General features: G+C 41.8%; 6 protein-coding genes across 14 annotated transcripts in view; 2 read left to right on the top strand and 4 right to left on the bottom strand.

Moving 5' to 3' along the window:
• The window catches only part of marveld2a (MARVEL domain containing 2a), a 7,629-nt gene extending 4,014 nt beyond the window's left edge, over nt 1–3,615 (bottom strand). The window contains exons 1-5 of one of the 5 annotated variants that reach the window (XM_071522903.1): nt 3,528–3,615; nt 2,607–2,711; nt 961–1,935; nt 624–844; nt 451–486 (exon numbers count right to left, since the gene is read on the bottom strand). In XM_071522903.1, coding sequence (XP_071379004.1) covers nt 451–486; nt 624–844; nt 961–1,918 — 1,215 coding nt within the window. In that variant the 5' untranslated portion in view covers nt 1,919–1,935; nt 2,607–2,711; nt 3,528–3,615. Of the gene's footprint in view, nt 1–450; nt 487–623; nt 845–960; nt 2,712–3,527 lie in introns of all 5 variants that reach the window. The other 4 variants (XM_071522901.1, XM_071522904.1, XM_071522900.1 and 1 more) reach the window with 4 other exon arrangements.
• A 6,560-nt stretch (nt 3,616–10,175) lies between these two features.
• On the top strand, nt 10,176–12,534 carry hic2 (hypermethylated in cancer 2). Its single transcript, XM_071522894.1, has 2 exons — nt 10,176–10,394; nt 11,107–12,534. Exons 1-2 carry the CDS (start codon nt 10,176–10,178, stop codon nt 12,532–12,534), a joined length of 1,647 nt encoding a protein of 548 aa, XP_071378995.1.
• A 3,092-nt stretch (nt 12,535–15,626) lies between these two features.
• pi4kaa (phosphatidylinositol 4-kinase, catalytic, alpha a) lies at nt 15,627–40,737 on the bottom strand. 4 transcript variants are annotated; one of them, XM_071522907.1, is made up of 54 exons: nt 40,603–40,737; nt 35,447–35,563; nt 35,216–35,309; nt 34,987–35,075; nt 34,824–34,896; nt 34,447–34,709; nt 34,143–34,209; nt 33,861–34,009; nt 33,649–33,714; nt 33,465–33,561; nt 33,181–33,372; nt 32,985–33,085; nt 32,236–32,365; nt 31,997–32,126; nt 31,820–31,915; nt 31,483–31,666; nt 31,242–31,342; nt 30,893–31,061; nt 30,771–30,821; nt 30,467–30,575; nt 30,133–30,269; nt 29,918–30,051; nt 29,738–29,820; nt 29,576–29,646; nt 29,335–29,459; nt 29,111–29,192; nt 28,892–28,975; nt 28,596–28,685; nt 28,380–28,499; nt 27,677–27,769; nt 27,397–27,553; nt 27,143–27,270; nt 26,890–27,048; nt 26,615–26,766; nt 26,380–26,487; nt 25,968–26,188; nt 24,280–24,435; nt 24,104–24,183; nt 23,784–23,983; nt 22,991–23,078; nt 22,682–22,849; nt 22,459–22,512; nt 21,230–21,350; nt 20,417–20,546; nt 20,224–20,294; nt 19,953–20,025; nt 19,637–19,817; nt 19,408–19,512; nt 19,186–19,311; nt 18,891–19,011; nt 18,246–18,405; nt 18,022–18,111; nt 17,685–17,768; nt 15,627–17,517 (listed from the first exon to the last, which is right to left on the bottom strand). In XM_071522907.1, the coding sequence occupies exons 1-54, from the start codon at nt 40,699–40,701 to the stop codon at nt 17,466–17,468; spliced, it is 6,381 nt and encodes a 2,126-aa protein (XP_071379008.1). In that variant the 5' UTR covers nt 40,702–40,737; the 3' UTR covers nt 15,627–17,465. The 4 variants fall into 4 exon arrangements, with proteins under 4 accessions (XP_071379008.1, XP_071379009.1, XP_071379011.1 ...); XM_071522908.1 differs by having other exon boundaries at nt 26,061–26,188; XM_071522910.1 differs by lacking the exon at nt 27,677–27,769 and having other exon boundaries at nt 26,061–26,188.
• Nucleotides 40,738–40,980: 243 nt separating this feature from the next.
• On the bottom strand, nt 40,981–51,574 carry slc25a1b (slc25a1 solute carrier family 25 member 1b). The gene is made up of 9 exons (XM_071522920.1): nt 51,255–51,574; nt 47,586–47,693; nt 46,047–46,146; nt 45,528–45,666; nt 45,100–45,184; nt 44,688–44,792; nt 44,458–44,573; nt 44,306–44,379; nt 40,981–42,767 (listed from the first exon to the last, which is right to left on the bottom strand). Exons 1-9 carry the CDS (start codon nt 51,364–51,366, stop codon nt 42,653–42,655), a joined length of 954 nt encoding a protein of 317 aa, XP_071379021.1. The 5' UTR covers nt 51,367–51,574; the 3' UTR covers nt 40,981–42,652.
• Nucleotides 51,575–55,479: 3,905 nt separating this feature from the next.
• On the top strand, nt 55,480–61,980 carry LOC139647072 (non-selective voltage-gated ion channel VDAC2). Of its 2 annotated transcripts, XM_071522898.1 has the most exons (10): nt 55,480–55,577; nt 56,897–56,967; nt 57,738–57,787; nt 58,200–58,202; nt 59,842–59,994; nt 60,121–60,173; nt 60,642–60,863; nt 61,316–61,466; nt 61,577–61,634; nt 61,842–61,980. In XM_071522898.1, the coding sequence occupies exons 2-10, from the start codon at nt 56,901–56,903 to the stop codon at nt 61,931–61,933; spliced, it is 849 nt and encodes a 282-aa protein (XP_071378999.1). In that variant the 5' UTR covers nt 55,480–55,577; nt 56,897–56,900; the 3' UTR covers nt 61,934–61,980. The 2 variants fall into 2 exon arrangements, with proteins under 2 accessions (XP_071378999.1, XP_071378998.1); XM_071522897.1 differs by lacking the exon at nt 58,200–58,202.
• Nucleotides 61,981–63,344: 1,364 nt separating this feature from the next.
• Nucleotides 63,345–68,552, bottom strand: tor4aa (torsin family 4, member Aa). The gene is made up of 3 exons (XM_071522896.1): nt 68,445–68,552; nt 65,718–66,176; nt 63,345–65,203 (listed from the first exon to the last, which is right to left on the bottom strand). The coding sequence occupies exons 2-3, from the start codon at nt 66,174–66,176 to the stop codon at nt 64,346–64,348; spliced, it is 1,317 nt and encodes a 438-aa protein (XP_071378997.1). The 5' UTR covers nt 68,445–68,552; the 3' UTR covers nt 63,345–64,345.
• Between the last annotated feature and the right edge of the window lie 1,044 nt (nt 68,553–69,596).

Raw genomic sequence — 69,596 nt, 5'->3', positions numbered from 1 at the left:
ACCCCAAAAATCAGTGATTCTCCTGTATCTGTTTCTACGTGGCTCCAGTAGAAACGATTGGAGAATTGCATTTTTTCTCCCTCTCCATTCACTGCTATTATATGGCAAAACAGGTCTCAAAATCACACTTTTTTTTAAGTGAATCACTTTCTTTTGATTGAACAAGTGTAACACTGATATTCTTCCTACCGGATTTTGGTGTTACACTTATTGGTTTAATTTAATAACATAAAGAAAGCAATTCATTTCAGCAGAATGACTAGTTTTTTTAGATACTATATGATGGCAGTGAATGGAGAGAGAAAAAAAACAATTCTCCAATCATCTCTACTGGAGCAACAGATAACAGAGAATCCCCTTTATATCATGTCCAGGAAGCTACACAACCCAAGGTACTACCAAAGTTCACCATCACTTTAAACACAGAGTCTTACATTACAGAATGCTTACCAACGACTGTGCACCTCGCATCTCTGAAGACTGCATCTGTGCAAATGGACAAACAAAAAATACACTCTAATATAGTATATAATCAGAATATACTGTTACGAGATCAAAATACAGACAAACGCAGACCCAAACATATAAACATGTGCAGTAAACATACACAGCTGAGATCTTACCTCCTGGCCATACCTCTCCCGATATCTGCGTGCAGCTTCATGTCTCCACAGCTTCAGACACACCATGGCTCCTATCAGATACACGACCATGGTGACAAACAGAAAAATGATGGCAGCAGTCTGGCCAGCCTCGGTGCGGCAGAACGCCCCATTAATGCCGTTGTTGAACACAGGGTAGGAACAGAGACCGCCGCGGGTTGTGTCTCGGACATAGACGATCCCTGGGAAAGAGCAGAAATGCTGTTACACAAGAGGCATTTGGTCGTTTGACTTACCATGACTTGAGGTTAACCCGTCCTCCATCGTAATGGAAGATGCAAACAGCTGCATGTCCTACCTGCTGCCATGTATAGCACTGCCAGAGCAAGGTTCATCGTGAACTCAGTCAGAGGCCACCAGGATGAGTCCAGCAGGATGGTGCGGTAGTACATTGTCATCCCCAGCACTAATAGGATCACAGTCACCAGCCAGGCCAGCCCCGCCACCACCAGCACAAATGGAGTCTTAGGACCTGTGTAGTAGGACGCGCCTGTGCCGTACATTCCCCCTCCATGCGCCCCGTACCCTCCTCCAGGAGAGGAGTATCCAAACATGTTGAACCACTCGTTGTCCTTGTGGACATAAGCGCAGACACAGGCAAATACTGCTGCTCCCAGTAGTAGCTCCACGCACCCCAGAATCCTCAGCAGCCCCGCCCAGGACTTCATGTAGGCGTAGCGCTGGTGGTACTCCTCCACTCGCTCACTGTAGGTCAAACCCGTGTGGTGGGTGCGCCCTGAAATGGACTCATGGGGCTCCCGCACTTCCAGTAGCTCTTTGCGGGAGTTGTAGCTGCTCCCCGACCCCCCATAGGGATCGCGGTAGGAGCCAGGAACAGAGGGGGATTGGGGAGGAGAGCAACGCACCCCCTCACTGGTGCTGTTGTTGTTGTTACACGAGGAGGCAGGCATGGACCAGGGCTTGCTGCTGCTCCGGCCGCTGTTTCTGAAGAAGTTCTTCCAGGAGTCCGGGATGAAGCGGTGGACCGGTTTGATGTCAATGGCGGGGTCGGGGTCCGGGTCCGGATCGTCCTCGCTGCCACTGGGGTCGAACTCGGGTCCCACGGGGGGATGGTCTGGCAGAGGAGGGGGAGGTAGGGGATCAGCACTCCGAGCGAGGTCACCTGCTTTCTGCTCTCTCAGGGGCTGCAGATCGTAGGAGTCTTCTCTGGGTAAGGACCCGCGGGGAACCTGGTCATAGTGGGGCGCCTGGCGGACACGCTCAGTGCGTCCGTAAAAGCCTCCTCCATATGACATGAGGATGGTGATGGTCCCTAACAACACACACACACACACACAAACACACACACATAACCACGCATATGCACACACATGCATACACAAGCAAAATATTACCATTTAGATGAAAGCCGATTTTTCTTGTTCCTCATAATAACAGGATTATACACTCTGAGTTGCTAGATTATGTCCTTATTAATGGTTTGATGCACTATGTTATCATTATACATCATTAAGAGAAGACAGTCATCAGCAGGCAGAGAACAAGGAAAGATAAAAGAGGAAGAAGGCACAAGATAACATAAAATCTTATTGGACCAGTTCAAATGAGATCAGCCTCATATTCATGCAACATTGTTTTACTTCAAAACCAAGGATACAGGACCACCTTAATGCTAACCCCAGTACCAGAGGTCACCAGAGAAAATACGTTCAGCCAGAGCCCTGGAAAGTCAAGATGTTATCCAAGCACCCTCCATGCAAGCCCAGTCAAGAACACATTTTTGTGCCACAACCAAGGAGCAGGACAAGCCCCCTTCTTGTTGTAATAATCAATTATGTATTGTAACCAGGAATGCTCAATTTATTGGTTGTTGCGGACAGCACAAAAATACATTCGTGATAATCAATCATCCCATAAGAGCCCACTTGTTTTAATGGATATGATCTTGAGAGGTAAATTGTTTTTAAAAAAAAATAAACATACTGTGCTTGAATACCTCTTTCACACGCAGTCACTCAACACGACTTACATTGGCTTGCAGGTCAGAATGCAAACCTTGTATGAACACACAGTGTGCCGAGGATTCACCTGCGAAGACAAACAAGGCTGTTGGCTCATTTATCCATTAGCTGGCTGCAGTGTGCAGTGTGTTTCTGACCACTCACCGTGACACACAAGCTCTGGAGAGAGTCAACAGCAAGTCTGATTTTCTCAAAGCAGTCAGTGGTCCAAGGGCTTGTGATTCTGTGCTTCACTACATGTTGAAACTATGAAGAGCTTGACACCTTTAAGTTAAGTAGCCTTAACTTAAGTGTACTTGACTTCCATGTCAATAGCATCAATTCTTTAGGTAGGCTGTAATAACATCAGGTTACGTGCAGACTGGCGCCTACTCATGTTATTAGGAAAAGCTGTTTGCAAGCTGGTCTTTTGTAAGGCAGGAGGCAAGTGTAGCTGGCCCTATGATATAAAAAATTGACGGAATATATAATATTCAGTGCAAAGTAACGATGTGAATGCAGTGGCATAACTCAGGAAGGCCCGAGTGGCCCAACTTCAAACAAACCTATGAGCCTACATGGTTTCAGCTGGACAGGAGGCACCACAACACTTTAGCTTGATACCTGGTAGACATGTTCGTGTTTTTCTGAATGTATTAACGGCTGCGACTTTCTAAAATATAGTTCTGGATGACTTATTTTACTCGTTAAGTGTTTACGATAACAACGGCGCCTAAAGAGATAAACTTTACTCGAACAGCGAGTAAAGTTGCGACTGTTACAGCTGACTTTTCGGCACAAAAAAGTTTAGCCCTCAAACTAAATAATTCCCAGCCAATTCCTGCTAAATGCATGGATTTCTATCTGGCTTATCTGATATAAATATGGCTTGTAGTTCGCCTACCTTATTTTCTTCCTTTGCCTGCCGCCGTCTTTCTCCCATTTCAGTAACGTTAAACCACAGGCACAGGTTTCCCACAGACGTGACCACGTGACCTGCCCATCCCCGTGACGTCACGCAGAAAGTGCACAGTCTACCTGTAGCTCTATTTGCCGAGCAGTAAACCTGAGTGAGGAAATTACATCTCACATCTAGGAAGTGATACTGTGACTAATGTACACACACACTACACTTAACCCCCATCAGCTGGCATGTGTTGTATTGGTGTAATGCCTACAGTCAACTGCTTCTGCTAGACTACTCATATTTGGTTTGACATTGTTTGACATGTATGGAGGTGTATTGTATTTGTTCTTTCGCGCTCACTGTTATTGCTCTTTTTGTTATGTTTGTAGTGTCTTGTAAGCCCATGCGGGCTGGGCACCTTTTGGTGCATGACACTTTGAAAAATAAATTACTTACTTACTTACTACTACTACTACTTATAATAATAATAATAATAATGATAGTAATAATCATCATTATTTGTTGCTCGTTCCAGAGGTCGTTCCAAAGTCTAGCAGCCCTGATGTAAAGGCCTTACCACCTCTTGTTGAACAGTGTTTAGGGCCCTCAGGCTGTGATCTGAATCATATGGGGTTAAAGGCTCTGTGATATATAGCTTAGTGCCAGGCCCAGGCCTCAAAAACAATCAGTAAACTGAAACTAACAGGTCACCTGTGTAAAGATGTTGCATTCAAGGTGATGTGACCAGTGTCTTTTTGTTCCGGTAAGAAAACTATAACTGATGTTTTTTGTAAAACCAGAGGAAAGAGAGATTTTCACCTGAGGCAGGAATACAGAGTCACAGAGGAGAAGAGATAAAAGCATGGATGACCTTTAGATCACTTAAGGACAGAAACTGCTTAATTTTAGAAATATTTCATAGTTAAAAATACAAGATTGAACTCTCTTAGCCTGCTTGTCAAAGCTCAAATTTCCATCAAAAATTACAACTAAATTTCTTGCTACTGGCCTTACGTTGGCAAGACAAAGTACCTAATTCAGAGTGGATCAATTAGTAGACAAATATTTAGTCAATATTTAGCTCAGGGACCAAATACTATTATTATGATTATGATTATGATTATGATTATTATGATTATTGTTATTATTATTATTATTATTATTATTATTATTATTACAAAGTATGAATATAATATATATGATTAAAAATGCATCTTAGACCTCTTATGTAAGCTCAGGAGTGACACAACTTGACACAACAAGTTGTTAATGATTTCTTTGAGGTTATCTTCCATCCATATATTCAAAGAATAAAAAAAGAGCCCAACTGATACTGAGGATAAAGGCTTTAAATTTAATCAAGTCAGCACAGTGTGCTGGGTAGCGGCTTATTGCCTTAGACATTTTAATGTGCTATAGTTCTGACTGATCTGTTCATCTAAAATGCTGCTGTGTATGAATTCAGATTGGATCATGTGGAAGAAAATTTAACATACATGTATGAACAGCTGAACTGAGGTCCCCTCAGGGAATGTAAGGTTTCATGATGAATGGTCACCTCACTGTAACCCTTGTGCCATAACTTACTAGGCCAGAGGTCTCTTGACACAAGTGGCTCCTGGATGTCCCAGACTATCTGTAGATTCTCTAAACTAAGACATAACACATGTTGCTGTAACTCTACTAATACATAAAGACCAGTTCAAATATATTCTCCTTTGAAGAAGTGTAGGTAGCTTCATGCTGTGTGCATCTCTTCCTCTTATAAGACTCCTTTCAATAAATATATATTCAAGTAAGACGAACCTCTGACTCCAGAACTTTTCCTCAACAGGTCATCTGTGTTATTGTGTAGTGACCTCACGCTCGTGCTTCTCGTAGTGCACAGAGGAATGTAGCACAGTGTGAGACACAAGGCCGTTCCCCAAAGGCTGCAGTGTTTTGGTTTTGTATGAAGTCACCTGCTGACTCAGCATCTGCCGGGGCAACACATCATCTGTCCCTTTACAGAAAGAAGAAACGGGACATGTGAGGACAGGTTCTACATATTGAACAATCCTCGATCATTATGCTCAGGCCATGATAGATGGCTCTGAATAGATTTACAGCTTTATCAACCTGTAGTTTGCTCACACCAAATTAATATGAATATTTATCAATTAAAATGTATGAATCACTGTGAACAAGGATGTATTGTAAAGCACTGTAAGTTCTCCATATATCTCTGCAACAAAGTCACCAACACAAATTCCTGTACATTTATTGTACCTGAACACAACACTTGGATATAAAATGCATTAATCTTGACCCATTTGTATACAGTGTGTAATGTTCTTGATATTCAAAAGAGTTTACTGCATGTAGCTGCTGTGTAATACGGTTTAGAATCACCTGCTAACAAAGCTTTACATTATTAATGGCGGAAGGCGAGTCAGTATTGAAAATGGAGAAGTCCAGGCAACTGACCTTAAATCAACTGACCTGCAGTGTCACTGCAGCACTGAAACAGACTGCTACAATGAAACAGGCTAACCTATTTCACAGGATGAAGACCTTATATAAAACTAATTTGTATTGCTCAACACTTTAAGCTCTCAACACCAAGTGTCAGATTTGATAATAATAGATACCGTACCTAATAAAGTGGCTAATGAGTGTAAATTAGCCACATTAGGTGTACACCATGACTTCATCATTACTTCACACATGAGATCACCATTACATCCTAATTACTTGACTGAGCTGTTGTGTCCCTTTAAGTAAAGTCATGGCATGATACAAATTCTGGAAATGATTACTTAATGTACATTGATAGGAGACAAGTATTTGTCAGTCATGAGTTCATCATAGTTCAATGAATTCCTTCAAGTAAAGTCACACAAAGTTCTTTATAGTAATGATGAAAAACATGAGGCTGCCATTCAGACTGTCTGGAGTGACTAGTGGGCACTAGATGGCACTGTAGATGTAACAGATGGAGAGTGAGCTGCGGGCCCCTAACAGTTTCCCTGCAGGGTGAAGGATAAGGGAACTGCTCCATCAAACAGGGATGGAGATCATGAGCCGAGCTACAAGGAGAGCCACTCACATGAGTCTTCACCAGTGTCAGCTCAGTCTGGGGTGCTGCCACCCAGTAAAACCTCCATCAGCTGCTGAGAGACTGCTGGAAGCGTGAGGTAGGCAATGTGACAACATGGACAACTTGATAACATGTAGCCTATGTATGCTTTATGTATGTCTGTATGTCTGTCTGTATGTATGTATGTGGGTGTATCAGGGTGTCACTGTTATATACATTATATATATAGCATTACAATAATTTCCCAATTATTTTTTAAATTGAATATATTTTTAATTAATCAAAATTAATCAAAATTGATCAATTGTTTGTGTTTAATTTTCAACTTATTCTGACAGTGGCCTATATTTAATAGAGTTTTTTTTTCAATAATTATGGGACCTATGACAACTATTGATAAGCCTTCCTTATGTATTTAAGATGGGAGTCTAACCTGATGTGCAAGTCATGTTTAACACCTTTTCATTATGGCTGCATGATTTCCATATAGACGAATGTATAAATTGTTAATAGCTTATACCACTGCATGAAAATATGACACTGATTCTGGCAGATAGTTATTATTTGATCACAATAACTGTAATAACTATTAGTTTTCCGGTTAAGGCAGCGAATGGTGACTGAAAGGAATCTCACTAGATACAACTTAGGAATTAGTTAGAAGTAGTCTCATTTCATTTTTTTAATTGATTTCTCACCATATTCTGTATGGAAGCCTATTAGGTAGTAAGTGGTGTTAAGACATGCAATGGTGTTTGTGGAAAAACAAGTTCAGAAAGTGTTGCAGTGTTTATCTAATTGCATGGTAAACCTTATTAAATGTTATGAGACACTAAAGCATTTTTTTTAGATTATTTGTTTCCAGCATTTTCATCTTCCTTAAGAGCTTGTGATTTCTCAACAGAGTTACAGGGAAAACTAACAGCTACTTTGGCCTCATCCAGTCATATTGACATTTGGAAATAGGTCAGGATGTTAGAGCTTATATGGGAAATTAAAAAATTACACATGAACTTTGACCTGGAAACGATAACATGGTTACAAACCCTCCCTTTTTGTTTTTTTAGGCCTTTTTAATTGGGTCAAGGGTTGGGTTTCCCTGGCGTCACAAGCTTAGTATTCACAATGGCGTGTAGTGGACTAATAGTGATAATATAATAGCCTGCTTCCATGGGCGACAGTGGCTGGACAGTGGGATCTGGAAGAGGATGCAATAGGTCAGTGGTTCTCAACCTTTTTCATATCAAGGACCTTAATCTAGTCCACCCACATTAGGGCCACAGACCCCCATTTGATGAGATTTTGTCTCCTGGACCCAAATCTGAGAATATTTTTATTGTTAGATATGATTTTGTCCAGAACTCCATGACTGTCTGTATTGTAGAGCGATAACAGAGAAACTATGATCAAAACAGTCATTCTTCTACATTCTCTAATTGTGTTAACGTCTTGTAAATGAAATAATGGTGAAGTTTAATAATTCATCAATTTGCTGGGGACCCCCTGGAACCCCCTCAAGGACCCCTGGTGGTCCCCGGACCCCACGTTTAGAACCACTGCAATAGGTAATAGTTCATATTTGTGGATGGCTGTATGTAGCCTACATTGTTAAATGTATTTCTTGTCTTGCACTAGCCTATATGTGTCGGTTTTCTCGGCTCAGTTTTACCGGTAGACGTAGCGTGCGCTTTTCCTTTGCACTAATTTCTGCCCCAGATTGGGCTTATTGACAAAATCGAAGCGCCGTTTGGGTATGCAACAATATCTTCATACCATGCGTTTGTTTTCAGACAATTAGTATATACATATTTATCATGCATCTCTTCCTCTACCACAGAAAACATAATCGCTGGCCGGACCTTTGGAGAGAGCGCATGTTCTGCAGAGGGAGCGGGTGGGTACGACCTATTTTTCAGCATCTCGCTATATTGTTTGAAGGCTATTTTCAGCGATGCCCCTGTAAGTTTGAGTAGGTTGCAATGCTACACATGGACTTTGCCTCGCAGTGGGTCTAGAGAGAGATGAGGTAAAAGTTAGGGTCAGTGCATTTCTTTACATGTTGTTGCAGGCTGTGGCGGCATCTTAGATCCAGGCATCAGTCCAAGTTTTTTAATGAATCGTCAGGTAAAACTGAAATGCACTATTATAAACAGATGGTGTTTCCACAGTAATTGCTGTGAAATGACAAGCACAGCATAGTTTCACACTCAGCATCAGCAGTGGGATCCCTGACTGAAGTGACATGTTATTTTCTATCTTTCCTCAACTAAAGCAGTTTGTTCCACCGGGCCAGACAGCAACAAGCTGGAAGACGAGCCAGGTCAGCAGCATTCATCCCAAAACATCTTTTGCATCAACACAAGCTCAAGTTTAGTTGTCTATTGCACATTTAGAGAGCTGTTTTACTCATTCAGTTTACAAGACTTGGAATGTTATAGATGTTTTAGATGATGGAGCAAGCAATGGCAGTCCTGGCATTGTCGGTGCTGTCAGTGAGATCACAGATCCTGCAAGTTGATCAGAATTCTGATCAAATCAGAATTGCAACTTTTTTATATCAATATGATATAATATTCATATTGCAAGGAATTTTCACTCTGATGAAGTATTTTCTCTCCAGTATTCAGAATTTGTATGCGATATAGTATTTATAGGAGGCTGAGTTGAGGCTGAATTTGTTCACATTATTACATATGCTTTATACAAAGCATCTGTCATAAAGGACATGAGATATTGACCTGGTTGGAGGCTAAACAAATGTGAATTTTCACCACCATTAGTTCTGAGCTCATCAAATAGACATAGACACAGCTACTGTCTAGTACTATTCCTTAACTTTGTATGTTTTTTTCCCCCCAACCTAGTAATGTTTCTACTACTCTGTTTCGATCTCTAACACTGCATCTAAATAAAGACATGACTAACAGAGCGCTGATCTCATAGAGTACAGATCACCTGCAACTGAACTTGTGATTTCTGCATGGGTGCAAAATGGCCTTTTGTCTGTATGTGGAAAAATCCTCTAATATTACCTATTGAATGTGTTCTGTTTTAGTTGATCAATGACAAACAGTCATTACTGTGAGTATAGATACTGCAGCAGAGCTTGGCTCAGGCTGAATGGGGCTGGTAGCTGATAATAGCAGGATAGCCATCAGGGTTGTTTTACTCCCTTCCCCCAGAATCTAACTGTGCCACAGCAGATAGAACTGGCCAGGGTGGGGACTCTGTCTATTTTTACCACCCCTCTCTCCCTGATATTGGCCCAATTGGCATCTTGGATTTCAGTTCATATCATCCTCTAGCAGGCTGCCTGAACTGTATTTGATAATTTGAAACAAACCTGGGTTAACTGAAACTTTTCCATGACTGTAAATAGCATAAACAGTTGTTGAAAAATATTCTTTATGGTGAATCTTAGGAGTTTGGACAATTTGGACTTTTTAAAAAAAATGTCCCTGTTGTTATATAAATATCTGCACTTGATTATGGGATATTTGTGATGAAACATTTCCTCTGTCCATCCTCTCCACTGTCTCCCAGGTGTGTAAGTCAAAGTCGCTGAGATGGAGCAGCCAAATTACGCCAAACAGCTTTTGATGCAGCTGAACCAGCAGCGATCCAAAGGATACCTGTGCGATGTGATCATCGTGGTGGAAAGCGCTCTCTTCCGGGCGCACAAGAACATCCTGGCGGCGAGCAGCAGCTACTTTAAATCCCTGGTTCTCCACGACAACCTCATCAACCTGGACACGGAGATGGTGAAGCCCTCAGTGTTCAGACAGGTGAGCAACCTGATGAAACAACGTACATATCCAGTATGTATGCAGAGGTGTGACCAAGTCAACTTTGCTCGAGTCCCAAGTCAGTCTCAAGTCTTGAGGCACAAGTCTCAAGTCAAGTCCCAAGTCTCAAGTCAAGTCCCAAGTCTAAATGTAGATCAGCAAGTCAAGTCCAAGTCAAGTCCATGTCATTAATGTCAAGTCTCAAGTCTAAATGTAGAACAGCAAGTCAAGTCAAATCAAGAGTCCAGTATCAATTTAATATCTTAAAGAAAACTAAATATCTAGGACTTTTCAATGCAATATGGTTTAATAGGATAAAAACTTGGTAAGAGCATCATGAGTTTGATTTCTATAATCAGTTTCAACTTCAATAAATTCAATCATTCCATACAAATTCAGAAAACAGAATTTAAATTCAGTCGTCTGCTGGAACAAATTTCATCACTTTCAATCTAAGTCATTTACACAAACACAAGATCTCAAGTCAGGACTTTAGAAACCTTTTCAAGTCATCAAAGTACAAGTCAAAGTCAAGTCCCAAGTCACTAGAACCCAAGTCAAGTCTCAAGTCTTCTCTTCATGCAAGTCAAATCTCAAGCTATTAAAATTGTGACTCAAGTGTGACTCGAGTCCCCACCTGATTTAAGAGTGTATAATGACCGTGACATGGAAGCTCTCTCTCCCCTCCCTTCCTCTCTCACATTTCCTCTAGGTGTTAGACTTCATCTACACCGGCCAGCTGCCTCACTCTGACCACATTAGTGACCCGGGCGTCTCTGCCCTCCTCACAGCTGCCTCCTACCTCCAGCTGTCGGACCTCGCGGCTCTCTGTCGCAGGAGACTCAAACTCTCCAGCTCAAGCAAGACTCCCTCCTCCACCACCTCTTCCCTGACCCCCAACGGGCATTTGTTCCGCCCCCATCGCCTCTCCTGCGCCCCGCTGAGAGTCAGCCACAACTACCGCTCCGTGTCCGTGGAGGTAGGTAGGAGTCAGAAAGAGGATCTGTCCGAGGAGGAGCTGTTTATCGCGCGGTGTGTGTCTCTCAACCCGCCTCCAGGAGTTAAGATCGATAATGGCGTTGAAATGGGGCTCGGCCTGAGGCTGGAGTTGCCCTCGAAGAGTCCGACAGGTAGTATGGCCACAGAGGAGGTGAGACCCAGCAGCTTACACTCCACCAGCAACAGTGCCTCACCTGATGATTTACCTTCTAACTCCACCTCGGTTTTCTGTAACCCAAGACCGGTGCAAGGGGAAGATCAGCAGCACTTGAAGACGGCCGCAGAGTCCCAGCAAAAGGCTCGAAAGAGGCCCAGACCTGGCAGTGAGGGCTCTTTGGAAAGGATGGCCAGTGTGCAAGGTAAGAGGCAAGTGGCAAGTGGAGAGCGGGTGCATGGAGAGGAGAGGGCGTCATCGGAGTTGGAGGACCAAGAGGAGGTCAGAGAAGGAGAGGCAGCCTTGGAGAACGACCTGGAGAACAGCGAGGAGAGCGTCCAGAGCGAGAGCGAGGAAGAGGAGCCGAGGGAAAACAAGCATGCCGGCTACATGTACTATCAACCACAGCCAGGGTTTGAACCGGCTCTGGGGGACAACCTGTACGTGTGCATCCCTTGTAGGAAAGGCTTCCCGAGCTCAGAGCAGCTTAACGCTCACGTCGATTCGCACACCGCAGAGGAGTTCAGCGTCAAAGCGAGGGACGCGGAAGAGGGAAGTTCCGTCAAGGATGAAGATCGAGACGCGGACCCAGAGAATCTGCCGTCGCAATCCGCGAAGGAGGAAGCCAAATCGGACCAACTTCTGCCTTGCCACATCTGCTCCGTCTGCAGTAAGAGCTACGTGGATGCGGCGTTGCTAAGGCAACACGAGAAGAGCCACTGGCTGACCAGGCCGTTCCCTTGCAGCATCTGCGGGAAGCTGTTCACCCAGAGGGGCACCATGACGCGCCACATGCGCAGCCACCTGGGCCTCAAGCCCTTCGCGTGCGAGGAGTGCGGCATGCGCTTCACACGCCAGTACCGCCTGACGGAGCACATGTGCGTCCACTCAGGAGAGAAGCCCTATGAGTGTCGGCTCTGCGGGGGGAAGTTCGCGCAGCAGCGCAACCTCATCAGCCATTTGAGAATGCACGCGTCGCCCTCTTGAAGACATTCCCGGGTGATGCCCTACTACCTCATGTCCAGAACCAGCCTGACCTCAGCTACATGTGCAGGCAAGTGCACACATATCTAAAGCTAAACTAAGAGTTTGCTCATTCTTGCAGCATATATGAATGTACAGACACATTCAAATGCAATATAGACCACACCTCATACATACATACACATAAAATTCTGCCTATCTTGTGGACTTGCATGGATACTTTATATGCAGTGAATTATGATCCAATGAATATATGCAGTATTGATAGACATTTCAAATCTACATATAATCTCTGGACCAAATGTGCAGAAACATGCATATCTTTTCTCAGGTAAAGCCAAAGTGTTTTTTTAGCAGAAGTTCCTTTCACTAAGAATAAATTAGCATGGGTGAGAGAGCATGGGTGATCACCTAACTTGTGTACATGGATGTAAATGAATGTCCAAACTGTCATCAGTGGAGAGTTATTGCACTGTTATTAACCAAAACTTTCTGTTGTACTGTTTGCCAATCTCAACAGCGATACCTCTTCAAATTCCACCAAACTTTTCCTCAGGGTTTTTGTACTGAGAAAGCTCTGTTTTTTCAAGCAACAGTAAGCTGTTTAATCTCTAAGTTAACTTCTAACTTCTAACTTTTAAATGATCAGTGCTAGGAGTTTGAATACATTTTGAATCATAAACTGAACAAATGAGGAGATGTATGGAAAAACAGACCTTGTTCTATATGTTTTTGCTAAGATAAAGCACAGATGCTTCTTGAAAGGACGTTCATAATGTGCATATTAAGCATTTAACTGGTCATTGACATAAACTTTTATGTGTCAATTTGCAGGCGAGGAGGCATTTTGAGACAAAAAATGGTTTGAAAACAGCTTGTGATGTGCTTTGCCTGCAGTCATCCAAATATTTCTCAAATATGAAACCAAACAGCTTGTTCAAGAAATAGAAATGAATACATTACGTTGAAACAGTTCAAAGTAGTAACCTGGTCAGGGATTTTATGAACTATACCGCTTTTTAGATACTTTATGTTTGTATTCTGTGATTTTTAAATGAAACCCAGACTGACCTCACCTTGGTATGGTAATGACTTTTACATGTATCATATGTCATTTGAATGTATTTATGGATCTGACCTTGTTTTTATTGCTTCATAAACTCTTATGAAGCGGAGAGCATGGCATTATCAGGGGTTGAGACAAAAGGTCTATCCGTGTTCCTATGTTTTTGTTTTTTTGTAAAATAGCTCATACAAGAATATTTGAATACAAATATTTTGAGAACCAAGCCAGCTATTCATTATATTATACCATATTTGTGTAATTTATTATTTTTTGTGTGATTTATTTTTGCCATCTGTATACACCGCTGACTGCTATTTATTGTTATAGCCCATCATGAACATAGTTTCTGAGCTTTTTATTTCAAATGAGCCATAAATTCATTTATATAAAAAATTATGACAGAATTCAATTGTTTATTTGCGTTTTTTTATTTTATATACAACTCAAGGAAATTCAGTTTGTAAACTTCACCATAAAGAGGAAATGTTTAGTAGAATTTCTATTGCTCTTAAAGTGCAGTTAGGCCTCTTTGACTGTTAGCCACAAAGTCCATCTAGATACCAAGCTGATTAAAACACTTTTGACTGTGTGTGTGAGGCGAGTCTGAAGAGATCTGACCAACTGATTAATGAGGGCAGTGAGGGGAGGGGACAGGCTCAAATTCAGGGGCCCCGGCCTCAGCAGGGCCTGAGGAGGCGACAGAAGAGACACGGGGGTTTGGTCCGCCAGCTGCGGGACGTCCTTTGTGCACAAGTCAAAGTTGCATTCCCACAGCCGCCTCACCCTTTGTGCTGCCTTGCATAATCATTCAAATTCTCCCACTTCACTGCCTTGCTTAGTTTAGGAGAACATAACTAAGTGGTTGCATATTATGATTTAACCACTTCTTAATAATCTATTGATTGTAGAGTACTGTTATTTTATGCATAAAAGTTCACCAGGCCTTATTGTTCTGCAGACATAACGCACATTCACACACGCACTATCATGTGTTTTTGCCACTAAGCAAAGGAAAGGTGTCACTTGTTCACTTCCATTAGCCAGATTTTTCCTAAAGTCTAACCTTGCAATGTTCCAGTCACACACTTTCTTTTGTTAACATCAGCCTGCCATCATGCAACATAATGTGATGGCCAGCGCTTTGCGGGCCCCACCTCTGCTGCGGCTCAGAGGTCAGAGGTCAACGCAACAGGCTGCACTTTCATGTAACCCTCCTATCTCCATTCGCCTCCATTCTTCCCTCTGTCTTGAGAGGGCGGCCAGGCTGAAGCGACAGCAGTAGAGGACAAGAAGGAGGACAAGAAGGCCCACATGTGGCAAAGGAAAACTGTCATTAATGTAGTTTGCTGCGTTTCATTGTGAATTAGCATTTTTCAGAACATGGCTGATGCTCATGATATAAGCAGATTTAAGTTTTCTAGAGTTGAGTAATTCTGTAATTTTTTTCCCATAGCACTCTTTATATGATACACACAAATGGATGTCCTGCTGCATTTATATTTGATATGGATAGATTGATGGAGAGCTACATAACTACCACTGACTGATCTCTTCCTTGTGATGTTCTCACAGAATTACTATTAAAAATGGCCAGGAAATCACTATGCATGTCATAGATTAGTCATTCTTTCATTGCAGGAGCACATGCCGTCACGCACTGACGTCATATCAAAGAGGGAAAAATTTGATAACTCACATAAAACTAAATGATTTGTTTTTAAATACCTCTGTGATGTTATAGTGTTTTCAATACCTTCCAAACATGCCTACTGATTCAACCAAAAACATTCAAACTATTGTTTTCTCATTTCATTAGTTACTTTGAAAAATATAAATGCATGCGTGTGTAATAATGAGTGTATAATAAAATAGAAAATGAGCCTGTTATGACTGTGCTGTGTTACTGAAAGACCTCGCCTGTCAAGAAGTTTGTATTTTTGTACCGTAATATAAGACCCACAGCTTAAAAAGAAGTAGAATACACAATGGAAATACAAGAAAGGAGAGTATGATGGAGTAGTACAGTGTGCGGAATCTACTTTTTATTTTTCATTGTCTTTTCCATGTCTGCCACCTGCGCCTTCGAGTAGATTTTCACAATACTGACACCAGACTGCCACTGATGAAATGGTAAACACATTTAATCTGTAACTAAGATGTAATGTTTCCACACAGGATCACAGAATGACACCTCCATCTGAACAACAAAGGGGCAAATATATTCCCACAAACTGACAAAAGTGCACACACACGCGCACACGTAGATATTATGTACAGACCAAATGACCTTTTTCTACCTTAATATTCACACATAACATAACAGTGGTAGACATGAGGGATGATTCAAATATTTAAAAAGCAGTAAATGAATAAAATCAACTACAATAAAATGGCTAAAATGACAACAGCAATAACAGCTCTGTAAAGTATTTGCCTTTTATACTCCATTAAAACACAGTTCTTCTCTGAATACTTAAAGACAGGTTCACCCCTAAATTATATTATGACTTACAAACATATATGGATTTATAGATGCAACACAAAACAGTCGTCACCCAAGAATCTGGAGGAAGATACAGCGACCTCATTTGTTGAACACAACATGAAAGATCATTACACATGAATATATTGCATAAGACTGATTTTTTTTTCTTTTCTCAAGTATTCTGTACCAATGGTAAGAGAAATGGCTTTTTGGGTAGAATCGTCATCAGCATCAAGGACAGCAACAGCATCAAATAAAACCCAAACCCTGGAGGTTCAAGTACAGAGTCGGACAGAACTGAAATACTCTTGAGCACGAAGAGGAATGTCTCAAAACAGGGACGCACGCACAATAAAGGGAATGCAAACGTGGAGTAACACCTGTATCCTAACACATCCTTTTGAAGGCTAAAAATAGATCTATATTTGAAACATGCAGGTTGTGATGTAGAGCAGTGAGTGACCTGCAGGTCCACACTGTGCTGTATCACCTCTTTCCTAGATTAGTTTGAAATTTGTAGTCGATCTTCTCACAATAAATATGTTTTTCATATATGATATGACTTGCTCTATCAGTTCCAAGTCACTGTGATCTTTATGTGATTCTAAATACATAACTGTAGTTTATTTTCTAGATACCTTTATACTACTGAAGAGAAATTAAAGTAAAGAGGTTAGATGTTTACAGATTTATCAATGAAATTTGGATTTTTCCCCGACAATGCTGCCTTGTGTTTGATGATCAAACTGCAGATTGTTTTAATCTCTGATTTCTACTGTTTAATCTCTATTTAAGCTCTTGATCGTAGGCAGGTGAGACCAATGAAATACTGTGATCTATAAAGTGCATAAAAGTGGATAACAGCATAGTGTAATGAAATGTCTTGTAATAATGACGACGCCCGCTTTAACGAACACTATAAATATGGCTCCCTTTATGGCCATCGTCCTTTAGTGTGACACTTCTGTTCAGGCTTTCGCTGTGTCACAAATAACAGCATCAACGACAAAATACATAAAGGAGAATTCAAATACTTCTGAAAGTCAGGTGTTGTGCCTTACTCTCAAGTCAAAGAACCATTAAACTATCACATGAAAAAGTGGAATTTTCCTTTGATATTTGGATGTACATTGTAAAATTCTGACACTTGATTTTGTCTAAATCTGGAGGATTAGGATGACAGCGCCACATCACAGTTTCTCTCAGAGGCTTTTTTATGGAGCACCCCGGGATAGAAAATTGTCTGGGACAGCAATCTCAGTTCAGAAGTAGTTGTAACTGTTGAAAGGTGCAAAGCTAAGATCAAAGCCTGCGTCTGTTTCCATTGTCTGAGTAGAGAGCTCTGCACTGTGTACAGAAGTTCGGCAGGAGAGGAGGATGTCATCAGTAAGGAATTTGGTTCTGGTAATACTGAAGCATGTCATACGTTTTGCTCCTGTTGAGAACAAGGCGACAAACAGGTATTAGTGAAGGGAATAGTGGCCAATGCAACTTTATACCATGTTTAAGTCATTATAACTGCAGCACTTAATGCAAGATTAGCAAATAAGGTGCAAAAGTTGAGTAATGACAAGAGAATAAAGGTAAGGGTCTCCATCTTACCTGCTGCTGAGGAAACAGCTTTGGATGATTTTGATGATGTAAGCGGCCGCTTCCTTCTCACTCATCTGAGGGTTAAACCGTCCTCTGAAAAACACACACACATTCACGTCTTAAACGGATATTTGCATAGAAATAAAATACAATTTTACAATACTGTTCCTCCACTCTATTTCTGATCACTGTCCTTCTCTTCTCACAGATCCATAGTATTAGTTACCAATATAAGCATTTCAGTTTGAGCATACAGAACAAGTATGGAGGGGAAATGTCAAAATCTGAGATAGATGCCTGATTTTGACCCATATATTACACATAGACACACTGCTGTAGTACTCACTTGAGGAGTTTGATAGTTTGTCCTCTGAAGCATGGTAGTCCAGTGTCCAGCATGAGAGTCACTAAAGAAACCACTGCATCCATGTAGGGTCTGCAAGGTACAGTATCAGAAAAGAAGGAGCGAATGAGAATTAGCAAACAACAAAGTTACATAGAGACAGAGGAAATGTTGATCTACTACATTAACTACCTCAGAAACCCCTCACCATGCACTGTGTTTCTTACCGTACAGCCAGATATCCCCTGACGCACATCTCCATGAACCATTTGAATGGCGTAGCCTCCATCTTGCCCCCCATGATCATCACCATCTCATCTGTCAGCTTGATGTCGGGCTCCCAGCCCAGGTTACCGCCGGGGGAACTCTCGAACATGAAGCCAAAGTCTGGTGTGAGAAAATACATACAAACATTAATGTTCACCATTATCGTGAGTATTTGTGATGGCTGTTGATGGTTCTAGTACAACACAGACATCAGCTTCTCTAAGACCTTTACAAGATCTCTCTTCAATATGTTATTCATCCTGTTCATGTACATCAATGCTCGGTGGAATCCATTATAACGCATTCTCATTCTGATGCGCATCTGATGGAAACTCAACCAGAATATGCATAAAGGTATCCAATAAATGAACATGAGCTTTTCATTCACTTCTGAATGTCAGAGGAGAAAAAAACTAATTGTGTAATTATATGAAGGGAGACAAGATGTGAGAAATAGAAGAATCAGAAAATTATGTGCGGCTCCCACAATGATCTGGCCATAGTGGATCCCATCCAAAAACGTCCGGACCACAGCTGTACAATAGGTAAAGTCTGTATTATCGCTTGAGGGTAAATGGATGGTTATATAAGAGTGTGTAGCGTACCTATGTGGATGAGATGGCCCTTGCTGTCCAGCATGATGTTGCCGTTGTGCCGGTCTTTGATCTGCAGCAAGAACAGCAGAAGGCTGTAGGCCGCCATGCTGCGGATGAAGTTATACCGTGCCTGTGGAAAGGTGGTGAGAAAGGTGGTGAGAATAGTATAGTACCATGTAGAAAGAGAAGGGAAAAGTGACAGTGTAAGACAGGATTGAGACTGAGCCACTTTGAAATTTGGGCAACATTATAAGGAATACTCAAAGGTTAACAGGTTAAGGATTTAGGGGGTTAATCTCCACACCTTCTGAAAGGCCAGGGTGGACTCGTCTCCATACTGGTTCCGGAAGTAATCGTACATCCCGAAGTCCGTCTGCCGGCCGAGTTGGTCACGGGACTTGCAGTCTGGGATGCACTCGATCACGCCGCACTGAGGAAGAGAGGATCGGTCAACAAACAATCTGATTATTAACTGGATGGAGGAGGTGTAGGCTCGGGGGGGTTTAACGGGGCAGAGAGGTCTTACCCCGGGGGCGGTGGCCACCACTCTGTAGGGGAAGACGAACAGATCCAGGCCCACCAGCTGGAAAATGTTCTTAAAGAGGCCGATGATCTGCAGAGCGAGCATATCCTACAGAGACAGAGAGACGGAGCGGACAAGGAGAGCAGGAATGTCACTAGAAGATCCAGCTGTGAGTGTTTCCTCCCCTTAAATGTCCCAGTAAATTTGGGTGGTGCGCCTATCAGTGCGGTACCTGTCTGCAGTCGTCTCCCACTTTAAAGATGGCGGCCTGCCAGCAGACCCGGCGTAATCCGTCTGCGCTCTCCTCTCCGTCTTCCAGAGAGTCCGAGGGGCAGCGCAGACCCTCCTTCTCCAGCTCGCTCACTCCGCAGCGCTTCACCTTGAACTTGGCCAGGTAGGGCGCCTTGGCAGCACTGTGAGGACAGAGGCCGCACACATCAGATATACTGTATGGATGGGTTTGGGTACCAACAAGTCATGTTGCAATTATCAGTGGCATGTCAGAAGCAAGCACCCTAACGGAAACACGAATAAAAATCTGTCATTACCTCTGCATGGGTGTTCCAGACTTGTAGTCGATGTCAAGGACGATAGCTTCAGGGTTACTTGGTAGGTAGCAGCCTATGGCAACGCAAAGAGGAGACAGACAACATGAGGTTGTGCTAAGTGGACATAAACATTCGTTTTTTTTTTTTGGAACAACAACAATGGAAATCAGTAAAGAAATCAGAAAATCCAGACATCATAAATCAGATTTTTTGTTGCATTTTTTTTATCAGCCTTACAGACACTTCAACCTTCTACGGAAAAGCATGTTACCTGGCTGGACTCTGATATCTGACAGGGCTTTAAGACAGGCTCTCTTTCTCTCATCCCCCTTTGGAACTGGCCTGAAAAACAAAAATAAACCAATGTGTAGGTTATTGTCAAAATGTGGATGATTTGCAGAACACTAGGAAACAAAACCTGCCGCTGAGTAGGAGGCTTTGTACAGCTCAGCTAATGTATTTACTTGATAATGGCAGACACATTGGTGATCTTGTTGAAGAAGTCAAACTCTCTCTGGTAGAAGTCCTTGGCCGGACCAGACAGAGAGCCTGTGATCTCCTCCACCATCTGCTCCAACAGCTCCCCGATGTCAGCTACGCACAAAGATTACAGGACACCAAGAAGTGATAACAAGTGTGATTACATGAACTTAACTGGACTTAATTAAGCCTAATAAGGATTTTCCAATTGAGCATAACAAGATAATTACACATGGATATGGCAAGACATTACATTTAATTAGCAATTCAGCATTCAGTAACTGTACTATTCAGCACTACAAGGAAAAAAACATGACAATAAATAAGGCAATACAGTGTTATCTGTATATTGATTAATAAACAAAGGGAATGATTATGCTTGATTTATGCATGAAATTGCAATTTTAGATTTCATAACAATAATAACAAGGATTAAATGATCTAAAATGAAGTGTGACGTCCTTTGCACAGCCACAATTCTTTCCAGGTGCTGGCAGAGTGCAGGAAAAGCACAATTCATAAAAGTTGTATGTCACACATGAAAAACTCATAGGCTCACTTGTCTGAGGTTGATCATATTTAATCATAATAGCAAGTATCTGTGAATCGCTTCGCCTCCCGCCTCCCCTAAATTTCTCCACTTCTCCAAAAGGGAGGAAGTGCGACGAACACTCAAAGGTTGAGGTGATCTCAACTCTGGTGAAACTCGCCTGGACAAAGCTAGCGAAGTTCCGCTTACCGCGCTCCTCTCATTACCGTGTATTCGTCCCATGTGAGAGAGAGAGAGAGAGACTCACGATCTTTGTGGTGTCCCTCCTCATCCAGGTAGATGTTGGTCTTCATGTTCCAGATGAACTGGTGGGCCAGCAGCTGGGACTTCTGGGCGGCCCACAGGATGTACTCTCTCACATAGCCCATCTGAGCAGCACAGAGCAGCACAGTTCATTAGAACAACTGCTTCATTCACCTGGTGGTCAAACTTGGACTGTAGGCCCGTCTCAAAAGTTTCAAAAGATTTTGTGCTGGTTTTCATTATCAATATCTATTGATCCTGTACTCGCATTGGCATGAGTAATGGCTTGTCGGAGTCAGGAGTGAGTATCCTATTGATTGGTTGTTATATAAGTCCCTCCCCCTTTCTGGATTGGCTGTATTGATCCTGAAGCCGCATTGAGATGTGTGATCGTCTGTATATGTTGATCCTCAAATTTCATTTAAGCCCCTCCCCTTTCCTGATCATCTATTTCTACTGATCCCAGAGTTGCACTGAGATGTTTAATCATTTATATCTATTGATTCCTAAGTTGCACTGACAAGAGTGATGCTCATCAGACTCAGGAGTGAGTATCCTATTGACTGGTCATTTAAGCCCCTCCACCTTTCCTGACTGACTGTTTCTCCTTCTCCTTCATTCATTCCAAATTGGTATTCAGATGTGTGACGGCTCCCTGAACTCAGGAGAATTTCCAGTCCAGTGATGATTTCCAGGACCGATCGGCTGGGTTTTGATTGTCTTTTTCTATTGATTCTGAAAACACACTGAGATGTGTGACAGTCGGTTGATGATGTCATTGAAGCACCTCCCTTTTCATGATTGGCTGTTTTTGATCATCAATATATATTTATCACACAGTCGCACTGAAATCAGTGATGGCTTGTCGGATTCAGGAGAGTTTCCTATTGATTGGTGACGTTATTAATGACCCTCCCACTTTCCTGATTGGCTGTTTTTCTTTGTTCTATATCTATTGATCCCAAACGTGTGTTAATGATAACTATGATGAACCCAGTATGCAGGACTGCAGGACACAGATAATGTATCCTACTGCTGAATAAAAATGAAAAAAAAAATTAACAGCTAACAATTATTTGATGAGAGCAGGATGCATTATTTTAAGTAACCAATAAGCTGCATTAGGCTTTTTCCGCATTATGTGGTTGTTTTCTTTCATTTTTATGGTGTGTTTCATGACATTACAGTGAAGGCAGAATGATGATTAACGGATAGAAATAAGTGAAAATTCACCTTATCATAACGGAGAGCCTGCACGATCTGAGGAATATAGAACAGGATTGCATCCTAAAGACGAAAAAAAAGCTTCTTGTTAAGACAGCAGTGAAATAAAACAACATATTACTGAAACTGCATCTTCTCTATAATAGTGTTATTACAGCACAAAGCCAAGAACCTACAATTCCCTCTAAAATGATGCCAGTATACAAAAATCTCCCATGAGCATGTGACTTACTGGAGGAAAGGAGCGCAGCACCTTAACCCCATACTGAGCAGTGAGAGGATGAGGAGGGTACATGCTGCTGAAGTAGGACAGACCGGTGGGGGGGTCCGCTGGAGCCCAACACAAGATGTGGCTCAACTCAGGGGAATCAGCATCAATAGTATGCCATGTCACCAGGAACTAGAGAGGGAGGAGAAAACAGGTCAGAATTCCAAAACTTATTCTCTGAGAGGGAGAGTAAGAGTGAGAGTGAGAGTGAGAGTGAGAGAGAGAGAGAGAGAGAGAGAGAGAGAGACCAGCTTTACCAGGCCGTCGTCTTACCTTGACAGCCTCAGGTACGTCACTGACAGCTCCAGGGTCCAGCCTCACCAGCCTGGTCACCTCTGCAACAATGGCCTCATTCTTAAACCTGGCAACAAAGGGACAAAAATACACAGGACTATTACATTTTGTTATGTGCTTAAAAATGGAGTCTGTGCTGTGAAAGTGTGTCTAGAAGCTGCAGTGTGAGAAATTGTGTTATTCTGTGGACAGACATGTAAATAATGCTACTTCGTGTACAGTGCAGGACAGGCTAAGGAATTAAGTTTTCCCCCTTGATCTGATTTTTTGGGGTATTTTGGCCTTTTTTGTGGGAAACTTTGAATGTTTATTTGCCAACATGCAATGCAAATGTATAATCTCAATTTGTTAACACTAATATTTGTATTATTTGAAATTATAATATACTATCACATAAACCGAGTGACATTCAGAGATGTTTTCTACTTCTTCAGGCTGCATGCTCAGTTGTTTTTTGATCAAAAACTAGAGTGAATCTCCTGGTCATGGCTTTTACGAGTCAACTATGGTGGCCCATGGGGGACAGTAGTCGTATTCAAGTGAAAATATGACAGGGTGAAATCTTATTTTCTACAGTGTATGGGTGAAATGCAAAAAGGGTATTCCTGATTATTGGGGATATTTTTTGCCCCCTTATTTTGAATTTCACAGGCTTCGTCATTTTATGACCTTTCATGGCCCCCTATTAATTTCTCACCCTGGTGTGGGAGAGAGCAAGAGATTGAGAGAGCAAGTGAGTGCGGTTCAGAGAGAGCGAGAGAGAGAGAGAAACCTGGTCGGTAGCTGCATAGCCAGGTAAGGTGCTATACTCCAGGCCAGGTTGACGTTGTCCTTCCACTGCTTCTCAGTCAGACTAATGTATTTGGACCTCCAGTTGGCGATGCTGGTCTCCACCGACTGCTCTGTGGCGATGGCCAGTTCCTGAGTGGAAAGCGGGTTGTACCACGTTGTCAGCCGCTCAATCTCACTGGCCTGGAAAGACAGGAGCAGACACACAGAGATTAGAGAGCATGAAGAGAGGTTTGATGATGAGAAATCTCGCAGTTACTCTAACAGAGCATAATTGGGGCCAAACAAGAAAACAGCACTCACCAGTAAGGCCAGCAACAAAGTCCTGCGTTTCATGTAGTATTTGTGAAGCTGGGTCCCTCTGTTACTCTTCTTCGACATGCCTGGGAGCAGAAGACAGAGGGATGGTCAAACGTCTGTGTGGGTTGAAGAGCTTCTCTTTGTATTGTTATTGCTCACGCACTGGATTCATGTGGTACCTGATTTCTTGGATGCAGTGGACATGCCGCTGGACAGTGGGTAGGTGTTGATCCATCCCTGGCCACTCTGCTGGGAGCGAGAGCTGGAGTCCATGTTGGTCCTGAGGTCAGCAGCGTTCATCACTGACAGACTGTTCAGTGATGGGTCCTGATTGTCTACATACATATAAATACACATTCAGTAGAGCCAAGGCACAAGTGCATCCAAACTTTCTCTCTCCATCTCGCACTGGATACACTATAGTATCCTTCTGATTTAAAACAGATCCTTCTCTTGACTCTCCCAACTTCCTACTTTCTCAGCTGAGCAACATCCTCAACACTTTTTGTTCTCATCACTCTAGGCGTTTCTATGTTTAACTCACATCTTTGAGTGAGTGTCTTACTGATAACTGACAGGACTTTAAGTGCATTTGCATTCTCAAAGTGGGAGGGAATTTAAGCCTACAGTACATCGCCATGATGGCTATCCATGTAGTTAACCCAGCTGACTTTCAATGGAAGTTTCTAAAATGTTTTTTGATGAAGTGGGCACCGTAGACGTGGACACGTTTTGCAGGTATTTCTGATCACAGAGAGATCTTATTAGAAGTATCAATTGTTTTGGGAAGTGGAATAGCAACAATAATATCATAATATCATAACCTATTAATACAGCAAGCAGGACAACATATATAATCCAGAAAATGGGACTGAAAACAGGAATGGTTTACTTTATTACTGAGCAATTCCTGTTTTCAATCCCGCTTGCTGAAAACCTAGAACTGGGGATAACAGGCCTAACTTTGGCTTTTGTTGATATTGTAGTAACAACTCTTTCACACACTTAAGGTAAACTGATTATACGCTCATTGGTAACAAGAGAGTTGTAAGAAAAAAAGTGAAGAAATCATTTTACCTATGACCTCATGAGTCCTGAGAAAATAACATTTTTAAAACAGCAAAAAACATAAACAATATGATGTCTTCTGGGAAACATTTGATGGTGAGGGAGTTTTTGAAGAGTGAGATGAGCTGTATTATGTAGTCTTCTGCTGTTGTGATGGACATGCATTGAAAAGGAGAGCACTCCAATGGGATTGCATGTATGTAGAAGTAGCCCTGAACCTCGGATACTGGGTCAGATGTTATTTCATTTTGTTAATGGGCAGAGGTTTGGAAGTAGATCAATCTGATCCAGGATCTCTGGTGAGGACTCGTCTACCTGGAATGGCTCGGTGTGTATGAGAATGAGACCAAGTCTTTTCTCTGGGTCGTCGGGAACAAAGAGGAGTGGGTGTCAGAGTTTTCTCAATTTTCCTCTTTTGATAAATTGACAAATCGGGGAGTGGGGCTGAAGGGTGAGCTGACATGATGAATAATATAATCATTCATGCATCTTAACGCGGCTGACAAATTTGCGCTTTTCCTCACAGCTGGAAGACTTTTAGGAGACAAACAGATTGATTGTAGTCGTGTGATACTGAGACCGAGAAGGGGTAAGAGTTAGAGGGAGAGAGTAGAGAGGTTGGAAAGTGTGGGAAAGTCAGACAAAGATAGCAAGAGGGACAGCGAAAAGATCGGTCCGTACCATAGATAGATACATGGATCTATCCGCAGCGTTGTGAGGATAAACAGCGTCAAATTTGACTCGCGTAAAAGCATGCCCCTGCTGCAGTGAAGGCCAAGCTCCACTGCTTTAGGCTTACTTAAGATAGATATCGGAGAAGTGCTGGACACGATAAGCGATCCGAATATCCCGGCAGAGAGGGTGCTCGGGGCTGGGGTAGTGCCAAGCTCACCGGGTGGGACCAGATGGCACGCTGCCAGGTACTTCTTGTCGGACAGGATGTTGGCGTAGAAGCGGATCATGATGCTGATGTCCTCGCGGAGCCGCTTGTCGCCCTGGGTGGGAAACTTCGGAGCCACGCTGGAGGGGAAAGGCAGAGAGAGAGAGAGAGAAAATGGAATGTTACAAATGGGTGCGGAGATGTATAGATTTGTCACAACATCGTATGAAAGATGTATGGCACACACATGAGAGGTACAAGAGTTAGTGGCGTAAATCATGATGGAGGGATTAAAGTAAGAGTGTGTATGTAATAGTGTGTGTGTGTGTACCTGAAGTAGTCAAAGGCTGTGGAATAGATCTTTTCTCTGAGCACATTTCTTATGGTGGAGTTGGTGACGACATCAGAGTGGAGCAGAGCCAGACCAAGAGTCAGCAGCCTGTAGGACAAATGAATATGCTTACTATAAACATATAAGAACACCTGCCTCTCAGATTATGGTATGTTTTGTATGTTCTCCTATTCATACAGTTCCTTGAGCTTTGCGTGTGTGTGTGTTTATGTACCTGAAGCGGGGTCCAATGGCAGCCACGTGGCGGTTGAGGCTGCTCTTGCCCCCGCCGACGTTGAGAGAGAGCGAGCGCTGTAGCAGACTGCAGAAGATCTCCACCTGATCTGCGCTAGAATACTTAGCTATCTCAAACCTCTGCACTAGAAACTAGAGGAAAAAGGAAAAGTGGCAAGAATAGAAGGCCGGACGTGGAAGGAGAAGGTTAATAACGAAGAGTAGTTAACACATACACGCACGCGCACACACACGCACACAAACACAGTGTCTGACCTCTATCCATATATAGTGAGGGGTAACATCTGGAGGGCAGGGGACAGGCTGACTTTCCTCTGATGCAGCCAGAGGATCAGCCTCCACCTGAGCGTCCGAGAACAAGCCCATCTTCAGCTCCACGGTCATCTGCCATGCTCCGGCCATCTCTCGCATAAACTAGGCAGGAAAGAAGAGGAGCTTGATAATGCACGTAGAGACACAGACACAAACAGACACACATATACAAACACAATAAAACACATGTATGTACCGGCACTTCCACTCCAACACGTGCTGCCAGCAGCCACTCCCAGCATGCGATGGCCGTTTCCATGCCGTGCTCTGTAAACATCTTGAGAGGAGACCAGCAGAGGTGGTGCAGGAGCTGAGGATCACATTCTGGGACCAGCCAAGAGACAGAACACACAAAAAGGATAGCAACAGTCAGATAACAAATCCAGATCATACGTATATACGTCCCCGCATGTGCCAACAGCAAAGACAAGCACAGAAAAAAACACAAACCTTTGGTGCTGATGAGCAAGGCAGCCAGTTTGAACATGGCCTCAGTGAACGCCTCAGGCTGAGCGCTGTCCAAGGCCTCTCCCATCTGTTTGATCATCAGCCGGCTCAGATCTGAGTGGCCCCGCATTGCCTGTGAGAAGTTGATCATACCTGATACCTATGGATAAAATAGAAGATATTATGAGCAGGAATAGTGCAGAAAAGACCTACATCTATTTTGTTTCTAATCATCATAATTATAATTGGTAGTGGTATAATTGGTAGGACAGGGTGATTTTACCTCTCCAGCATATCTGTTCCTGAGGTTAAGAGAAGCCATGAAGTTGGAGTAGTCTTTCTTCACACAGGCCGGCCTCTCAGTCAGCTGAGTGGACTACAGGTGGAAGGGGAGAAATAAAACAAATTTTGTAACTACCCTTCAAACAAGTAATGGGAAGCATTATGAAGACAGAAAGATAGATTCTCTGAAAGATAGCATAGGCCAAGATATTTTGTTGTTTTCCTATGCAGCAGGTCATCAGATGCTATATCTGATAAATCTTCATGGGCAAACGGCTCTAAAATTTTATTCTCAACAGACAACAATTTGTAGTTGCAAATGAATAGACAATGGATAAGGCAATGATGGCATGTGGGGTCCCACAGGGCTCCATTATTGGGCCCTTGTTGTTCCTGGTCTATACCAATGATCAAGCTGCTACACTGTGATCAATGCTTCCTGCTCCTCTTCTCCCCCCAAGTGCCATACATTCACTTTGCCTTTGGCCTACAATTTTGCAATTTTACAATTACGATCTTGTCATTTTGTTGTTTTTTGTTTTGTTTTTATGAGCCTCTTGGAGTTTTTGTCTCATGTGCACAAATTTGTATTTTTTTTTTCTTTCTTGTTTTGGTGTTTTAGCACTGTTTTTCGCTGGCAAAAGAAATGAAATTAAATCAAATAAAACAAACATTTGCCTATGAAGTGTCAGGTTGTGACTCACCCCCAGAGTGGTGCTCTGTCTGTTGTAACCAGCAAAGTGCAGTATGCTTTCAGTGGCCATGGCCAGGCCGGTGTGCTGCGACAGACCTGACACCCAGTTCTGATGTTTGTTCAGGTATTCCTGAAGAAAAGAGCACATACAGTGGTTAAAAACAACAAAAACTATACTTAAGGCAAGAAGAAGACATGAAGATTTCAAAATATAAAAGTATGATACCTGTAGGTGGGATTTGGTCACAGATGGTGCCCATTTCATAGCTTCCTTAAGGATCTCCCCACAGCGAGCAGCAAAATCCTTCACTATGCTCTATAATCAGATATGCACTGTATATGTCAGATGTTTAAAACTGGCACCTCTGCCAATTTCACCTTCACACTCTTTCTGATCATTTTAGAAGCATTACACATGCATTTCAGTACAGTTAGTAAAGATAGTATAAAATGGTGAATAAATAAAGTTCTGAATAAATACTGCTGCATAGAAATAGCTAAAGTTGGCATGAGCAACATTACCTCTCTGGCTTCATATGTATCTGGGACAGTGATTCTGTACGGTGTGTCTGGGATGTCATAATACGGTTGGTCTTTATGAATGTCCTGAAACACAGCATCAGCATTAGTGTTAATGTCATGTTACATTCATCCAATATTTCATGTATAAAGACAGATTGAAAGGAGGAGGCTGCACTAATTAACAGTCCAACAAACACTTGTGCAGTTCTCAGCACTTACTGCACTGAGGGAGAGGGAGAGCGTCTGCAAAATGTCCAACATGGTCCTCAGCACACGGCCACTCCACAGCAAGTGGGGGAAGCTGAAGAGAGAGAGAGAATACTGTTGGCACTTTTTCTTAACAAATCATTGTATAAACATACATTCTTTGCCCTTGAACAATTATATAAATGAAGTAGTATGATATTCTAAGTAAGCGTGCATGTGTGCCAATGCACTCTCACGTTTCAGCCAGGCCAGACAAATATTTGTCGGCCACTCTGCGGATCCTCTTGTGGATGTGGTTGAAGTTGACCAGCAGGAACTGGGCGTGGCGTTCTAGCTCCTCCTCATGGGCTTTGGTCTTTGGCTGAATTGCATTAAGATTACAGATTACATTAAGATACATTGTGTAATGAAACAGAAGGTCAGAAACAGAATACAATGCAAGTATTAGTTATTCTCAAGTGAAAACATTTCCCTTACTTTTTCAGCCATCATCTGCAGGAAGACCTCAAAAACCTTGTCACCAACCGCAATCACACACTGCATCATACCTGGCGAGAAATCATAAAACATTGACACATGAAACAAGTGCGCAACAGCAGATGATTTTTGATACTTAAGTGTCTATTCACTGCTGCCCACCAGATTTGTCCTTCTGTATCGCTCTGTCCTCGAAGTATCGGAACATGACCTGGAAACGATCAGAGTCCAGAGAACGCAGCATCCTAGGGGAAGACGCGTTGAGAAAATACAAGGGTTGGGAATTAACAATTTATCAGCAGACATTAAACCAATATGTGCAGACTTCATGTCATGTCATACCTCATGTATTCCAGTCTGTAAACTGACAGCAAATACGTGGACATGGCAAAGTCCAACTTGTTGATGAGAGCAGCCACCTCAGGAGGAGGATCCAGCAGGTTGATGATAGTGCTACGCAGATCATTCAGTTCAGCCTGAAATAACAATAACGAACCATCAAATAGTGTATGAGGGTGTGCGTGTGTGTGTATTTGTGCGTGTGTGTGTTCCCGTACTGGAGTGACAGTGTCATTCTTCAAGGCAGAGTTGTACTGCAGCTCTGAGCGTAGAGGTTCTCCACTGGGGAATGTGAGCAGTGGTGATTTAGTTGCGATCTCACAAACGCCCTCATACCACTCTTCTGGCCACAGACCTGAGGAGTAAACCACAAACATATCATGATAATAAAGTATGACATACTGGGTGATTTTTCAAATAACTGCAACATGCGTTAATATATTTAGCGTTCAATATTTTACATCAGAACACTGATATAATATCCCTGGGGATGAATTGGAAGTCATGCAGTAAACATAGACATGTACAAAATATTTAGCAAATGCTCCCCACCTGATCCTTCCACAGCAAATCCCATGACCACAGAGTAGAGCCAGAAGTCTCTGAACAGCTTCTGCAGACGTGGCTTTGCTTCCTTGATGGGTGGCAACCTCTTAGTCAACTACCACCAAAAGAGGAGGAGAAAGAAGGGATTTCTGAGGTTAAGGTGCATGTGACGCTGGTGGGCATCAGGATGGATCAACTTGCCGGACATCGTAATGTGTGATGCATGACGAGAGTGGGACCAAATTGACTCAGAATTAATGTAAAGAAACTATTAAAAGGCGAAAATCCTGTAAATATGTCAGTCACTTACCACTGCAATAACTGGAATTAGCACGCCTAGGTTTCCAGCACTGCTTGATGCCTAGAGAAAAAAACAAGAAACTTAGAGCTGAAGATCTGAGGTGTGTGTGTGTGTGTGTGTGTGTACCATACCTTCAGTGCCGGGCCCTTGTCTGAGGCCCTCTCACTGGCCCTCTTCCCCTCCAAGCCCAGCTGAACAAAAAGCTCAAGCAGGTTGACCAGCAGTTCGTCAACCATCTGCTCAGCCTGAAGGTTTGCTGCAATGTTGGCCAGTGCATTTATCACCGCCAAGGAACAGTGTCTACACAAGGAAAATAGAACACATTAACTGCATGTTCATAAGAAACTGTAAATAAGACGTGAGTACATGAGAAATTCAGTATTCTCTCACTGTCTGTATCACTTTTTCATGCACTTGCAACAACTCCAATTAACTGTAATCGAGTAGGTATTAAAAACGTCATTGTGAGGTGGTGGTCACCTGTATCCATGGTCCTTGTAGTCCTTGGTGGAATAGACCATGGAACTGGCCTTGACACTGATCTGCTGGAACAAGTTCCACACTTCCTGGTAGATATATTGCTAAAGGGAAAGTAAAGGAGAGGAGAGTTATGAAGTAAGATATGATCTGATCTTGATAAGAGATAGTGGCTGCGTTGGCGGTAACTAATGAAGATCCAAAATAAGAAACAGAGAAGGTAGAGGTGTCTCAGGATACTTACATTGCCTGTGATGACCATGCAGCCCAGCTGGTCTATGATGAGCACATCCAGCTGGGAGGGAGGCTGGCAGAACTTCTGCTGTAGGATCTGCAGGATGGGCTCCATCACTCTGGGAGTGTCCCTTAAGGCCACAGCAATATGACCCAGAGCCCTGATGGTGTGGTCCGGGATCAGGTGGGCGTCCCTGGGGGGCGAGAAGGAAAATGCGTGAGTGCTCCTGGTGTTTTTTGAACACGAAGTACCGTTCAGAGTGGGTGTCAAATAAAGACTAGTGATATCACAGTTCACAGAATTTTTCATTATGGTCAAAGTCAGTCCTATAGGATGCTTGACTTACTTATCATTTTCCTGGTAGATGTAGAGACGGTTAGACAGACTGGCGAGAAAAGCCTCTACAATGACACTGTCCATTGTCAACCCTGCTTTCAAACACCTGGGAGAGAAGGAGAGACAGGTGAGTGAAGGCTGCAGTGATGCTGACATGTGACAAGTGTGTGTGTGTGGGCGTTCTCACCTGCAGATGTTGTCTATGGAGATGTCCCGGAGCTGTTCGTACATGGAGGTCTGGCTCTTCTTGCTTGAATGGGTGCTCAGGGTTGACTGGGAGTGTTCATTGGTCACGTGGATCTTTATCTCACCAGCCCCTTTCAAAATGAACGTGGAGCTTCAGGATTTGGTGCCAAAGCATTTGAACTCAAAATGAATTGGTGTGTGTATTGGTGTGCTGAGTGTGTAGAGATGATCGCTTGTTACCTGTAGTGTACTGGCTGTGGTATTTGTAGAGCTTCACCAAAACAGGGGAGGGCACCACCAAGAAGTCCCTCAGCGACATGGTGACAGAGTGCGCTACCACGGGAAAACGCTCACATAGACGACCCAGGCCCTGAACACACACATGGATACACACATAAACAAACATGCACACACATATAGTGTGTGCTCATGTACATGTAGAATAGAACAGAAAGTAAATATAAAGTTTTGAGGAAAAGAATGGGTGGCACAACACTATAAAAAAGGACAAAATGTCAATACGTCAGTGTACATAGGGGCCAAACTGACACATGCTCAGAGACTGCTCCATCATCTTTGCTTTCTCCGTATAGATGATTAATCCTGATGACAGAGTTGTTGAAATTTTTATGTGGCTTGCCAGTTAACATTTTGTGTATTTTCTAAGCACATGTCATATGATGGCTATGTCAGTTCTTGGATGTATTTTGATGTAACTATGTTACTGGCAGACAAAATTTGGGTTTGCTGCCTCTAAAATAACATCAAGAATTGTGTGCTTGAAATTAACAGTGAAGTAAGAGGTAAATAAGAACGCATGGCCGCTGTTGAGGTGTGCTGTCATTTTTCAGTTTGGCCCTCATATATGCTTGAGCGCCTCACAGCGACGTTTCTATCCCTTTCTTCTTCTTCACAGAGTCCTCAAGGGAAAGGAAGAGACACAGGAAGAGGGTGATGGTGTAAAGACGAAGAAAGAAAGAAGTTGGTACCTGTAAGCAGCAGATGAGGAGCGGCATGTGAGCAATGATGACTTTACTGGACGTCTTAGACTGCAGCTTCTCTGACAGTTTGGTGCACAGGTTCTCAGCTCCTGGGAAAAAACCCCCCCAGAGAAACAAGTTGCAGTGATGAAAGCTAAAGAATAAAAAGGGATTACTTCCTCTTGCGCATGACCCAAAGTCTCACCCTGCTCTTCGGTAACAGCCCACACCATGAGGTCCACACAGGCAGCGTTGGCCTGACAGCGGAGTTTGAGTGGGCTCAGTTCACTCTGGAGGTACTCCACATCATGCAGGATCCTCTGCAGCTCTGACTGGCTGCTGCTGAACTGCTCCAGGACAAAGTCATGAACCTCCTTCACGTAGCCTGTCTGGAGGTCTGATGAACACAGAAGACACATCATCATTGTAATGATTCAGTGATATTTTAAGTTAAGTATAAAAGATTAATTAGAGGGGAGGTGTCCTTACCTTTCAGATTGTATAGGGTGTCTCTCAGCATTTTAAAAATGGCTACATACAGAGGATCACTGAAGGTTTTGTAGTACAGGTGAATACCAGGGTTCAGCTGCAAAGACAGAAATTGATGCAACAATGAACTAAAAGTGTCCTAAAAATGTCTAACAAACTTTTGTAGTCATGTAAGAAAACATACCTCTACAAATTCCGCCAAGGTGTCATCAAGTGACTTCAAAAATGATTCCGAGACCAACTGTTCAACCTATTCAAGAGAAAAAACGTTTATTGAGTATATAGCAAACACAAGCATAGTAATAGACCAAGTGCATAACGATAGCAGCCTACTGGTTTGATGTTAGCACTTTTCTTGCACTTTTCCAGTGCTATTCTACTGTTGCGGTTACTAACCATGTGAAGGAGCTGTCTGAGCATATCAAGGGGGACGTCAAACTCTCCAGTGCTGCTTCCAGTGAAGAGAGGGGAGACAGAGAAGCTGGAGCTGATGGTGGAGAAGTAGTAGTCTGGGTCCACTGCACTGCCATCGGGGAGGTATGAGCCTGAGGAGGGAGAAATTATGAAAAAATAAGCAAGGTAGTTTTCAAAAAATGTTCCCTGGCAAGTCACTGATGGATTTCTGTCTCCTGAAAGCCCAACGGGGTCAAGTGCATTCATTAAGACACTTTCGCTTACCTTCAAAGTACTGTGCAGAGTTGTCAGCAGGTGAGCTGGGGGTCAGACCTGCTCTCTCTGGACTGGCCTGCAAACACACAGGAACAAGTATGAATAAATATGTAAAAATATACAGCTATGCACCCTCCCTTTCCATGCAGCTACTCCCACAGGCCATTGCTGTAAATAGACTGTTCTTAGTCAACAGTCACAACTTACTTTGTTTTCATCATTAAATATCAATAACTGTTGTGAAGCATAGTAAGTAGTTGGACACTAGAGAGTATACCTTTGTTTAGATTAATAAATTAGGTTAATTAATTACCTGTTGTGATAAACTGGACACAGAGGAGCCTTTACGCCTGACAGTGTCTCCCTGACACACTGTGAGCAAAGAGCTTGGCAGGATGGAGCGGAAGTCATTGAAGGACCGTCGGCGTGCTGGATCGCCATCCTCACTCGTAGGCAGCAGAGGAGCAACTGGCCGAGGAAACAGCTTGGACAGTAACGGCTCCTCGGTGTTGCTATATCGGCCAAATGCCCGGGCAACACCAAGCAGGCTGGGCACTGTGTACCTACATAGGTATTCTGTAAAAAAGGGGACAGGGAAAGTGGATCAGATGAAAATGTAAATACCTGAAATGACGTTCGCTGCAGCTGAAGTAACATACAGAGGAGGCATGAGGTGTGCCATGTTGGTACCTTTATCATGAGCCTCTGGAGTTTTGCAGATGTCTTGCAGCACCTGCATGATGTCCATGATCGCCTCCAGGATCTGACAAAGATGTTACATCATCATATACCCTAACTCAACCAACCATATCAGCAACATATCTTTGTGTCATCTCCACACACACACACACACCTGTCCTCGTAAGGTCTCATCACGCTGGGCAACGTCTGACAGCAGCGTTACAAGACAAAAGCTGAAGTTCTCCGCTACAGGAAGGGCATCTGCAAGACAGAAATTTGAACCACCACTATGAAACAGTACCATACATACTTATGCATACTTATTACACTATATCCATACTATTAATTTATTTATTATGGTTTAAGAAACACTGATAGCGTAATAACAGACATATCTTTACCCCTTCCTTTGCGTTCTGAGCTTTCTTCAATCCATTGAACTCTAGGAAGCCCCTTAAGCAACCCAAGGAGGTAGGGAACAATTGCGTCTTTGTGCTGCAACAGAAGTGTTACATACCATGTTAGCAAAAGCCAAAGCAATGCCATAGGTGACCGCTGCTTAACTCGCTGTAGATTCACTTTGAGCAGAATAGTCGCATAAAGCTGCGCGGGTAAGTAGGCACAAGGTCTACCTGCAGGTCAGACTCGACGAGAAAGATGCCCAGTGCAATGACAGCATCTCTCCTCCTCTCATCAAGCTGGAAAACTCCTCTGACGTCCACAGGGCACATGCATTGTAACTTCTGGACCTGTAGATGGACAACAACAGTCAAGTTATATGTACCATCACCGCTACTGGTTCATTTTAAAACCGAGCCCTACTTCTATAATGAGGACACTGCAGAGATGGTATAGAAAGAACCAAATGTAATTTGCGCTCTTGATGGCTAAATGCTTTTGAACACACTTTCATTGTGCTCTAATAAAGATGTAAGCCTTATCTATCAAACTAATTGCATTAATTGCCTCTCTACTTCAAAAAGCTATTCGGAGACTACCATCCTCTTCAAAGTACAGAATCAATCTATGTCCCACGGGGAATAAACAGACCCATCATTTCTGTTCAGTTCCATCAGAGGTAATGATTTTGTCAGGCTAAATGTGCTATTAGGCATGGAGCCAAACACAACCTGCCTCTAGCATTAATTAGCCTAACACCAACAAGGATCAGGCTTAAGCCCTGAGAGGGATTAAAGCCCATTTAAACACAGAGAGTGAGAATTACAGACAAAAAGGAGATTTCAGCTTGAGTTTACAATCACAAGTCATACTACGTGTTCTCAATCTGATACAGTGGTGTTCCGTAAACCTCACCTATTCTGTGAAACTACAGCACTGGAGGTTCATATTATTATTGTTGTTATTATTATTATAACTACATTTATATAGCACATTTTTGCATTTGTCAATCCATTACATTAAACACTTCACAATAGTTCCTACAAATTATATCCATTGCTTGGCATGGCACTTAAACAGGTGTCCTACAGGACACCTGTTCAAGTGCCATAAAGAGCAGGAACTCTATCGAATAGGCTGCTCAGTCATTTGTAAGAGAAATCAAGTTTCAATGTACTGTAATGACCTCTGTTGATAAACTGTACATGAACCGTGTCACTTGTTTTTGATTGAATGGAATGAAATACTAAACAAAACAATTTTAAAATAGATGTCAAACTCCATTTTCCTTGAATAAATGCGAGGTCATGTTATCTAGAGAGCAAATTATATGAGTATGAACTATAATAGACACGGGAGACAAAGTTCTCCCTAAATTAACTTGAATTGGTAATCACTCATCCATACATAAGAACTTTGTAATTGGCTATTGAGTGCAAAATCACCTTATTAATGTTAGCTTGCCAGCTGCTAACTATAATTCACAATCACACATTCACAGTATCTTTATTGTCCCACATGAAGATATTTTTGTTGCAGCCAGGGTTAAAAACAACTACAATACACAGAACCACATCAAACCATCAAACAAAGCATAGAAGTGGTAGAATCTGTAAAAGCACAACAGTGTAAAAGGAGCCGATCTGTGAAAGGGGCAGACCAAGTGCAATGTGGGCAAGTGCTGTTTCATGTGCACATTCAGCAAATCAATAGTGGCTCAGACAAAGGAGACCCTGGACCTCAAAGATGTCCAATTTTGAAAATCTCCTTCTACAGGGGTTGGTCAGGACAGTCCCGGGTGGCACAGGCCTTCCTGAGGACTGGCTTGCTGTAAAAGCCTGAGCTGAGCCTGACTCACACTAATAACCTGCTCTGACAAGGACAAGGACAAGACTACAATACCAAAGGTTAAGACATTAATAAATAATAAATAATAATAATAATAATAATGATAACTAATAGTAAAAACTACTTTCATATTATTACTATTCCATTACTTATACATATGATTTCTCTGCAACAGTTTAAGTATTGGTTAACCCCCTGTAGAGTAAACCAACTGACCTGTCGCTAAACCCCTACCCTGAAGGTAAATTGACCAGTCCTTGCCCAACAACCGTTGCCCTCCGACACACTCACCGAGACAACGAGTATGAGGCACATGCAATAGTACTATGAGGTAAAGCAAGATGCTCGAAATGTGTTTTTTAGTCCCATTTACTTAACCAAAGCAAGACAGTGTGCACTCTCTGTCAGTCAAGCAAGCTATGTCATCCACATTACCCACCTTACATTGTTAGCTCCACAGAATAATGGATTTGTTGTATGTTCTAATTACACAGCTGAAAATGTTGTTTATTTGTTCTAATTAGACAGCTGAATGATTTTTTATTATTTATTTATCGTTTCCCAAATAAGTCAAAGGAAAAAGGGAAATAAAATCATTAAACATTTTGGGGAAAATAAATTGTACATGACTGATTTATCATAGCATAATGATTCAATCTAGAAAACGTATTAATCATAACTAAGAAATTGGGTTAATCCTGTCATAAGGATTACTTGGAATTGTGAAGGAAATGGCAAGCATCTTTAATGGAATCAAAGTAAGAGATCCCAGCCACTTACAAGCATCCCTGATGGAAACAAATGAAGTGATGAATTAATACTGAGAAACTTATGTGCCTGTTCTGGTCCTCTTAGCCATGGAAAAATGAATACAATTGGATTTCTTGGAAAGCTAAATAATGCCTCAACTAGGACAATGTTATGTTAGTCTATGCCTAAAACTGCTGCCAATAAAAGCATACAATTGGAATAGAAGGGATATGGGTGTTGGCTGTGATGATAAAGCCACAGCAGCCGTGCTTAGGCACCACCTAAGCCTCTTTTTGAGCCAGGAAAAACCCTGCTATGGTGATTGAAAATGCTCTAATGGAAAGGTGGGAGCTGAACCAGTGAGGAGCTACAGTATGTCCTTGACAACAACCCAGTTTTCAAGCAATAGAAATGGTATGGTCTGTAGTATCAACGGTTGCACTGTAACATTAACTGCCATCTGCCACTAAAACAAGGTCATATGGTCAAATTCCACTAATAATAATATGCTAAGGGACAGTTGGGCTTGTCATGGTCTGCTCAGCAAAGTGCATCAGCAAACAGGAAGTTTAATTGCACAATTACACCAACTGCTGAGAATGGTGTATAACTACTCACTTCTGCTCTGCCATATTAGGATACATTTCCTGTTTTAGTCATGGATCTCATTGGGTGTCTTTTCTTTTCAGTCAGAACTACAGGCTGATCAATTGGCTGCTTCATAAGTTGTCTTTGTGGCCTCCGTAACCCCTGACCTAGTCCCTAATTGCCTGAGTTAACAAGAAGAGTATAGTGTTGTCACAGTAACTGAAATTTCAAGTATACTTTAATACCATTGCGAAAGACTGAATTCAATATTGAATTTTATAAATGTTTGATAATTTGACCAAATGTGTTTTTCAAGCTGAAATTCCATTTCAGCGTCACTTCCAGAGGATATAGGTCTATACGTGCAGATGGCACATGGGTTGGAATAATTAAGAGGAGGAGGAGGACTGGAATAGACAGAGCAAAGCATCTTTGTGTTTTTAAACAACACTGCAGAGTTGAAACAGTAATTATGGTATTGAAGTTATTGATGTTCATGCTGAATTTATGGTATTTTCCATGATTCCTTTGGTTAAAATAAAGCGCAGTGGCTGTTCTGTGAAATTGGCTGATGGTTTTTCTTGTTGGCCAAGGTATCGTAGTTGTGTCAAATTCTTCAATATTCAACTTTTTCAATATTATTCAACTGGCTTTTCCAGCTTTGTTGTTCAGCCTCAGCTTCAAGCCCATTGTATCTAATCTTCTTCCTTTCCTTTGCCTCATCTACTGCATCTTTCTACAGCACAATGATCTCTACAAAATAAGCAGTCGGTATTGGAGTACAATACTGGGTCAGTTGTTAGGTTTGTGCTGGTTAGTTGCTGGCCTATGTCTCCTTGTATTTCCGAATCCCTACTCACCCTTACTGCCCTAACTTGTGCCTACTCAATAATAAATCTTCCCTGACTTGTTCACCTTCACATAGCCTAGAAAGGCAATTTGATGCCCAGGATACTCCCTCCTGACAGTTTAAAATATGATCCATCTTTGGTTACTCTTGACTGCTGCTGCCAGGGACTTCAGCACTTGGCTATGTCGCCTAAGAAATGCTTAAACTGAAATTAGGTCAAAAATATCCAAATTAATTTAATTTAGCACTGACCAGATGATAGCTGAAGCTGGAGGCAACAAATTAAGTGCTTTATGAATCCCAATAGCTTTCTGGGCATGACTCATCAGTGTGCTATAAAGATGGGTCATGTTTTGAAAAACGGTGGTATACATAATAACATGAAAAGCAAAGCAGACACAGGAGGAGATGTGGAGGAGATTGAAGGACAAGAAAATGAATAAGTAAAACTGTAGCTATAGAGGCTTTTGGGAAAAACTATTCAAGTCTGTTTCAGTTTTCTGTTTTCAGTTTTAGGGTGCGAGTAACAATTAAGCATGTTACACTTTGAATTATTTTTACACGCAAGTAGCCGTTATTTAGATATTATGTACCCCAGTCACGAAGCATTTTAACACCATACCTGCATGCAACACTGTCAGTCATCTGGAGGCTGACTAAGTGGTGGCAGGCGCAGTGGGGTGTAAACAAAGCACGGAGAGAGATGAATGACACTGGCTTCTCCAAATTAAAGATAACTATGGATATCATAGGTAGATTGTAAAATAGATACACTTGGGCATCTGATAACGCATCTATTCCATGATCAAATTCTAGATTACATTTCCAGTGTAATGAGTTGTCCACTGTCTGTGAAATGGCTGGTGAATTTTAAAATCCAGTAGCCACTGACACTGAGGTCGGTGGATGAAAAAGTTAGTTTCCTGCCATGTAGGGTGGTGAATAAGGTAATAACGAGCAATGGAGGACAGAGTTATGACGTTCAATCTACAGACAAATATTCAGACACTACACCGATATATAAAGTTAAAGCATTGAGGGCAGCGTTCCTTAGTTTCACTGATCAACACTGAGCATTATTTATAGAGAAGTGGATAATGTAACGTCAGCTGACGTTAGCCAGCTTTAAGTCGGTTAGCAATGCTACCTGCGTCTCACATACATCATTAACTACACTCTCAAACGACTATCTAACCCATAATTTGACATGCTGAAAACATATGAACTACTTTAGCTTCATTATAGAGACCAAACCAAGAAGGAAGCAGGTTAACGCCAGGCCTTATGTCACAGACTAGTCTTGACAGGTCCCTAGCTTGTTAGTTGCAGTTAGCTAACGCAAAACAACGTTACCTTGTCTATCGGTGCATGCCGGTGAGCGGCCAACGACCGTGCCAGAGACAATACGGTGTTAAAATAAAATCCGCGGGTTCCTCCTCCATTAAAAGACATGTTTAAATACGTTTAACTAGACTAAACAAATACAAGCATCTTCATTCAGCTGTCCCTAGGAAGAGGACAAGCGTATACACTGACAACTACGGCAAGTGCAAGAGTCCAAACAGAGCACTGCAAGGTCATTATCAAAAAATACTGTCAACACTGCTATAACCTGACAGTAGTGCATTGATACTTCGCTATCACCCATCTATAAACTAGAATGCCTGTAATACGGTTAATAATGTAGGGAATAATAATAATTGGACAAACACCAGAAGTTCAGCAGTCCAAATCCAACGTTTATTTGTGAGCATGTTAGTTTTACTCAGACTGAAGGCACATAAACTGGGTTTAATTGCCAGAGCAAAACAATATGTAGTCTTAACTTTCATTTGCTAATAAGAAATAGTCAATTATAATTAAACTACTATGACATAGGTCTACAGATATGCAATCTCAGGCTGAAGATGAAGCTGAGAATATGTAAACACTGTGTAGCCTACAAAAAGATGTCATGATATTGTGGCAAAACAAGTTACTAAATAGTTTGCATGTAAACCTATGCCATACTCATACTCTATTAATAAGCTACAACCTCCAGTCTACAACATGGTATTAATGTTTCTGAGTGAAGCAGTTGGCACATTGGATCCTCATTTGTTGTTAAAGTAAAGGCAATTAATGTTACACATATTAAAAATGTCATTAATCAAAACATGAATTATGAACTCATATTCTAAACGCAGCTCCTTCGTGGAATGAGATGGAAGGCACCATTAACGGCATTTCTCAAATAGGCATGTCTATGTAATAAATGCAAAGAAAACATGAAGCAAAAACACCAAGACGAGATCTGAAAAGATCAGAAATGCCACAGACAACACCTGGTATTAAACATCTGGCACCATTGCACTGTGTGCAACTGTATCTAGTTTTTAAACATGTTCATTTTTAGAGAATAAGAACACATCTACATCAGACAACATTCAACAAAGACATTTCTCAGTCTCATAAAAGATTTCTAAATGAATCATACAACACATAGAGGCACTTTTATATAGCATCAACTTAATAGGTAATTTGATTTACAACATCTCTGCAATTAAAAGTGATTCCACCTTAGACCATCTCAGTCAGTTTAGTGGAAATGTCAATGGTAATTGGAAAAAAAACTCTCTCTACCCAACCTACAATATCACCTTAACTCCAATATGAATTACTGCTTAGTAAATCTGATGACAAAATGATTTAAGGCATTTAGTTTTTAATTGCACTCCTTGATGTAGTTCAGTTAATATACCTGTAGCCTCTGCATGACATGACATCTGAATGAAAATATCAATTATACTGATACCAGGTACCGAATGAAATAATGGTCTCAAATACTCTTGTGAAAAACGCCATTTCCTAAATACTTACATCTATAAAAAGGCCTTTAGAATCATGATCTCTGTGATAATCTCTCTCATTTCAAGTATAATTTGTTTGTCTAATAGTCTACATCACATTATGTTGGGTTAAGTATTGGTTTATCTTTGATTAAGTACATACATACAACGTGAGCATAAATGAGCTCAAAGCACTGTAGGTAAAAGACACTTCTCTGTGCTGACAGTGTTCCCATTCTCTGGTCAAGCAGGTCTAGTCCTAAATAAATTCCTCGTTCCCTTCCCTGAGCTCTTAAGGAACTTCCTCTTTCTGGACTTTAAGAAGAGAGGGCAAGTGTAAGCGGTGACCCTGCATTTCGTAGCCTTTTCAACACAGATCGCCCTTACACTTGCAATAGATGGGTTATAAATAAAATCTAGAACAGAGCAACCCCTTTCTTGACAGATGGAGTAGAGGTAGATATTAGAACCTAGAAGCAGGGTGGAGGAGGCTGGTTTGGGACTTGGCCTGGTTAAGGTTTTGGATGGCCTGTCCTAGCGCTCCTGCTTGTGTAGTAATTGCTGGTGTGTCCATTTCAGTCCGTCTTCCAGACCTTGTTGAGGACCTTCACAACCTCCTCGTAGATGATGAAGACTATGGCCACGTCCATACACACCCGACCCAGCCGAGGCACAGTACCTTTGTAGAACCTGAGTGGGACAGAATGAAGAAAAATGTGTAACTATATATAGAGTATAGGACAGCAGAGTCGCTTCCTATCGTCCATCATAGTCTGAAAACTTAATTCTTCTGCTTCTCCCCTGTTAATGAGGTCCCGCTCCCCCAGACTTCTCGTCTATTTGCTCCTGATCATGCTCCAGTCTTGTTCAAAAAAGAAAATGTTACTCTTTCTATCATACAGGGACACAGGAATATTTGTTATATGTATTGTTTTGTTTGAGCTGTTTTAGCTGGGCAAGCTTCCAGAAATAGGTTTTGAGGTTGTATCTCACTTTGTTGGTTAAAAAAAGTGTTAATGATTACCTATACAAGCCTCCAGACTCTAACATTACTACTACTAACTAACTACTGTATGTGTAAACACTCATTTCTAAACCATCCTGAATAACCTCTTTTAATCTACAGTTCTCTCAGTAATGTGTTAAAGACTAGCATCCTATAGTCTGTCATTTCTCTTCCTATTTTTCATTTTAACATATTTTCTGGAGTCAGACAGAAGTGGAATGTGCTCAAGTGGGTGACCCCGGTGTGGTTGATCATTACTTCATGAAACCAGATATGAAACTATGAAAGCACCACACCACTCTGTCCACAGCACCAAAATAATCTAAATGATTTTGTGAAAATCAGGTAGTAATCAAGCAAATGAAAAATGGTGACATAATCAGCAACCATGGCAAAGTGTCTGAGCGGTCAGCTATGAAGCAGCCAGACCCACAACACAGGCCTATTCTATAAATAGGATTGGTAGAATATGGTACAGTTGGAAAAGAGGCCACAAAATCACTAACTGCCCCTCTGTTGCACCTGTAGGTTCAGCTGCTGTGTGTGTGTGTGTGTGTATGTGTGAGTAGGATGGATATTACAGAGAACGCAAAAGCCCTGGCAGTCAAGAGCTGCTACCCATTTTTTTATTGACTCCTCAAAAGTATTCATAATGGATCACGAGAAGGCAGGAAATGGGATATAGAAAGACATCAGGAAAATATCACCTCCTTTCATTTGTGACCTTTTGTGCTTCTGAGCCAAAGATTAGTGGAGCTAAATTTTGATATGAGGCCAAATCCAACTGTAGGCCAAACTCATTTTTTCTTTGCAGCCCATATAGGTGTCTTTTCTGGGCCATTAAAGTCACACTGAAATGAAAAATGTCTTTTGGTTTTTCCTTTCTTTTCCCCAAAATCTCATTACTTCCTGGAAAACAGAAAATCTTTAGTGGTGACTTCATGTATCAGGGGCGTACATAAAAATTCCAACCAATAAAACCGCACAGATTTTTGAACAATCCCACCTCTCCACCCCTCCCAGCAAATAAAACGGCCTCTCTCTCCCTAATTGATATCTCATTGGTTTAGACTTTTGAATGATCCTTTCCTGCATTATGTCCTGCCCCAATATCCTGTTTCAACAGGAAATACATCACATTAAGGAAGCAAGATGCTCTCAAAATGTGGTTTCATAGTGATTTAAATTATATGCATATGCAATTATATGCATATGAACTTACGCCACGGGTCCCTCATGCTTCATGATCTTCATCGCACAGTCCAGCGTGCTTTTGTACTTGTGAGCTTCGAGACCCTGTTGAATAACAAACAAACTGGTCAGTTTCATGGTAGACATTGTGTTCAGTCTGAGATTATTCGACAAATGTCTCACCTGCATTCTGGTCTTTATAACATCCAGGGGAGTGTTTCCGAACACACTGGCAGCTCCAGCAATGGCTCCAAACAATCCAGTTATCAGAGGGTTAATGGCTTTGTTGGGGTCATCACCTTGGTAATTCAAAAGACGAGAGCTGATGTTGAGCTGCATTATTGATCGTATATGTTGAACAGAAAGCAATGAAACATTCACTCTCTCACTCACACACACAAAATTGCACACACCTTTGTACCAGTTCCTCATGGAAGTCATGACATAGAAGCGGATGGCCTGGTTGGAGCCTTGTTTCAGTACTGTGGCTGTTAGGCCTTGGTAAGTCCCCTTCAGTCCTGAGGATCCATCAGTAATATCATGTCAGAGAGTGCAGAATGCAACCAGTGTAAAACCTTCACAACTTGGCAGTTTCATTTCAATGTCAGAAACACAAAAATAAATTAACTTTACAGGAGTAATGAGGTTGAGGGAAAATATTATCTTCTATATAATATTCCTGATGACTCAAATCAATGGAAAATGATAAATACCCTGAAGAGACATTCCTTGTGTGGTAAAACACTGTGTGGTGGTGAATGAGCAGCAGGTGGCAGTAAAATACAAACCAAACCCTGCAGAAACGAATAGATCTGCCCTCCTTACCTTGAGTTCTAACAATCTCCCTCACCCCATGGAAGAATCCCCTGTACTTTGGGTTTGCTGATGTCTGATCATGGATGAATTTGACCTAAAACGGCATCATAACAATAATAAACAAATACTGTATGCCAAAATACAAAGTGATGTCAGATAATCAGGGCATAAAGGAAAGCCGTAGCCTTTAAATCTGAAGTACACAGGGTTGTGCAGACATTGAAAGTAGCGCTGTAATGTGCAGAATGACTTTCGGAATAATTTACTTGTATGGTAATTAACAGTAAAGGAGTTTTGAGTTCAGAGATTGTGGCAGGATAAGACCTTCTGTAAACAAACTCATCATCTGCAAACTTGAGCAGTTTAACAGAGGAGTGGCCGAAGGGACAATTGTAAGGGACAATTATTCTGTGAATGATAGACAAATCTGACTTTACCTTGACAGTCTCCATGGGACAGACCACAACCACAGCCTCTGCCACTCCAGCCCCAAGACCACAGAGGAGTCCTTGCGTGCTATCTAGTTTACCAGTCTCATCACGCATCTTGTTACTAAGGAACTCAAACACTCCAAATCTGTGAAAGAGATGGAGGAAAAAAAAGGGTGAGGGTTAACATGACAACTTGTGTCATGTTTGAGAATAGAGGCTTTGCAGTTACTTAGTAGCCATCATGGAGGTCCAGCAGAGAATTGGCTGTGCACAAATAACAGCTGATTATATAACAACTGGGTGAGAAAAATAGGGATACCTGAAAAAGATTGTTGTGGTGTGGGTGTAAGTCAAATCAGTTATGGTCTGATGAGGTAAGTTTGTTTCCAAATTCGCCATAGGGTGACCAGAAAGCCCTCTATATTATCAAAGTGAATACATGTAATTGTAAAGGTAAGTGTGTGTGTGTGTGTGTGTGTGTGTGTGTGTGTGTGTGTGTGTGTGTGTGTGTGTTGGTGGGAGTACCTGACAGCTGCTTTTGGGATGGAGCCATAGAGCAGTGAGCTGAGGCCCCTGTAAAGACCCCTCACCCCATGATTATTCACTGTCTGCTTCACACAGTCAACTGTAGGAGAGACAGAGGGATGGACAGGGAGAGAAACAGGGAATAAATTAGATGACAAGAACAGAGTTAGACGAAAAAGAGGCAAGCCGACCATAACACGAATTACTGCACACTGTCAGAAATAAGAATATTGCACTGCTCCCAAGAAAGGCTGCTGCTAGATTAACTGAATGAGTAGCTGTACTGTTAAGAAAATCAGGATACAAGATATAATTATGATTATTTAGGTCTATATAGTCTCTTAGCAGGCCTTCACACTGAGCAGCAGCAGACAAACATAATCTATGCCAAAGTTCACAAGTTCTCATCAAACAGATAACAGCAACTGAGGAACTTCCTGAATACACATTGGTTCATTGGAGCTGTTTGTACTCATGTTTGCTCTTGTGCACGTGTCTGCACTTACTAGGGATTGTTACTCAAGCAGAATAGATCAACTGCTGTAATCTAAAGGCTTGTATAGTGTCAAGTCAACAGTCAACTACCAATCAGCTCCCCCAGGACCTGTAGACACCACTAATATTCAAGCCGTTTTCATTTCTTCATTCACTTCCAAATGTTTTCATCACTCATTACACATGTAGACATATGCAAACTACAGCAATTTAGGCTCTAATAATAATTACCTAACACTTGATAATGCTGGTTAATAATGAACAATTTGGCTCTATCTGTTTCTATCACTTTTAAGCAAGTGGTGACTCTGTGGTGCAGAACACACTCACTGAATTTGTTCGCTCAGCTTTTTCCATAAAAGACAGTAACATCTGGAACTTGAAACAAGCAGCAAAAGACAATGCACTATTTTTGCTGGTTTCAATTCAAAATTCTTAAGTGTATTTCCAATTAAATCAATTATACGATAACAATCGCAAGCCATTACATGTATAATACATACACTGTTTTTTCTTGTTGATTAATCTGAATGTTGTGGTTTTGCTGTGTGACTGTGTCTTTTCTATCTGTCCAGAGTACAGATCACACTTAGCCATATGCCAATGCTGGGGAATTAATGTACAGTAATTGTCCACCCATATACAGAAATATTGTTTTCTTTTACATTGTGTAAGAATTCTTTAATTAAGCTCTAAAATCATTGCCAGTGTTGATGTTGTGGAAGTTATGGGTTAGATGCATGATTTTATAGTCTAGTTTATCAAATATTTATGCCTCATCATTGGGGGCTGTGCATCCCTGGGACAACTGCCAATGGTAAACAGTCCTTTAATTAATACAGAGGTATGCATACTAAAACATATAAATACTCTACCAAAAGGAAATACAGCTTTATTATTGGACCACGTGATCTTAGTAAGATCAGTGAAGTAAATAGTACTGGTGATAACTCTAGACAATCAGTCAATGTTTCCATTCATCATTCTGATAGTCATAAGTATTATAGTCCTAGTTAATAGAACAGATGTTGACCAAAGACTCACCAATGCCTCTGTATTTGGGGGGGTTGGCCTTCTCATCTAACTGCAGCTGTGTTTTCACATACTCTGTAGGGAAGGTGATGCAGATCTCTATGCCTCCTGCAATCCCACCTGAAACATCAGAAAAACAGCCTGTCAAGCACAGACTCACTTGGCCACATGAGCAAGAGCCAAAAAAAAAAAGTAAAAAGTGTTTTCTGTCAACACTGCACAAGTGCATTTCAGGAAGAAATGAGCATTATTTGACAAATTGCATCAACAGACCAAGCCCTGCTAGCAACTACTATAACTAGAACCGATTACTGACTATAAAAATTATCTATCTGTCCTTTAGTCTTTAGTCTAGTTCACCATCTATTTGCTATTCTGTGCTGCCTGGTAGACTTCAGCAGAATAAAGGCAATACTTGAAAATGCCTGTTTTGAACAAAGAAAATGTGAAATGTGTGGTTTTAAAAGGCCAATTTGCTAACCAAATTGTATCTTATGTTTTTACACGTTACCAATCATCTTTTTTTATTATCAGGAAATTAAACTCTATATTTTCTTTAATATATCTATATGACTGTTTTTGCACAAGAGCAGCATTTCTGTAGTTAATCTACAATATGGCCTGGTTCCACCTTAAAAGCCACGGTGTCACACATCTGCCGTTCAACAGCAAATAGAAACAGGGCAGCTGATTGGCTGAGCTGATCTTAGTGTGATTCTGCCCACAAGATACTCCCCTTGGTCCTGCTCCAACTCAGGGGGTGTGTGGCTTTCAAAACACTGACTGTTTACCACAGTGACACAGACCAGACCTACAGATACTGGTCTGATTCCATAAAGCCATGTGAACTTTAAAGTGAAATGCATCAGTCCAAAAAGCTCAGCGTGCAAAAGTTTTTGAAGTTTGACAAACTATCCTATTACTACTTTCGGTGGTAGTGGTAAATATTCAAATTAAAACTCCTGGTCGTGAACATCTAAAAATGGCCCTCTGTCGATGCTTTCAACTTACACATGCATGCAGCTTCCTACCACACTGTCATGCAGGGCGCTCCAACCCGAGTGTTTCCAGCCTACGCTCACACATGCAAGGCCAGGCTCATAGTGCATGTGCAATCACAGGAGGTCAGTTTAGCATTCTTCTTCATGGCAGTTAGACAAACCACTGTTTCTTCAACCAGACACATAGCATTTTTCTACCAACTGGCTAGAACAGTGCTGGTTTTGACACACACCAGCATTCCTTTGGTTAGAAAATGGCTTTAGGGCAGTGGCTGTACCTACACATTAAGTACAAATCAATCAATCAATCCACATCATCACCTGCAATGTCAAGCCTTCATTCAGTACCTGAATTTCTTATATGTCCTGGTATTCAAGCTGGAAAGAAGAAATGCAGCCAGTTTATCAAGTCTAACGTGGACACTTAACTAATGGGTTTTGTGTGAGTGTGTGGTCAGGCTCATCATCTATTACTCTGGACATATATTGCTCTTTGCAATAATGCTAAATGAATGTAGCAGATGCTTCTTAAGATTAAAGTTGTTACTGTTGGTCATGATTCAGTAGGATCTCTTTGTAAAAGTGGGCCCAGTCATGCCATGTTTTCCACTCACCCTGTTTCAAAATTCTTTTACATTTGGTAATACTGACAGTGCTTTTTGCTCAATATGGGACACATCATGACCACTAGGTTCAGCAAATAGCTCTGTGCCACTGCCATTTGTTTTGCTCCCTTCACTGTTGTTTTGTTAATTTATGCCTTCAGTGAAGTAAGTATAGTATCAAACTATAGTGATTATAGAGTAATTCTAGTAATTCATGGACAAGTTTCCTTGAACATTAGTATCCAGAGTCCATTTTTTTTATATTTTTTCTTAAATACTAATGTTTAAAGTCAAGTTCCAGCTTGACTGTCACCATTTAAAATACATTGTATGTGAATTTTGTGTCTACTACTGCATGGTTTTGGACAAAATAAATAAAGTATAACCATAACAATTTCTCTAAATACTTTACCCACACTGTAATAGTGTCGGCTTCTTCCCCAATGGTTTTGACCTACTCATTAAAGTGTTCTAATTCCTTTGCTGCTAACATCATGTTTTTGAATGAACATCCGGGCACTTCCATCTTTGTGATATCAGTGGGAAAATACCATGTCAGATGCTGTTTCAGAGGGGATCAAAGATGTTTTTATAAGACCCTGGCATGTGGCTGATGTTGTCATTCTCTTCCAACCACTGGGTGACGACTGACTTGCTGACTTGCCTTGTCATCCTGTTAGACGCCACTTCTATCAATTGCCATCTCACATTTGATGACCCGTCTTTCGCAATCTCTATCCTTCCTACTTCTCTAGACCACCTTTCATGCAGATTTTGCAATAATAAAATCAAAACTAGACCTGTATAAAGAGGCCCCGAACTGAGCTGGGGACAGGCAGGTGTGTTGTAACCCAGGTGAATGTGTGCAGCGTGTACTGAGGCTGACTGAGCAATGTGCTTTGTCATCATGGCTCATGGAAATGAACAGAAAGCAGCGCAAGCCTCGGAGACCCCTCTGAGCACGCATTAAGGGCACTGGGTCACTAGACAACACCAACAAAACATATGGAAAATTAAAAAACGTTTAGCGTTTAAATATGATCATGAAACAAATAATGACGTATATATTGAGAAATAGTGCAATTCACTGTCTTTCTTTTGCACAGCCCTTTGTTGCATCCTACTGATGTCGCAATGTTGCCAGTAATTGGCTTGTAGTAAATGCTTGCAAGCTCTTATGTGAAATGTTTCAACATCTGTCACTGATTGACTAGTCAGACAGCAGGTCAGCAGCAATATCCCTATCTGACTAAGAAGAGTCCAGATTAATCAATCATTAAAGTTCATCATTAAAGTTTCTGTGAAGGAGTGTTTAAAAAAATCTGCAGTGCCAGTACAGCATCCACTGCAATATAAAATAAGGAATGGGCATCTACAAAAAGAAGAGGCTCTTTCTCTGTGTTTAAGTTTATGGGTCCCAGAACTTATGAGACTGTCAAACCTCCAGTGCCAATTAACCTGCGTGAGTACAAATACCCACAGGCTTGGTAGGACCATGGTATGGGATGAGGGGACTTGACTAAAACAAGAGGGAATGTAAATATGTGAACAAAATGGGCACGCGCGCGCGCGCACTCACACACACACACACACACACACACACACACACACACACACGGTGTAGTAGCTACTCTGCCCTAAGCTTGGACTAAAATGACAGCAGTGGTTGTGGTTCAAAAACACTGACAGGAATTTGCCCTCTATTTCCTGTTTTAACCCCTTGGTGTTGTTGTTTTTCCAGTATGAAGCCGTTCTGGCGGCGGTGCCTTTAAGGACCCAAGACAAGCCGAGGAGGGCGAACTGTCACCATAACTATTCTGCCTTTCCCCTCCTGCAAAGTTATATGCTAATAAAACCTTTCCTATGCATGCAAGACCGCACGCTTTCAGAGAATATTGTTGTAGCCTACCGCTCACTTCTCCAGGCTTTGGTCATATCTGCAAACCATTTGATTCGGGTCCAGTCTTGTAACTTGTAAACAAATAAAAACAACCCTCCTGCACGGTCACACCGAAGCAAGTGCCTGTCGAAAAAAAAACTTGGTGCTACTCAGGCCGAGAGCAAAACTTCCTTACCTGCCAGAATAGCTTTGCCGGGGTGCGTTAGCTTGGCTTTTCCCGACGGGGCTGCAGCGGCCAGACACTGCGGTCTGCGAAACGGGCTCACAAACGGAGGGGCTCCCGACATGGTCGCGGTAGCCTAGCCTAACTTATTTTGTCAGACGGTCGTGCTCGAGCGCCGCAGACCAAGTCAGCCTTCAAGCCTTCATGCACTCTGGTGCTTTGGTCGCCGTGCGGTCACATACAAAAGGCCAGGCAGGGTTGACCATTGGACTTGGTACTGATCTGAAGTTGATAATGTCTGTGTACTTTTGACAGTGAAGTTCCCTCGCCGGCCCAGATGCTGATAGTGTCGAGTCAGTGTGCGCGCAGGGCGGGGCGCGACACTTTCCCCCTACACGGAAAAACGCCATGTTATTCACAAACATTTAAGGAGGACCGGAATAATGCTTAATAATGGTGTTAATTAGGTCTCTAACTAAGATTATTCCACCTAAATTCATGATAAACTATTGTTATGATAGGCTGTTGATGATATTGGCAATGGTCGCTCTTATGAGAGTTCAGCTGCTTGATAATTCATCATTTTAAGGAAGCCTAGCCTGCTCTAGTTGAAACATTAATATGACTATAATGGGAGCCCATGACTTTTGAGGCCTTATATGATCAATAACCTATCACATCTACATTTACTTTTCACATTTTAGTAACAATAATAGAATATGTTTCAATCCCTTGATCATGAAAAATTACAAGCAACCAAAAGTAAGGAGTGCAAAGGTGTGCCCCACCTACATGGGACCATAGCAGGACATGTTGGAGTGAGGGCCAGAAGATAGATTAAGAGCTAAGCAAACGCAAAACTGTTTTTTCTCTGTTTTTTGAATAGTTTATCAAAATTATGGACCTGTGGAATTTAGGTTCATGCCTGGATGTGGAAAAGGGAAATAGGCCTGCAGTATTTTCACATTCAGAAATTCACACTTCCTGCCTGATTTATTGTATCAGTGGTGTCACCTTCAACTCTTCAGCTCTATTTTAGGCCCTTTTTCCACTAAATGCTACTCATATCTCTGATGTTGTTTTTCTTCTGGCACACCTGTGGGCCGATCCCTGATCTGACAGTAAGTTCGATGTCCTTTAGGCGTTTTTGTAGTTTCTTCAGGGAGTTCAGATATCGTACCACAGTCTGTGTACAGCTTTCCACAGCTGTGATGAATATGACAGGCTTTTTGAAGCTGTCGTCACCTTGCAGTTTCTGTTTGCTGTCAGAAAGTTGGTGTAATGTTTAATGCTGACTTCAGTTTTAATGTACAGGTGAAGAGAGTGGTGCACTTATCTTGCTTCTTTCAGTTGAGAGCAATTTCCAAAAAAAATAAATCTGTTTGTATAATTTAGTAACCTGGAGAAAGTCATTTATGCCTTTGTCTCCTCACATTTAGACTGTTGTAACTAATCAAAAGTCTCTTTCTCATCTCCAGTATGTACAAAATACAGAAGTGAGGATCTTAACTGCTACAAACAGACAAAATACATCACCCAAATTCTGGCATCCCTTCACTGATTACCTGTCAGGATTAGAATTGTATTGATCGCTTTTAAAGCATGGATAGGCCTGGCTCTAAGTTATAACACAGACATTTTAACTCGTATAAACTAGTGTGCAACCTCAGATCCTGGTTCCAAAGTCCAAAGGTGAGTTTTTGCCATCAGGCCCCTTTTGGCTCAGGAACAACTAGCTTGGGGAGCTTAGACCAGCAGAATCAGTGCCATCTTTTAAACCATTTCTTAAAACTCAGTTATACTTGCTTTTATGTAAGGATTGTTATCCTATTATTTGCACTTTTATCTTGTGGTTTTATGAGCATGATGTTTGCTTTTATTTGATTGTTAAAACACTCTGTTTTAAAAATGGCTATACAAAAAGTTTATTATTATTAGGCTATTATGTAAAAATGCTTTGTTAGCAACATAAAACTATAAATACACTATGACTAACAGATACATATTTCCCATTTGGCAGACGCTTTTATCCAAAGCGACATACATATGTGCATTAGTGTTATGTCAATTGATTTTCACATCTGTACATATACTGTGGATATATTTCTGTATGTTGTTTCTGGATAATTTAATTGAGATAAAATGGATGTAATAAGTGAATTATGATGGTTTCCAAGGGTGCAAGTGAGAACCTTAAGTGAGATCCATGTGTATTTTTGTGTGTCCTAAAGGGGTATTTTTGCTCCCTTTAAGCCTCAATATAAGGCAGTTTCGTTACTTTGTAACTTGTAATCCATATAAATTATTCTGAAACTGTAACACATAAAAAAAAAAGTATAATATTTGGATTTGATCCTGTTTGGGGTTCTATGTGTCTTTGCCTCGATAATGGTTCAAAAGTGGGCACTAGACCATGATTCACTAGTTTTTACTGGCACACTGCCATCTTGGATCAAGGCAGCACAACTGCAATACTACACTTACATATGGTATAATACACAAATATACACTAGTGAGTGACTGAATGAGAGAGTACATGTATTTGTCTGTGTGTGAGAGTGAGCAATGCCTTTTTTACCAATATGTTTTAGGTCAAAATGCAAAGCCTTGGTGAGGTCCATGGATAATGACAGAGATTATAATCATTATAGTAGTTAAATGAGTAGAATTTCTGTTATATAAGTTTCTGATTGAGTGTTATGGCTGCTCTAAAGAATTGTTCTACCCCCCAAAAAAGGTGAGCTTTGATCTTGGCAGGATGTCTTGCATTCCTCTCATTCTCTCTCCACAGAGCATTACTTAACATTTTCTGGATGGTGAAAAAGTCCACTGCTTTTCTTCTTGTGAAGAGGCTGTGAATATGATTATAAGAGCTGAAATGACATCACATTTTGATAATCCAGTACTCTCTAGTGGTCCATCAGGGGTCCTTGGGAGGGTTCCAAGGGTCCCCAGCAAATTGATACATTTTTAAACTTCACCATTATTTTGTATTATTTACGAGAAGTTAACACTATTAGACAATGTAGAAGAGTGTCTGTTTTGATCATATTTGACTGTTATCTCTCTACGTACAATACAGACAGTCGAGGAATTCTAGACAAAGTCATATCTAACAATAAAAATATTCTCAGATTTGGGTCGGAGAGACAAAATCTCATCAAATGGATTCTGTGGCTGTAATGTGGATTAATTTAGGGTCCTTGATATGAAAAAGGTTGAGAATCACTGCTCTAGATTATCGTTTCTGTCCAAGAGATTGCTAACTGACAATTGATGATAAAAGTCTTGAACTGCTGCTATTTTTATTTTCATATCTCCCTTGATATTAGATGTACTTTTCGGTATGCTCTTAGAGAGCTTGACCCCAAAAAACTAGCACTATCCAGCCAGCTTTTCCGCTCCCCTGCCATGAATAAGCACTGTGATTCTTCCCAAAGGACTCTGAGGACCAAACATGCTTATTCACGTGGATGGGGAGGAAGGGAGGAAGAGAGGAGGAGGAGGAGAGGAGCCACCTCCAACATACAGGCGAGTGTCTTCTTTCAACTCACCTCATAACACATTTTTTTCAGGATTTCATGGATTTTGCATGTAGTTCTTTTATTCTCTTAGTATTCTAATGTTTTATTCATCTTATGTTACCTTGACTCTAATTTTTGTCTGGAATTTTTCTTGTTTATCGTGTTGGTTTTGGGTTTTATTCAGTAGTTATTGCTTGTAAGACAGTTTGTTACTGTTTTGAAAAGTACTATATAAATAAAAGTGCTACTGTGAGATGTTTATTCTTTCACTGTCTCTACCACCCGGCATGTATGCACACACGCGCGCACACACACACACACACACACACACACTTTAAATAGTTCTGGCATAGAACATACAACTATTTTACTCTACTCCAATTGTGCTTTTATTAAGCACTGGCCCATTCAATGGTACTTTACAAAGATGATATAAATGGGAAGAAATAGCTGACTATGAAAACGTGTCCAGAAAATCTGGTACATAAAATTAGTGGCCCAAATCTTTTAGCTCATACATTGACTTTGTAATAAAGCTACACCAAAAATGGATCGAAATGTTCTGTTTCCATTTAGGTTTTCTAAACCCCATCTTGTGAGTGTGGGATGTTTCTCTCACTCGTGTACTTCCTCTTTGTTCCTGGTCCTTTGGTTTTTTTCTGCAGTCCAGATGATACCGCGCATGCTCCATTTGTCTCCTTCATTGTGCCCTATCCCCGTTAGACAGAACTAAGCTAGCTGTCAGTCCACTGAGCAGCATCAGGGGCACTCAAGGCTTTGCAGATTCTCCTTGCAAAAACAATTTGCACTGGTATGGGATATTAGCATTTCAGTCGTAGCATTGAGCTAATAATAACTGTTTGACCAACTAGACTGTTAGAAGCTGATGTTTGCTAACGTTACATTTCTCTCCAAGGTTAGCCAGTTAGCTAGCATGTCGAGCTATTCAGCTAAGGTTAGCTATGTTATATAATGATGTTTAGCCTTGTAACGCACATTTTAATCCTCGGATGATAGGTTTGCCTTTGTGTTTGTGTTGAGATTCACAATTGTAACGTTAGCTACCCAAGTTAGCAACTTCAACATTGTGGTGGCTAGCTAGCTGGCTGCGGAGGGGTGTGTGTGTTGGGGCAGAATACTATGAACGCTAGCCAATGTACCTGGTGAATCCCTTTCTAGCTAGTAGCTAACATTACTGCAGCTCAGCCAACAGCTAGCTAGCTGTCAAGTAAACCCCCACACCTCTTTCACTGACCCATCTGCTGTCCTTTGTCCCAAATAAGCATAGTGGCATCACTAACCTTTTGTTCATAACAAAAGATCTGTTAGGCACTTTTTTCTTCGTAATTAACCTCAGCTTTCAAAAACAGTTATTGTTATAGTTCAGAAACCGTGTGCATTTGAGCGTCTTTATATGCCGAGGACGAGGTAGGGCCCTTTTTACAACCTTGAGGCATGTTGATCACAATACAAATTAACGTATTCTTCTGATGCTCAAACATCAACAACCATACCCATTTCATATATTTCTGTTTTAATTTTGAAGTCTTAGTTTAAGTCCGATTTAATCTGGGAGAATGGGGGCTGGTTCTTGCTCAGTGCATAAGCAGCATCATGGTTCAGATGGGATGCAGACCTAGCTGCTGTTAGCAAGCTTCCCTTCTGGCTCTAAAGGAACAATATGTTCCCTTCAGCTGGAGCTCACTCGGAAACTAGTCACTTGCTTGTTGATGATTGATATATTCCAGTTTTTTTGATTGCATGGGATACTTGACAAAACCACACTCATAGTAGGACAGTGCGGACTGACATTAAATCTGCTTTGATTTTGTTGACTGCTGATTGCCCTGTGCTGTCACTTTAATTCAGGATAAGCTATTGCTAGTGGTGCACCATCACTGAAGACTCAAATGTAACGTTCATCCCTGACTGAATGATTATTGACTTACAGATCACTCAGAATGCCTGTGGAAGAGTGAAAATGTCTAGTTTGGCTTCTCATGCTGTCTGATTTGTACAATTACATGTAAAATCGTGGGTTGTTATTACAGAGAGAGTTAAAGAGACATGAGAGTCAGAGTCGTTCATCACTTGACTCACTTGACACTTGTATCTTTTTATTTTATCTAGCATAATGGCTGTCCCTCCTTCATACTCAGACCTGGGCAAATCTGCCAAGGACATATTCAGCAAGGGCTATGGTGAGTACTCCAACAACCCTACTACAACCTGTTCAAACCTGGGGTTTTAGGGTGTCCAGCTGTGAGACCCATGTCCGGTGTGTGGATGTGCAAGCTAGAGAGATCCATAAAAATATAAATTTCATCTTGGTGGCAATGGGGCAATTTGCAAAATAAGCTATCTTTCACAGGTGAAAATAAATATGTTGGCTTTAAACTACACATAACAAAAGTTCAGGACATGAAATTTCGCTATCTAAAAATATGATGATTTTTTGTGGAGTTCAAAAAATGTTTGCAATTTCATCTGCGGTCTGATATCTAGGAAATGACATTCAGAATGGTCTTTTCTCTTTTGCATTGTTTGAACACTAGAGCGTGTAAGGCTTTGGAGATGAAATTGGTGCTGAAGGTTATTTGAATTGGATTTACAAAAGTCTTAAAAAGTTTTAAATTTAACTTATAGAAACCGGTAGTCACCATGTTTATGATTTTTCCCTCAATAAAAAGTGATTTGTTTTTCAGTCATAATTCAGATTTTGCTAAAAAAAAAAAAAAAAAAGTAACATATATACACATATATATATATATATAATATTGAACCGTAAACTGAGTATTGTGTATCGAACTGAACCATGAGCTGAATGTAATTTCATCCCTACTTTAAATCTACTTTACTTTGAAGTAATGCCCAGTCTGTTTTGTTGTATTTGATGTGATTAATTTGCTTGTTTTTGAGCAGCTGTTGACTGCTTACACAAAACTCACAAAAATCTTTTGAACTCCACCAGGCTTCGGTGTCGTGAAGCTGGACCTGAAGACCAAGTCACAAAGTGGAGTGGTGAGGAGACTTTCGCCTGTCTTTACCTTCTCTCACCCTCTGGATGCTTTCTGCCTAATACATTTCCCCGCCCCCCCTGCCTTGTCCTGCCTTCACTCGGCATCATTTTTGCAGTCTCTACCCCCCACCCCCCCACTGCCATCATCACCAAAAGAGAAAGAAAGAAAACAGGCACATTAAAAAAACTTTAAAATCCATGCTCTTGTAACTGTAACTTTGAGCTTTAAGGTTTACAGGTTGACGAGTGGCGCTGACACTGCTGTGCTTGGCTCAATCTGTGCTTTATTCTAGAGAAACACGACAGGCCTGTATGCATTTAGTGGCCTGTCTGTCTCTCTACCTGCCTTTCCTAACCCCTGCTCTGTCTCCATGCTGCTGCCCTCTGTCCTGGACTTCTCTCGCTCTAATGTAGATGGTAAGACCTGGTCCCAGAGCTAACGGCTCCGACTGTCTGTGTGCTTGGAAATGCAAGCGGTTGTTTTCAATGGGTTTCTGGCCTGTTATTCAGTCATGGATGTTTTTCCATTGTTGTTGTTATCATTGTTCTTTCTTTGTGAAAATCATTTCATTATGATCAGTTTGTGTTTCTTCCATATTCTACTACACCACTATCAATCATTTCTCACTGTTCGTCATGAGTCACATTTGTTTGTAGAGAATGTCTTTGGCTGTACTCAGTCCAAACGTCTTTTCATCATCATCTTTTCACATTATAATTTGTCAAAGTCTTTTGTGTTGTTGGTTCTAATTGGTATCATATAGGGTTGCATGATTAGTCGCATTGAAATTGCGATGTGAACATCACAAATTATATCTAAAACACATAAAAAATATACATTTTACATTTTACACTCTCTCAATTAAACGAGCTTGTTAGATACACATCTGTGGAAGAGCTGCACTACACATTTTCAGCCGATGTTGAGTCGTTAATGAATCAGAAACCTCCCTGGACAGTTGCTGACGATCAGAAACCAGTCACCAGAGGCAAAGTTGAATAGGTAGAGAGGAGTGTGTGTGGCCAGTTGGGCATTGAAAGAAGAGGTGGAAGAAATGGAAATGTTGGAAAATGTTACAAAATGTGAAAATAATGAAAAAGTCCACAGCTGTATTGCCCAGTGGATATTTTGGTCAGTTGTGGTGTATAAACTTTTGAAAATAGGCTGCAGCTTAAATTATTTATTTTCATATTCGTGGGATATATTTTGTTATTATGATCTACATATCTGCAAACAGCTGTCATTTAACTCCCTTATATAACCGTATTTCATATATAAATTGTGTTCTTTCCCATGATGCATTTCTGTCGATTATTTATAAGTTAATTAAGATCTCAGCTCTCTGGCTCCCTAGTGATCATCTGCTTTCATCTCTTGTATAGGGAACACAGTAATGTTAGGCAACTTGGCTTGCTTTTTAATGTTAGCAACTGAACCGTTTGAAAACATATGTTATAACATACGTACATACATGTGCTTTATTATAAAATGCAAGAGTGTGTGGTCTTACAATCATAAGATTGGCCTTGTCACAAGGAAATTTGAGATATTGTCTCAATTATATTGCAGTGCAAATCACAATTGCAATATTTGTCAAAGTGCTCAGTGTGTTTTTGTCCATCTCACCCAGTCCTGGTGTCTTGCATGGACTAGCATTACTGTTCAGGGTTTTCTCACAGTTGTCTTGCGTCTTGCTTACATGTTGATGCTTGATGTATTCAATGTTACATGTCTGTCATCGTCCTAGCTGTCATCCTCCCATTTCTCACTCTCTAATACTGTTTCTCCTTATTTCTTTACAGTTTCTGCTCACGTAGTTCATGAATCATTAAGTTTGGCCTCAGTTGTAGTTAGCACATTTTTTTTCCGAGTGTGTTTTCCCTCTGTAATTTAATGTCATGCTTTGGATATTCTATACACACACTCTCTGTATTAGTCTGTTTTATTATTTTCACACTTTTTGTCAGTCAGTGTGTATTTGGCCTTTCTGATTGACCGTGACACACTAATGCCTCCTCCCCTGTGTCACCCTCCTCCTCCTCCTCCTTCTGCCAGGAGTTCAACACATCTGGCTCCAGCAACACAGACACAGGGAAAGCTGCAGGGAGCCTGGAGACCAAATACAAGATGAAGGAGCTGGGCCTCAGCTTCAACCAGAAGTGGAACACAGATAACACGCTCGCTACTGAAGTCACCGTGGAGGACCAGGTAGGTGTATGTGCAAAGAGAAAGTGTTGAAATTTGTTTAAATGATGAAACTGCATTGTGAGTCTTTTCACTGGTATGTTGACGTTTGTAAAGGCTAAAAAAACTGCAATGTTACTTTCCCTACAGCTGGCTCAAGGACTGAAGGTTGCCTTGGATACGTCTTTTGTACCAAATACAGGGTGAGTCTTAATTCATTTGTATGAATGAATGACACATACTGGAAGTGACCCATCCCGCATGGGATTACATGACACATTATGTAATAGATATAAAAATAAACAATGGGCAAGGCTTGGCAGGATGTGGAACCCTGAATGACCCAAGCACAGTGGGGAAAGCCCCGACTAACACATCCTGGTTGTCTTTCCATTTTTTGTTAATAATTAGCTGCTATCCTGATGCTTCTCCTACAGGCTTGACAGATTATAGGTCTATAGTCTTCTACTTTGCGTACTTTTATTGTAGTGAAGTTAAACCCCACTGGGTTTTTGAGTAATCCCTTCTGCACTTATTCCCTTTTTTTTGTATTTTACCTAAACATATTTTATGTTCCTCTGGCCTATCACCACAAACGGAGTCCTCCAGGAATCTAGGCAGCGAAGTGAGAATGAACCAACATCCATAGGTGATGCTATGTTCCTTTTCAGGAAGAAGAGCGGCAAGCTGAAGACAGGCTACAAGCGCGACTACATCAACCTGGGCTGCGACATCGACTTCGAGGGTCCCATCATCCACGCCGCCGCCGTGCTGGGCTACGAGGGCTGGCTGGCTGGCTACCAAATGGCCTTCGACACCGCCAAGTCCAAACTGGCCCAGAACAACTTTGCCCTTGGATACAGGGCCGGGGACTTCCAGCTGCACACCAATGTGTGAGTACCAGACCCCGCTGGTCTGATTTTGATGAAACGTAGAGGCATGATGCATCTGTTTAAAAAAATTAGACTGATTGGCCTGATGGGGATGCTATAATTAAAGGTCAAAATTTCAAACTTTGAAACTGCAACACCACCGGTCTGATTTTGATAACATTTTTGGGGGGGATGATGCATCTTGTTGCTGATAAATATAATAAATAAATAAATAAATAAATTGGCCCAAGGGGTGCATGTATCGTTAGTGGAGCATTATTATCATTTTTATTCAGACAGTGGGGACGCAGAAAGGGAGACACAGTAGTGAAGGCTTAGTTGGGGGCACGTGCGTGGTTTCACTGGTGGAATACTTAACCTCTGGACTCTCTCCGGGCGTGCTACCTTTCGGTCCGAAAAGAAGTAGGTTTAACATCGCTCTTTCTCTTAACGACCGTCCCGTCTCCTCTCAGTAACGACGGCACTGAGTTCGGCGGGTCCATCTACCAGAAGGTGAACGACGAGCTGGAGACGGCGGTGACTTTGGCCTGGACAGCCGGCAGCAACAACACTCGCTTTGGCATCGCCGCCAAATACAAGCTGGACAAAGACGCCTCTCTGTCTGTGAGTGCGCCGTCCGTTCATTTACACTGTCATTTCATATTCTGATCTATTGAGGTGCTCACAAACACGATGTTGCGATGTCTCATGACTTAACTCGTTGAACCCTTCAGGCCAAAGTGAACAATGCCAGTCTGATCGGAGTAGGCTACACCCAGAGCCTTCGGCCAGGTATGCTTTGAGCCCCAACTTTCTCTTATGTTTATTATAAGTCTGTATTAGTCATACTTTCTTGCTCATGACTTCTTAATTAACTAACATTCTGTATTGTTTGAAAGGATGAAAATGTGATTTGGCAAACCGTTTCTGTGCCGTTCGTGCTCTGCAAATTGTTATTGTTATCCCTCGTTCCTAAAATGTTCCTCACGCCTTGTGCAGGGGTCAAGGTCACCCTCTCAGCCCTGATCGACGGGAAGAACTTCAACGCCGGCGGACACAAAGTCGGCATGGGCTTCGAGCTGGAGGCATAAGGGGGAGAGCGAGAGATCCACCAACGAAGAAGAGCCCAGAACCAATCGCCACACACTCCTCCGGTCCACAGACACACACACACACACTCTCTCTCACACTATCACCACCACCATCAAGTAGCTCCTTCTCTCTGGTCCCCTCCCCCCTCTCTCTCACACACACCTTTACATACAGCGATTCCCCCTTACGCACACATTCAATGAGCATTCTCGGCAGTAATAGGCGAGTGTCGGCATCATGTTTAAACACACCTGAGAGGGGTAACGACAATGGAGACGGTGTGTTTTTATTGATCCTTTTAGTTGACAGTGCATAGTAAGAGTGTGGGTTCATGTCCTCCTTATGGTTAATGAAGTGGCACTATTTATCTCCCTGTAGGTCTTGGCTGAAGTAGTCCTTGGTGTATATGTGTAGCTCCTTCCTTAAAGCATGTCTGAATGAAAACCTGGATGCAGAGCAGAACATTTGTTTGCTTGGTTAAAAATGGTGCTGACTGTCTTGTGTGTTTTTTTGTTTTGTATCGGTTTGAGCCAGAACATTTTTGGTTTTGTTGTGGACCATTTAATCAATATAAATGTTTTATGAACTGTTTATGTTGTTGAATTGCTGGGGGTCAAAGTTATGAGGGATTGGGAGTTTCAGCATAGGTGAAGACTGTTTCTGCTTGGATTGAGTGAAGGTCTGCGGAGGGTTCAGTTGTATTGTTACTGTCAGCCTAGATAGTTTTAGAAGAGTATTGGAAATCTGTTCAAGTAGTCCTAAATGCTCTCCTCTTTTAATCCTTTGTGACTACTCATAGGTGAAATCAATATAGTGGAATCTTCCAGTAGGTTGTGTAGTTAGTTGGCATTTCTACACTATTGTTTTCATCTGTCTGTTTCAGCACAGCAGTCACAAATGAGGTGATGTCACATGAGAATATTTCGCATTTGCTTGTACCTTGCTTTAGGTTATCGTGGCACCAGGCGTCAAGTCTTATTTGATGGAAAGTTGTTTGCTCATGTTGCTCGGGAACTGCGCTCATTGCTGTCACTGCTCTCTTTTCTCCAAACGATCTACACTCTTCAGACCAGTTCCCACTGTACAGAAAATACAGTTTATCGTCCTCTGAGTGACTCCAGTCCAAACACACTTGATAATGTAAGAGGTCGTTGTGTTCCACATGACTATCCTTTTCTTCCTTTTGGTAATAAATCATACATCGAAATGTGTTTTTCCATCAAATTGTGTTGTCATTATTATAAGGGTCATTCCTTTGTTTCTTTGTCATCTAGACACACGTACCTCATTTTTCCAACGTGGGTTAAGGTAATTCTAATAATAAAAACACAATGTCTGAAAGTTGTCGTGATTCTTTTTTTCTCGTCAAAATACATTGCTGCAAGCTATGAGGATAGTGAAGACCTTCAGTGAGGTTGATATTTGATCAAACGTTGTTTAAATTGAGTCTTTAATTGCAAGGCACTTACTGTACACATAAGCCTCATAATCTTAGAAATATGAAAAATATTTGGACTGGGAGATAACCTGGTAGTTGTGCAGTACAGCAAGATTAAGGGAGATACCAGGACATTAAACATATCACAAACAAAAACTCTTAAGGACTTATTATTATTGATTAGATCATTATTGCTATTAATAGATGTTGCTTCCTGGTAGCATTCATTTGCAATGACAGTGCAAGTCATTAGAGTTTACATTAATCTCTGGGATCTGCATGCAGGTCTTTGCAAACAGATCTCTCGCTTATTCTTACAGATTACGGAACTAAATGTAATGGCTTGCTAGTGATATTGTTAGAAATGTTGACAGAATCTACCAACTTGCACTAGCATTGATAACAAAAGTCAACAAGCTACATCCAGTTTCTCAAAAAACAGTGTAAAACCTTTTAGGATGGGATGTCCCAAAAGGAGTTCTTGTAAGTTTCTTCTAAATATCTGAACTTTTCCTTTAAGCTGTATAAAAACTAGATTTTTATTTATAATGAATATTGCTCTCACACATCTCCTGCTATGTGTCATATCTTTTCCATCAAGTTCATTATTCCGTGGCAGAATGACCAGTGATAAATCTCCTTCACTCCTTCCATCAGCATGAATGTCTGGTTGAGCTGCCTAATAGTTATTGTCAGATAATGCTTTGCCTCAGAGAAAGGGTTAAGGCTTGTTTGTGGACTGGACAAACACTTCCAAACCTCTGCAAAGGACGCATGCCATTCCTCATGGGACAACAGAGTCCTCACTGGTGTCTGAATAAAAGACTCCTTTTGTCACTGTGAGACACATGTTCTTACATGCAGTAGCTCTGTCTTGTCATTCAAGTTTTGTATCCATATTCCTTCGGTGTGCTTTCCATGAACTGTGTTTCACGGTTAAAGACTCTGGCACCAACGTTTCCTTGAGAGGATTTCACAGCAGGTTGACCTTCGCCACCACTTTCTTGCAGCCTGTTCGGGCGTATTCGCGCCCCCCTACAGCGGGGTAATACTCGATCTCCCCCGCCAGACGCTCTATGTTGGTGTGATCTGGGTAGAAGCCCTCCCGGGTCATCTCATCCAGGAAGCATTCCATCACATGACCTTTTTCCAAAAGGCCCAGAGGTAAGATGTCTGCCTCTGTCCATAGCGGGTGGAGCTTCTCCAGAGTGTTGCGCAGTATTGGAGTTAGCTCCTTCACTAGGTTACTATGACGCCCGGATGCTGTTGCGGCCATAGAGATACTTGAGGAGTTGTGCAGCAGGTGCTTGGTGATGTGGGCGTGACCCAGATTGCTCAGGAACAGGTAAATAGCGTTTAAGTATTCGTTGGAACGCTTGGAGAGCACGAGCTCCCTCAGAGCGTCCAGTATCTCACCATGCATGTGCTCAGCCTCATCAAAGATGAAGAGGGGGATCTTCTCCTCTTCCTCGGCGCGCGCGACCGCCTGCGAGACGATGATGGACAGGGCCCGGGCGCACTCCCAGGCCTCGGCCTCCAGGGGACAGTGGTGGAGAACGTAGTACTGGAGCACCAGGGCCTCCCCCACCACCGAGCGGAAATGCCCGGCCAGGAGGCGTCCCAGGTGGCTCTTGCCCACGCCGCTGGGGCCGTGCAGGGACAGGACCAGGGGCTTATTGTGGACATAGGTGGACAGGTAGTCCTTCAGGTGGGCCAGCAGACCCTCCACCGCTCCCTGCTGGCCGAACACCTCCCTCCTCAGTGTCTTCTCCAGCCCCTCCAGGTCATATCTCAGGACGTGGTCGTCCAGGTTCTCTATGGCGTTATACACCTGGAGACAGAAGTGACAGAAAGACAGGATTGATGTCAGTAGACAATGACAATGAAACAATCAGCTTTCCCTGAAAACAACATTGAAGTGTTTGGGTGACCACTGGACAACAAGTGGGATCAGAATTTGTTTTGGACGAGGCAGACATGCTAGTACCATGTCAGTCCATACGTTGTTTACTTGTGAAGATCAGCCTTGTAAATTATACAACTTGGATACTAACCAGTAAACAGTAGAGTAATAAACTACCCATAATGCTGTGGGATACAAGGGATGATAAAAACAGTCAGCAACAACAACAGCAATGTGACACGAGGCATGTTTCAGCATGATTTGAATTGACAGTTAACATTGTCATGTGGCATATGGGTATTATTACAGCATAATCAGTATACAGTTTTTACTGTTAGGATTGTTTTTGCTCAACACTACTAACTGATTATGAAAGGTCATATCTTTAAATGGTGTCACTGATTATAATGTCATTGTACTGTAATCATAACCTCCACTGTACCTGGAGAAAGACGATGGCACACAGCAGGTAGAGGCAGTACTTGGCCCGGCTGTGCTCCTGTTTGGGCGGGGCTCTGCGGCCCCCTCCGGTGGGAAACATCACCCGTCTCTTCCTCCTTTTCTTTTTCTTCTGGGGAAAGGAGCACGAACTGGGAGGGAAGGAGGAGGGGGTCAGCCCGTCGAAGGTGAAGATCTTGGGGCTGGTGCGAACGGGGGCCCCCGCGAGGACCCCGGCCCCTCCCAGGCCCCCCGACAGCTCCAGGCGACGCTTCTTCATGGCCTGGTACTTCTGCTTGATCCGGATCACGGCCCGCAGGGAGGAGGAGAAGCTGGAGAAGCTGGGGGCCGCGCCGTCCCCCGCTTTCTCATCCCTCTCTCCTTCTCCTTCCATTTCCCCGTCTGTGTGAGACCCGGACAGCCGGTCGCTGGCACTGCTATCCTGGTCACTCATCTCACTCATCTGCAGAGAGAGAGGGAGAGAGAGAGGGAGAGAGAGAGAGAGAGAGAGAGAGAGAGAGGGGAGGACTGTGTGGTGTGTACATGGTGTGTAATGACAGAACATGCCATTTGCCACAAACTTCCTGTTTTAACTTAACATATTCTAAAAATATATTTTCTCTGTTCTCTAACCATAAGTTTCTTTGTACATAGAGATCAGTGCCAACACGGGTGGGAGTAGTTACTTCACACTCTAATGTAAAACACTAAGTTGCAGTGATCAGTGGCAAGTAAATAAAGTAAAACATAAATAATATAACTGTAGAGCATAACTATACAGCTATACAAAGCCGGGCAGTCTGTCAGGATATTGCAATATAATGACTAATAGACCACTTAGCTGTGCAAGCGGTTACTGAGTAAAACAACAAGCAAACGGGAGTGTGTGTGTGTGTATGTGTGTGTGTGTATTCATGTGTGCGTATTAGGCATGCACCCTCAGCCGCTTCCTCTCATCTGATAGGAGGGACCAACGCTGCAGCTACTGGCAGAGTGAAATAAGTTTAATCAAAATAAAGGGAAACAGAAGCTCCATTTCCAAATGTGTTCATCACCACAACTTACATACAGTGGAGATGAAAATATATAGTAATATAGTAGTAATATACGTATATAGCAATTCTTGCAGTGCGGGCAGGATGAAAGGATTCTGGGCGGTATTAAAGTGACTACAGCCAAACCCAGTGTCAAAACAGAGACCTGATAAGATATCTCAGCACCTCTGTGACTCACTAGTAGCAGTCAATTCATATTCTGCTTTATACCCAATACATAACAATGGCTAAGAAATTAAAATAATAATGCAATTGACAACTTAATTAGTGTTTACTTACAGTGCTCGGTGATTGATACTTGATAGGTTTGCACAAGGGCAACACACTCTTTTTCAACTATACACAGTAGCTTTTGTTTTCCTTCAAAGAGGATAATTGATTCTACTGAAAAACACTCTGGAAATATTCCAGCTGAAAGAAGGAAGTGCCGTCCCCTGCAGAACCTTCCATGAGTCATGAGTACATGATCATTTTGCCTGTGCAAATGTTATTTTGTCAATTGGGATACAATAGGTTACAATGGGAAACTTTTCCAGGTAAGGCCCACTCATTCAGTTTTGCCTTTATGCAGGACTTAGGTTTTTCCCTCACTCTCTGATTGCATGGAGACAATCATAACCAGTGAGGATGTCATAACTCATAACTGATGTCTTTTTGAGTGCCTCATATCCTTCAGATCAGTGAATTAGATAGAGCAGACAGTCAATAGAGCAATATACTGGCTGCTGCTTTATTATCTTAGCCTCCGGGTTTGCAGCACACAGGGGGAGTTTCCGTTCTGTAAACCCTGCTGAGATGGAGGAGTTATCTGCTCCACCCATAGGGGCACCAGGGGCCTGCAGCTGACTTGAGGTCAGGGCAACACTTCTTCCCCTCACACTGAAAGGAATCCGGAGAGTTAGAGTACGAAACTGATCCTAGATCTGTTCCCCAATGGCAACCTTTTAGCCAACTCTTAAGCTTTTTGGCAAAGTGTACCACACACAATTAATAATCGAATCAATGACTCATTTGACATGTGGCAAATGTTAAAGTTCTATTCCTGGCAGAGTTTGGAAACAAGAATGGCACCAATCCAAATGAGAAATGAGCACATGAATGAAGTTAGTATCATTTCTGGGAAAGGACAATTCACCTGGCTAACTAAGCCTCTCTCCCTCGGGGCAGAAGAATTCACAAAAGCACCCAGGGGTGGGGGTAAGTTGATATCACGGCTTTATCTCCCTCTCTGTTCACTTTTCACATGTACTGACCTGAAAGGGCCGGCTGCATTCCAAGCATTTTAGAGCCTCTTCTCTTTAGACCCACTTTCAAGAAACTTTCTGTGTCTATAGGAGCTAACTCTAATGCTTCCTAAATATTCCTGAATATATTGGCGGCAAATACATGCATTGTGCTTAATGAACACACACACACACACACATATACAGGAACTAAGTCTTATTTTCTCAAATTTGCTGAATTGTCTAGTTTTGTTCTCTCACATGAAGCTGCTCACACACACACACAGAATGGAGAAGGGTGACTGGAGTTGGCCAGAGGCCTGAACAACCAGCTGCACATACTTCAGTCTGCAAACTGTACTGTATATGCAAAGCGAGGAGAGAGGTGAATGAGACAAGAGAAGTGAAGGAAAAAAAAAAAAAAAAAACATGCAGGAGAACCAGTCTGCTTACCTCAAATGCGGACGCAATTTCACTTTCAAAGCCGAAGTTCCTTTCCCTAGATCTAGTCCATGGCTTTGGAGTGGAGGGAAGAGAGAAGAGCCCCACAGAACATTGAGTGCAACTGTAACTCAGGAAGGAACCTCCTATCTCTCTGCTTCACCTCCCCAATCCTGTTCTTAGTCGCCTGCAGGCTCCTCCTCTTTCTTCCTCTTTTCTTTCACCCCCTATGTGCTTTCTCCAAACTGAGGATCATGCTCTCAGAACATCGAAGCAGCTCAACTCCACTATCAAAATGAAATGCTGCTTTCTTTTCAGGTCGAAAGAACCAAATACTGACATCAAACCTGCACACATCATCTACTGATAAGATCATTTATTCAGATCAATACACACAGACACACTAACGGTAAATCATCAGGAAGTTCCGCAATCATTTTCTATAATCTGAGTTCATGGAATTTCATCCAGAATCTGTTGATGGAACGTTTTCCTTACAGTAAGCAAAATGTCTGTTCCTCACACTTCTGGAAATACTGTAATGTGTGATATTTCACAGTTTCACATATAATAGGATTGTTATTTTTGGTAAAGGCATATTGGCATTTTTACATTTGTCTGTGTGTCATACAGTAAGGAGTCAGAAGTAGTGATGAATGCAATAAATCATAATTTGCTTTAAAAAAAAAACACACACAAACAAGTTCATAGAGGGGTTTTTTCCCACAGATTTTATTCCTCATCAACCCTTTCATTTCTGTCAGGCCAAAGTATTTATGGTGTATGTAATTTTGTAATTTGTGTGAAAGCAATGAAAAGGTGTTATTAGACTATTAGTTAAAAGTGCAATATGTTTTTGCAAAATTATAAAGAGTTTAGACAGCTGGCGTAACTATTTTAAAAGGATGGACTTTTGGAGAGTTTTGTGTTTTGTAGTTTTGTATTTAGTGTGAAAATAATGAAATGGGCATTTAGTTTTGCAAAATTATCAAGGGCTGTTAACTGTTTTGACACTATGGACCTTAGCTTGGAGAAATGTGTCAAATCAACTGAGTAAAAACTGTAAGATGCATGGAGTCACTTTCTCATTATTCATTATAATCCAGTTCACGCATGTTGCATGGGTGTATGGAATTACACAGAGTGTACTCGGGACTTAAATAG

Source organism: Centroberyx affinis, unplaced genomic scaffold (genome assembly GCF_046629955.1).
Source record: "Centroberyx affinis isolate AG114_WGS23_722 - 3 ecotype Tasmania unplaced genomic scaffold, CSIRO-AGI_Caff_v1 ptg001044l_1, whole genome shotgun sequence".
Taxonomy (NCBI): domain Eukaryota; kingdom Metazoa; phylum Chordata; class Actinopteri; order Beryciformes; family Berycidae; genus Centroberyx; species Centroberyx affinis.
Note: the sequence above shows the minus strand (reverse complement) of the source record. Positions and strands in the feature narration are given on the sequence as shown.

Bases quoted from the DNA above. Each gene is read 5' to 3' on its own strand.
- hic2 (XM_071522894.1), top strand. From the start codon at position 10,176: ATGGAGCAGCCAAATTACGCCAAACAGCTTTTGATGCAGCTGAACCAG. The intron at 10,395-11,106 runs GTGAGCAACCTG...CATTTCCTCTAG, and splicing joins AGCCCTCAGTGTTCAGACAG to GTGTTAGACTTCATCTACAC.
- pi4kaa (XM_071522907.1), bottom strand. From the start codon at position 40,701: ATGTCTTTTAATGGAGGAGGAACCCGCGGATTTTATTTTAACACCGTA. The intron at 34,010-34,142 runs GTAAGCGAAAGT...CTCCCTCCTCAG, and splicing joins CTCTGCACAGTACTTTGAAG to GCTCATACCTCCCCGATGGC. The intron at 21,351-22,458 runs GTGAATTTTCAC...TGTGCTGCTCAG, and splicing joins AGGCTCTCCGTTATGATAAG to ATGGGCTATGTGAGAGAGTA.
- slc25a1b (XM_071522920.1), bottom strand. From the start codon at position 51,366: ATGTCGGGAGCCCCTCCGTTTGTGAGCCCGTTTCGCAGACCGCAGTGT. The intron at 45,667-46,046 runs GTACTCCCACCA...TCTCTTTCACAG, and splicing joins ATCCCAAAAGCAGCTGTCAG to ATTTGGAGTGTTTGAGTTCC. The intron at 42,768-44,305 runs GTAAGTTCATAT...TGTCCCACTCAG, and splicing joins AAGCATGAGGGACCCGTGGC to GTTCTACAAAGGTACTGTGC.
- LOC139647072 (XM_071522898.1), top strand. From the start codon at position 56,901: ATGGCTGTCCCTCCTTCATACTCAGACCTGGGCAAATCTGCCAAGGAC. The intron at 60,174-60,641 runs GTGAGTCTTAAT...GTTCCTTTTCAG, and splicing joins TCTTTTGTACCAAATACAGG to GAAGAAGAGCGGCAAGCTGA. The intron at 61,635-61,841 runs GTATGCTTTGAG...CGCCTTGTGCAG, and splicing joins CACCCAGAGCCTTCGGCCAG to GGGTCAAGGTCACCCTCTCA.
- tor4aa (XM_071522896.1), bottom strand. From the start codon at position 66,176: ATGAGTGAGATGAGTGACCAGGATAGCAGTGCCAGCGACCGGCTGTCC. The intron at 65,204-65,717 runs GTACAGTGGAGG...TTCTGTCTCCAG, and splicing joins GTGCCATCGTCTTTCTCCAG to GTGTATAACGCCATAGAGAA.